Raw genomic sequence first — 72,089 nt, 5'->3', positions numbered from 1 at the left:
TTTTCATCATAACATTGAAGAACAAATGTCCCAGGACTTCTTGATGGTCCAGTGATTGGAAATCCACCTGCCAATGTGTGGGACACAGGCTCAATCTCTGGTCCAGGAAAGTTCCACAGGGCAAGTAAGCCCATGTGCCACAACTACTGAGACCGTATTCTAGAGCCCGTTCTCTGCAACAAGAGAGGTCACCACAATGAGCAGCCTGTGCACCACAGCTAGAAAGTAGCCCCTACTTGCTACAAGTAGAGAAGGCCCACACACAGTAACAAAGACCCACTGCAGCCCAAAAATTAATATTAAAAAAAATTTTTTTTAAAGAATAACATGTTCCAAAACACATAAACAAAAGAGACATACTAGACTGGGCTATGGCCTCAGGATGATATCCCATTCCATTTTTTAAAATTGGGAACAATTGCATAGAGAGGAGACTAAGCAAGAAAACCTTTTCCCCAGCATCATGGGAAATCAGAATAATGGCAGCAACAACAATGATGAGCCAAAATTTTAAATGGTGTTCTAGACAGCACTTCCATTCTGAGGATGAAGAAAAGCGAAACAGCCCCCAGAATAAAACTATAAATAAAAATATTCCTAGGATTTTCTGCACATTTTTGCATAGCAAAAACAGAAATCTGTAATGTGAAAAATGAAGCTCTCTGGTGATCCTGCCCTTCAGAAAAATCCTCTCTAACAGCCTGGTACATAGTCCTCCATATTTTTGCTATAAGTATGCTAACTCAATCATTTTACAAAAGTGAAGTCATGGCATAGACAGTTTTGTATTTTTATTTTTGTGTTTCATTTTTTAAAGTTCTGCTTAAGTCAGTATATATTTTTCTTAAAAAATCATGCTTAAACCTGTTTATAACCATGTCTAAAAAATTATACTGCTGGGAAGAATATTTTCTTTCCTTGGTGACTACAGATTATCATCCAACAAATAGGGTATTTGAGTCCCTCAGCTCCATGGTGATCTTCATCAGGAGGAAAGACAAATAAATCAAAATGTAAATATGGGCACATCAATATGATGCAACAATTCTAGCTGTAAGCCCATCATTTTTCCACAAAAATAATCAATGACATAGAAACATATTGCATTGTGCAAAGATTATGCAAAAGGTAATCTGTTGCCTACTTTAAAGCTGGAATTTTCTTCAGTGCTAGAAATGGTTGCTGTTGCTGAAACTCAAGGAATGAGAGGAAGCAGAGCCAGGCTGAGATGTGTTTCTGAAGCCATAAGAAAGGTAGAATGTTAAAAGTTTCCAGAAACGTGGGATGAGGGGGTTGACTTTCTTTTTCCCCAAAAATGGCAGTCTCTGATGTCAGGGGAACTATTTACTCACATGAAGGAACAAACTTTCAATTTTGAAGGGTACAATGAATTGGTCAATTAAATATATACCAAGTCATCATACCCTTCAAAATTGAAAGTTCATTCCTTCACTCAGCAAACAGCTGTACCTTACCTCCTCCACGCTGGCATCTGGGCTATGTTCTGAGGGTGGTACACAGTTCTTTTCTTCAATGGGTTTAAAGTGTACAAAGTCAGAGGCAGAGTTTTCTGAACATAGAGAAAACACTCCAAACTAGAAATCCTCTGAGCTGACTTGTGAAGAGAAATATGACTTATGCAGCCCAAGAGGCATGCACAAAATCACCTTTGAGTAACTGTGTGCAAATACGTGAGGATGAAAGGCTTCTGTGAAAGGGAGAACTAGAGAGAAATGAGGCTGGAGAGAAACTCAAAGGATATTAAAAGATCTTAATTCTTGCAAGTTTGTACTTTATCCTGAGGGCAAGTGTACCTGAGCAGGACCCTGGGGGGCCCCCTTGGGAACAGACCTCCCTCCCACCCACCCACCCATGTCCCCTACCTCCTCTTGTTTGTAGAAAACCTTTAGCTTCCTAGGCCTTCTCCAAGTGCCAAAGAATAAATTTAATCAAAGAAGTGAGAAAATGTAGGAAAAAAGGGAGAACAGTCATGCCAGACAAAATAATGATAGTTTAACCATTAAACAAAGTCAAGGACCTTTAGGTCTTTTTAAAAAATTAATTTATTTTAATTGGAGAATAATTACTTTACAATATTGTGATGGTTTTTGCCATACATCGACGTGAATCAGCCACGGGTGCACATATGTTCTCCCATCCTGAGCCCCCCTTCCACCTCCCTCCCTACCCCATCCCTCTGGGTTGTCCCAGAGCACCAGCTTTGAGCGCCCCGCTTCATGCATTGAACTTGCACTGGTCATCTAGTTTCTATATGATAGTGTACATGTTTCAATGCTATTCTCTCTAATCACCCCACCCTCGCCTTCTCCCACAGAGTCCAAAAGTCTGATCTTTACATCTGTGTCTCTTTTGCTGCCTTGCATATAGGATCATTGTTACCGTCTTCCTAAATTCCATATATATGCATTAATATACAGTGTTTGTGTTTCTCTTTCTGACTTACTTCACTCAATATAATAGGCTCCCTACACATCATTAGAACTGACTCAAAGGACCATAGATAGTATTTTGAGCCACACCCTGTGAGGTGTTTTGCAGATATTGAAACCCCCACCAGTGGATGAAGTTACCTGTATGCTGCTCATAAGCACATAGACCCCAGACTGGCTGGAACCAGAAGACTGATGAAGCTGATTCCGATTAACTCACCACCAACCAATCAGAAGGATGTCCAGAAGCTAATAATTCGTAGTACAACCCTTTCCCTCACCCTGTCTTTAGAAGCCATTTCGTGAAAGCCACTGGAGAGTTCAGGCCTTTTAAGTATTAGCCATTCACATTCTTTGTTTGGCACCTTGTAGTAAACGCTGCACTTTCCTTCACCAAACCCAGTGCCACAGATGGGTTTTACTGCGCTCAGGTGAGTGAACCCAAGTTAGGTTTAGTGATATAGTGTCAAGGTACAGAAAGTGTTCAGTGCCAGGAACCAATGAGCTCCTACTTGTTCTTTGGAAAGAGCATTCTGATGAGACTGAAAAGAACAGTTTTGGCAAGATTGGAGATAGAGAAATGAGTTAGGAGGCTGATGCAGAAATGGGAAGACAGTGGGATAGAGTGGCTGATTTGGGTGGAGAGAAAAGTGATGGGTGCAAAACACATGAATGGGATGGACATAGGATAACTAGAATTTACAGATTGATGGCATATTAAGACAGAGGGAGGAGAAAAAAGTTGACTACTCTGAATTGTCTACCTTGAATAGCAAACAAATGGGGTTTCATTCACTGGGCATCTAAAAGAAAAGCAGCTTAGAGAGAGAAAATGATTAGTCAGTTTGGTTTGGACCACATTAGTACAGAGGTCCAAGTAAGCTATTGGATAGAAGGATAAGGATCTGAGAAGAAATACATGATCAGCTTATTAGATTATTATGGACTAGAAACTCAAAATCTTATTGATAGTTACTGAAGTCATGGGCAGAGATGGACTCACCCAGAGAAATGATGTAGAGTATGAAAAGTTTCCGTAGAGAAGTAAAGACATTTAATCAGTAAATGTGGTAAAGTGATGCTGAAATTGAGATTTCTGGAGTATAGTGAGAACAGAAAGGGTGTGGTCAACTCTACTTGGAAAGCTTAAACTGAGTGTGGTAAGTCGAGTAATCTCTCACACGCGCACAAGGAAAGACAGATCACAGCAAGCTGAGGGCATAGCTAAAGAATGGCATGGAAATGCGGGGAAGCACAAGGTGTTTGGGAAACCATGGATAGTTTGGAATTGCTGGAGAGTAGGATGCACAGAGGGTCAAGAAAAAATTTGTCAAGAAAAGAAGCTAATAGAAGTAAAACAGACTAAGTCATAAAGGGTCTTGTTCTAGTGCTCAGGAGTTGGGATATCATCACCTGTGGGACTCAGTTTCCTTTGATGGCAAGTGGGTATAACTGTGTATGCTGTGAGAATTATATATAATGTGTATCAGGCCTCTAGCAGAGTGCCTGGGACACAGAGGCATGAAGTAAATGCTAGCTTTGCTTTGATAGAACTCGCACTCAGGCTATAGTCTGGAAGATAGATTGAAGTCATGAGAATAGGGGTACAATACTGAAAACAGGCAGGAGAATCGAGAAACCAGTGAAACACTGTAGGTAAGCAACAAGAGTCTAGCTCAAAGGGGGAGCAAAGTGAGGGAGGATGAGCTGAGAGATATCAGGTGTAGAATCAACCATCTGGGGGCTGGAGATGGGGGTAAGGGGTCAGAGAAGTCAAGAAGCACAGGTTTACCTCCCTGGGTGGCACTGTTTGTGAAACTGGGGACCATTCTGGGGAGAAACGGCAGTGAGGTGGTGAGTGCAGTTCAGGATTCTGAATTGGGGAAGCCTGTGGAGTACAGTTAAGCAGTTGCATATATAGGTATAGAGTTTAGGAGAAGGTTTAGAGTCTTTTCTAGAAGAGAAAGGGGTTGTTTTGGAGCATTTATAGAATGAGAAGAGCAGTGGGGCCAAAAGAAGTCCTAAATATTGCCAATATTTAAGGAATGATAGAGAAGGGGAGCTGGATTTAAAAATACAATTGATTCTCACTATTCAAGGTAGTTACACTCTTTCTCCCCTAAGTTTATTGAGATGTAATTGATGTAAGATATGTAAGTATGTAAGTTTAAGGTATACACATGCTGATTTGATACACACATGTATATACTGTGAAATGATTACAAAAGCAAGGTTAATTGATACTTTTATCACTTTACATAATGACTATCATTTTTGTGTGTGGTGATAAGATTTAAGATCTACTCTCTTAACAACTTCCAAGTATATAACACAGTATTATTAACTATAGTCATCATGCTGTAATTAGATCTTCAAAATTTATTCACCTTATAACTGGAAGCTTGTACCCTTTGACCAAATTTCCCACACCCCCCACTCACACCCCAGCCCCTAGCAACCACCATTCTCCTCTTGGTTTCTAAGAGTTCACTTTTTTTTAGATTAGATACAAGTGAGACCCATATGATATTTTCTTTTCTCTTATTTCACTTAGCATAATGCCCTCAGGTCCATTCATGTGGTCACAAAAGGCAGGATTTCATTATTTTTGTAGCTGAATAATATCCAATGGTGTATATTTCTATACATGTATAACACATGTTTTTTTGTATTTATCTGTTGAAGAATACTTAGGTTGTTTCCATGTCTTGACTGTTGTGAATAATGCTGTGGTGGACACGGGGGTACATATATCTCTTCAAGAGAGTGATTTCATTTCCTTCAGATATACCCAGAAGCGAGATTGCTGGATGATGTGGTAGTTCCATTTTTAATCTTTTGAGGAAGCTCCATGATTTTCTCGTGTTCCTGGCTGCTTCCTCAGCACCTGGGACAGAGTCTGGGGCACGGATAGGTGCTCACTGCATCTCTGCTCCCAAGAGAGCTGGTCTGATAGAGCCGAGATCACGTGCCCACGCCCCCTAACTTTACAAAGAAGAAAACTGAGACCAAAGAGGCCTAATAATTTTTCAGTAGTCCCCCAGCAAGCTAGTGGAAGAACTGTGATTAGAAACCCAAGACTCCTTACTCTTCAGTGTAGTTTTTCCCCACAGCATGCATCTCCAGAGAAGAGAAGGAGTGGGGTGAGCATTCTGCATCATCACCACAACAGAGACTTCAGCAAATGAAGAGGCTGGGAGGACTTCCTAGGTGAAGAAAGCAAACTGCGAAACAGTGTGCATAACATGACCCTACTGCTTTAGATTAATAAAATAGAAACTATCTAGCCAGCATACCTTTGAAAAAAAAATTGGTTTCCTCTATTAAAGTGGCATTACAAAGGACCTTCACTTTTCACAGTACATACTTCTGCAGGGTTTGGATATTTCTAAGAGTACATATTACTTTAGTTAAGAGAAAACTTAAAAAAAAAAAAAAAAGTTTAATGCCTGTAGAGAAAAGTCCACCACTGTTAACAATGGTTGCTGCTGCTGCTGCTGCTAAGTCGCTTCAGTCGTGTCCGACTCTGTGCGACCCCATAGACGGCAGCCCACCAGGCTCCCCCGTCCCTGGGATTCTCCAGGCGAGAACAGTGAAGTGGGTTGCCATTTCCTTCCCCAATGCATGAAAAGTGAGAGTGAAGTCGCTCAGTCGTGTCCAACTCTTAGCGACCCCATGGACTGCAGCCCACCAGGCTCCTCTGTCCATGGGATTTTCCAGGCAAGAGTACTGGAGTGGGGTGCCATTGCCTTCTCCATAACAATGGTTAAGTAGATGGGTAGATCTTTGGTCAAAACACAGAGCAAGTTATGGGAAGATACCAACCACAGCCTGGAACAACCATTGGAGTTTTCTTCAAACACCAGAGGGATTTAGGAGGATGAGTGATGACAAAATTATTACTGCAAAGTGGGAGAAAGAGAAGCTGTGGGGAGAAATAGGGAGGCATTCCCACGACGGGGTGTGGTGAAGTTACCCTGAAACAAGCCACAGATAATCTAGGGATTGATAACATGGGCACCTACTGAGAAAATGACTCAGAAGCTGGCAGCGTTGAGAACGGAGGGTTTCCTGCCCACTCCCACTCCCACCTCCTCAGCCAGCTCACATTCACCCACACACGCACAGCAACTCTGCCAGGCTCCTGCTTCAGTCTGTAAGTTACTAAACCCCTCAGAGCTAACTTCATCTGAGCTAGTAAAGGATCCAATACAGGGATGCAGGCAAAGATAAGCGCAGCAGCAGACCTGTAGTAAGCTATTTCCACAGCGGCTGAATGACAAGCAATCCCCATATTGCATATACCTTGGGGAAATCCACAGGATTTGTTTTATGCTATAGGTACACTTTCTCTTAAGAAAATGCTGTTCTACAGCATTGTCTGGAAGTGGGAAGTGCTGGGTGTACACAGGTCCTACATAAAGATGGTGCTGGAGACTCTCCCATATGGTGGTTCTGCTTTTTTTTTTTTTTTAGAACATAGTGGACAAGAAATGGTTTAAGAGTCTTATTAGCCGAAGTTCAAGGAGGCATTCCCTTTTCTTTTCTTTTCCAGGCTTTAAAGTAACAGGATATTTTTGAAAGTCAATGAGCAAAAGATTTAGAACTCTGAGAGACGTGCCTCAAGCATAACACTTTCAACCTAGATTCTATTTGGTAGTAATTAGATATTTCCTGTATTAGTTTCTTAGAACTCCTCCAGTGAAGTTCCATAGTTGGAATTGTTTCAAACATCCGAATAGAACAAGAGACCACCTCCCCCTCTTACCCCTAACCCCTCACATTTCTCATGCCCCTCTGCAAATTAGGAGCATCATCCATTATCTAGCTCATACATAACTGCCCACTGCTGCTTCCCTTGCTAGGAGGTTAGTGATGGAAGCACCTCTGGTGCTAAGGTATATTGACCTGTAAAAAGGTGAGACTTTCAGACTCAATATAATTAACAGGAGTGACTTTCTCATTTGAAGCACTAAGAGAAGGTCTTTCTCTCACCCCCTAAAAGAAATACTATAAATTAATATTTATATTAATTAATATAATATAAATATTATAAATTAATAAAATGTTGTATATATGCATAATGAAATACTATTCAGCCATAAAAGAGAATAATGCCATTTGAAACAACATGGATGGATCTAAAGATTATCATACTAAGTGAAAAAAGTCAGAAAGAAAAAGACAAATATCATATGATACCACTTAAAAGGGACATCTAAAATATGATGCAAATAAATTTATTTATAAAACAGAAACAGATTCACAGAGAAGAAAACCTTACTGTTATCAAAGGGGATGGGGGAGATAAATTAGGAGTTTGGGATTAGCATATACACACTAATATATATAAAATAGGCACACAACAAGTACCTACTATATAGCACAGGGAACTATACTCATTAACTTGTAATAATTTATGGTAATAATATACCAAGAGCAAAGTCAAAAGATAAATGAAACAGGGAAAGATACTTGTAACTCATTTCAGGCAATGTAATCCTTCACTCCCTTTTCACAGAAAAGGAATATAAATGCCTTTAAACATATGAAAAGATTCTCAATTTCAGTCATAAAAATACAACTGTAAATCAAAACTGCAGTAGGAAACTATTTCTTGCTTTTCAGATTGGCAAAAACCCGAGAGGGTGGCAACAGATTCTATTGGCAAGGCAGAGGAGAGAGAGGCTGTTATCTAACACTGGTTGGAGAATCTTTTGAAGGATAATTTGACAATAACCATTAAGGGTATTTACTCATTAACCTAGTAATCCTACTTCTGGAAATGTATTCTACAGACATAGATGTGCAAGAGAAAATGTCATTCATGCAGGTTTATTCATTGCAACGTTGTTTATAATTACGAGATTCAAACAATTTGAACGTCCATTAAGTTTCTCTTAATGCCCTACACGCAAATGAATGGGGACTAGTGAGATAAACTATGGTATAGCCACACAGTGGAGTACTGTGCTATCCTGCGCTTAGTCGCTCAGTCGTGTCCAACTCTTTGCGACCCCATGGACTGTAGCCCGCCAGGCTCCTCTGTCCATGGACTTCTTCAGGCGACAGTACTAGATTGGGTAGCCATTCCCTTCTCCAGGGGATCTCTCCAACCCAGGGATCAAACCCAGGTCTCCCATGCTGCAGGCGGATTCTTCATCCCATGCTGCAGGCAGATTCTTCACCGTCTGAGCCACCAGGGAAGCTACACAGATGTAAATAGTAAAAAGTGAATGGCTTCTACATGTTAATATGGAAAGATCACCAATTCTGATGTTGTTACATAAAAAGAAATATATGTTTGGTTCCTGCTTCCTGGTACAGAGCTCCTAAAACCCTTATAATTTCCTGGGTAGTAAGGGTGACAGGAACACCTTTTGTTACATTATTTGTTTTTTTCTGTCCCAGCTTCTTAACACAAGGGCTTTTAAGATCCTTGAGATCTCAGAGTGAGGAGTTATTTTTATAAGATGATGAAGTGCCTCTTGGCTTCCCTGGCGGCTCAGTGGTAAAGAATCCACCAGCCAATGCAGGAGAGTTCTGCCTCGGGTTCAAACCTTGGGTCGGGAAGATCCCCTGGAGAAGGAAATGCCAACCCACTCCAGTATTCTGGACAGAGGAGACTGGTGGGCTACAGCCCACGGGGGTACGAAAGAGTAGGACATGACTTAGCGACTAAACAACAAACAACAACAAAGTGCCTCTTGGGGGGCCCTAGATGGTGTCGGGAAGGGAGCTGGTTGCCAGAGAAACCAAATCAAGACAGGATTTGAGGGTTGGGATTTTCAGCCCCATCCTCAGGAATTCCAGAAAGTGGGGAGGGGCTGGAGATCAAGTTAATCACCACTGGCCAATGATTTAATCAATCAGGTCTGTGTAATGATGCTTCCTTAAAAACCCTAAGCAAATGGGTTCAGAGAACTTCCCAGTTGGTGAATGAATGTACATGCCACAAACTCCACGCAGACAGAAGCTCCTGTGTATAAGACTCTTCCAGACCTCATTCTACATACCTCTTCATCAGGGTGTTCATTTGTACCTTCTATGATATCTTTTATGAAAAAAAAAGTGAAAGTGAAGTCGCTCAGTCGTGTCCAACTCTTTGCGACCCCATGGACTGTGGTCCACCAGGCTCCTCCATTCATGGGATTCCCCAGGCAAGAACACTGGAGTGGGTTGCCATTTCCTTCTCCAGGGGATCTTCCTCACCTAGGGATCGAGCCCAGGTCTCCCGCATTGCGGGCAGACGCTTTAACCTCTGAGCCACCAGGGAAGCCCCTTTTATAGCAGTCAAGTAATAAGTAAAGTGTTTTCCTCAGGCCTGTGAGCCATAAAAGCAAATTATTGAACCTAAGGAGAGCATCAGGGGAAACCTCAGTTTGTAGACAAATGAGACAGCAGTGGATAACCTGGGACCCCGCTACTTGCAATTGGCGTCTGAAGTCAGGGGACAGCCTTGCAGGACTGAGTCCTTAACCCACGGGATCCATGCTAACTCTGGGTGAGTGAAGTCTTTCAGTCGTGTCCGACTCTTTGCGACCCCATGGACTGTAGCCTACCACAGGCTCTTCCTTCCATGGGATTTTCCAGGCAAGAATACTGGAGTGGGTTGCCATTTCCTTCTCCAGGAGATCTTCCCAACCCAGGGTAGTCGGTATCAAAATTATTTAATATGACGGGGGAAAATGCATATATTTGGTGTCAGAAGTGTTCTGTGGGTATAAACAGATGACAGTATTTCTGAAATATATTAAGTTAAAAGGGAAGAGAATGAAGATCTTGTGTAATAAAGGAGTGAGAGAGTCTATTCCTTGGAAGATTGATAAGCAGTCCAGGGGTCCCCAAGGAGAGAGGTGTCTGGAATTCTCAAGGAGGAAGAGAGGACACATTTTTTCCCCCTCTACATTCCTTAGGATTATAACAATAATGCATCCTGTTTGAGGACAAGTCTCTGGAAAAAACCTTCTGGCTAAACCTGTTATCTTAAGGTCTACATTATGGGAGTAGGTCTAGTGAGGTCTTTACAACCTCCAGACATTCTTTTGATTCACTGTAATAACTAATTAGAGAGTATGTCACTCCATGGTTAACAATAGCCAGGGGGTACTCTTTCTGCCTCCTTCTGATGTCTATGTCAGAGGCTTTCTCTATCTCCTTTATACTTTAATAAAACTTTATTACACAAAAGCTCTGAGCGATCAAGCCTCGTCTCTGGCCCTGGATTGAATTCTTCCCCTCCGGAAGCCAAGAATCCCTGCATCTTTGTGTGGTTCAGCAACAACCTTTCAGGAGAATACAGACACATTTGCATTTGCCTATATTTGCATTTAAAATGTACAGGATGAATACACAAGAAAGTGTATTAAAAGGTGTATTTAAAAGTGTTAAACTAATTTGGAGGAGAATGCAGGTGGATGCAGACAATTGTGGAAATAGTATATATGTGTGCATATATGTTTTACAATGTTTTGATTTTGAGCCATGCGAATATATGACTTAATAAATCAAAACCTCAAAGTAACATTGGCACAGAATAAGATATAAAGACTGAAAAACACACTCTGTCTCCTCCGCTTACTGTAACATGTAATTCACACGCTCCAATAAAACTCTGCCCAAGCCGTACAGAACCTCTTTTTCTCGCTGAAGGAAGGGTTATCACATGACAGATAAACAAGAGTCTGTTACTTGCAAGATGGGCTTATTCAAGGATCCTCAGGCAAAGGAATGTAACCAAATGAAGACTCCGTATTTGAAGAGAAGACAGGAGATGGGAGTATTGGGTGTGTGATTGAGGATCAACAACCACTGCAATTCCTCACCCAAGAGAAGAAATCTAGGCGGTCTCGTACAGAAGAGCTAAACCAAGCAGGCTTCCACAGTCACAGGATGCCACTTCTGAACACAGTCTGGATGCCTTTTGGTTACTTCTCTTAAAGAGGCAATGTAACATTGCTCAAGGCTGAGACCTCCAGAGTCGCCATGTTAATGGGATCTGAACTTGGCGAAGTTACTCCGTTTCTGTAAACCTGTTTCCCCAGCTACAAAATACAGGTGTTAATAGGGAAGATTATGCACTATGAGCACTCAGCACAGTGCCTGGCACATAGAAAGGGCTTAGTCAACAGTGACCCTTCTGGTTATTCAGCCTGTGATACAGGAGACCTGTTGTCTGTGTCTCAGCAGGCAAAAGGTCATGCAGGGGCTTTGGAGTTTTGAAGGAGGGCTACCAAATGTCTCCACTACCTCTGTCTCATTTTATTTTTCATTTCAACTGATTTAAATCAAAGAGAGTAAAGCCCTGATTTGTCCAACTCCTATCGGAGCCACATGTGCGAAGGGGTTTGTGTGTGTGTGTGTGTGTGAGAGAGACAAGTCCTCCAGAGAAACCTACCCTTTTTGCTGCATTGGCATACAATCACCCCTGACAGCAGGAGACAGGTTGCTGATAGAAATTTAATGATCATGACTATGTGTGGGAGAAAATCGCAACTAAAGCTGGACACTTTTGATGGAACTTTGCAAATCCTTTAAAAGTAGTTACATCATTTGGCTTCAGAAAAATCTTTTCAATCCAAGTGCAAATCATAGTTTGGTTTCCAGCTTTATTGAGATATTATTTGAATGTAACATAAGTTTAAGATGTGCAATGTAATGCTTCCATTACATGTACGTATTATGAATGATCACCATAATGAGATTAGTTAAAAATCTCCTTCAGTTCAGTTCAGTTCCGTCACTCAGTCGTGTCTGACTCTTTGCAAACCCATGGACCGCAGCACGCCAGGCCTTGCTGTCCATCACCAACTCTTGGTGCTTACTCAAACTCGTGTCCATTGAGTTGGTGATGTCATCCTACCATCTCATCCTCTTTCGTCCCCTTCTCCTCCTGCCCTCAATCTTTCCCATCATCAAGGTCTTTTCCAATGAGTCAGCTCTTCGCATCAGGTGGCCAAAGTATTGGAGTTTCAGCTTCAACATCAGTCCTTTCAATAAACACCCAGGACTGATCTCCTTTAGGATGGACTGGTTGGATCTACTTGCAGTCTGAGGGACTCTCAAGAGTCTTCTCCAACACCATAGTTCAAAAGCATCAATTCTTTGGCACTCAGCTTTCGTTATAGTCCAACTCTCAGATTCATACATGACTACTGGAAAAACCATAGCCTTGACTAGATGGTTCTTTGTTGGCAAAGTTATGTCTCTGCTTTTAAATATGCTAAGTTGGTCATAACTTTCCTTCCAAGGAGCAAGTGTCTTTTAATTTCATGACTGCAGTCACCATCTGCAGTGATTTTAGAGCCCAAAAAAATAAAGTCAGCCACTGTTTCCACTGTTTCCCCATCTATTTAGCATGAAGTGTTGAGAACGGATGCCATGATCTTTGTTTTCTGAATGTTGAGCTTTAAGCCAACTTTTTCATTTTCCTCTTTCACTTTCATCAAGAGGCTCTTTAGTTCTTCTTCACTTTCTGGCATAAGGGTGGTGTCATCTGCGTATCTGAAGTTATTGATATTTCCCCTGGCAATCTTGATTCCTTGCTTTCTTCCTTGGAAGAAAAGCTATGACCAACCTAGACAACATATTAAAAAGCAGAGACTTCACTGTGCTAACAAATGTCCGTGTAGTCAAAGCTATGGTTTTTCCAGTAGTCATGTGAGAGATGTCATGTATGGATGTGAGAGTTGGACTATAAAGAAAGCTGAGCACCAAAGAATTGATGCTTTTGTAATGTGGTATTGGAGAAGACTCTTGAGAGTCCCTCAGACTGCAAGGAGATCCAACCAGTCAGTCCTAAAGGAAATTAGTCCTGAATATTCATTGGGAGGACCGATGCTGAAGCTGAAACTCCAATACTTTGGCCACCTAATGCAAAGAACTGACTCATTGGAAAAGACCTTGATGATGGGAAAGATTGAAGGTGGGGAGAGAAGGGGACAACAGAGGATGAGATGGTTGGATGGTATCACTGATTCAATGGAAAAGAGTCTAAGTAAGCTCCAGGAGTTGGTGATAGACAGGGAAGCCTGGCGTGCCACAGTCCATGAGGTCGCAAAGAGTCAGACACAACTGAGTGACTGAACTGAACCGAATACTCCATTGTGTGTATATACCACATTTTCTTTGTGCATTCATTCCTCCAAGGACACTTAGCTTGCTTCCATGTCTTGGTATTGTGAGTGATGTCACTATGAACATGGGAATGCAGATACCTCTTTAAGACAGTGCTTTTGTTTCAATCAGATAAGTACCCAGAAGTAGCACTACTGGGTTTTTTCCAGAATTTTGACAGCAATACCATAGACATGAATACCACTTCTACAAGACTCTTAGGCAAGCAAAACTTTTTATTAAAAGAGGTTTTGCATGAGGGAGAAGGAGGGAAAATGCCAGCTACCCGAGTGGGAAGGGGTTAGTCACTTCTCTAAAGAAAGGTAGAGTTTGTCTCAAGGCCACTGATTTCCAGAAATCAAACATCTTTGATCAGCAGCAGGTGGCTATCAGAAACAGGTAGTACTTTTGTGAAGAAAAAGGAATGCATGAAAATTCTATTCAGGAATGCACCAGAACAGATAAGGTTAAAATAATTGAGTTTGTTGTCTTGTGGTAACTAGGTACACTTGTTAGTGAAACAAAGTTTATCTTTTATTCCTGCTGGGCTTTTTTTGTTTCCCACTCTGGGACTCTGGCCCCCAGGGCCTGTTTTAGCTTGCAAGACCTGTTTTGCCCAAGGCTGTTCCCCAGTCCTTTTCCAAGATGGCTGTACTCTTGTCTTCTGGTCTCAGTAGGACCGCTGGATCGTCCTATGTGTGTGTGCTCAGTCGTGTCTGACTCTGTAATTCTTTACCGCTGAGCCACCAGGAAAGTCCTGCAGACCATATGGTAGTTCTATTTTTAACTTTTTGAGGAACCGCCTTGCTTTTTTCCCATAAAAACTGCACCCATTTGCATTCCCACCAAGAGAGCAGGAGGATTCCTTGTTCTCCACACCCTTGCCAACACTTGATAACTGCTCTTTGTCAGGTTTGGCTCTAGCGGCTGTATAATCCTCTTGGTTGCATTCTCTCATCCCCTCGTTCACAGTAACAGTGATATCTGTACCCTAGAGGAGACACAGTAAATGCTGTACTTGGTGACTAAGAACTGAGCCACTGCCCAGAGAAATCACTGCATTGGCACCTTGGTGCAGGGGTATTTATCTGTCACCTGCTGAGACATCTCAAGTTCTAAGAGGCTGGTGCTTATCTGGGAATCTCATCTAGGGAAACCCAGCCTACTTAATTCCAATGGTATTTTTATGACAATTTTGCAATTTTTCAAAGGGGAATCAAATTTAGTAAGACCTTTATTGGAATCAATGCACTTGACTGCCTTACTTTCGAAAGCAGTTTGGCAAGGGTACATTTCCAAAAAAAAAAAATCAGCATTTGCAATCAATGTGCATGCAAGGATGTTTATCAAGTCCTTAATGAGACTGAAGTATCAGAAGAGGGGGAGGCTGCTTTGATCTGGAGAGACAGAATGGAAAAAGCAATGGAGTTGAAAGAGTAACTTCATGGTTTCAACGCTGAAGCCCAGAACTGGATCAACCTCACTTTAAATTCCTCCTCTACCCCGGACTAGTTCTGAGGACCTCAGAAATCTACTGCAGTTGGTTAACTCTCAGTTGAAATGCCACTGATTTGAGGAAAGGCTGCTGGTGCCCTTTTCCATTGCTCCATGGCAGTGGAGAGGAACATACAGGCTTTAGAGTGAAGAGCTGGCTTCAAATTCCAACTTAACCTCCATTTTCTTAAAGGCAGATGGGAGCTAGAGTCATAAGATCATTCTGAATATTCAATTAAATAATATAAACAAAGAACAAGTCACATAAAACCCATTGATTATGTTGCAGAGAAGCCAATTCTGACTTCATGTTAGAAACTGTTTCGTTGATTTTCTTTTCCTTGCTTTTGTTGCTATAATCATACATAATAACCTGCCACAGAGGACCCATACCCTCTGTTTCTGTTCAGTTGCTCAGTCATGTCCGACTCTTTGGGACTCCATGAACTGCAGCATGCCAGGCTTTCCTGTCCTTCACAGTCTCCTGGAGCTTACTCAAATTCATGTCCATTGAGTCAGTGATGCCATCCAACCATCTTGTCCTCTGTCGTCCCCTTCTCCTCCTGCCTTCAATCTTTCCCAGCATCAGAGTCTTTTCTAATGATTCGTTTCTTCGCATCAGGTGGCCAAAATATTGGAGATTCAGTTTCAGCATCCTCTACCTGATTGTAAACCAAAGTGCTCTTGTTCCACTTGTAGAGGGATAGTCTGACCCTGACTACCTGTGAATAACTACAACAAAAACAGATAAACACACCTCTTCCAAAGGCTGGCCATTCCCAGAGAGGTTTTGCAAGACTGAAGACCCTTTCACTTTCCTTCCCCACTGCCTCTCCCTCTCTATTCTGCCTTTAGACGTTAGTTCCTCACTGCTTCTCTCTCTGACTCTATAAAAGAATCTGGCATCCAGACCTCTCAAGATGGTTCCTCTGAGATATTAATCTGCCATCTTCTCAGTCAACCAGCTTTCCAAATAAAGTGATATTTCTTGCCTCAACACCTTGTCTCTCGGATTCACTGGCCTGTCATGTGGCAAGCAGAGCAAGCTTGAGTTGGTAACAAATTTGGCTTAGCCAGCCAGAAGCCTTGATGCTTGTGACTAGCCGGCCCCAGTCAGGGAATATTGGAGCAAGGCCCTAGCAGCTGCTGGGACCATTTGTCCTGAGGATCTTTCCTTCAAGATTCCCTGAAGCAGCACTGACTGTCCCCAGCGCTTGGCAATTGAGACAAGGAACTGACAAACTTCGAGTCAGTAGATTTTTTTTAAATTTATTTCTTTTTATTGAAGGATAATTACTTTACGGAATTTTGTTGTTTTCTGTGAAACTTCAGTGTGAATCAGCCACAGGTATACATATATCCCTTCCCTTTTGAACCTCCCTCCCATCTCCCTCCTGAGTCAATGGATTTGATTTCGTTTGTAGGATAAGTCTGTCCAACTCTAGCCAGTTCAGCCAGCTCATTTGTTTTTTTGTGTCACCTCTTCTGTTATGGGTTGATGGACTCGATTTTGGAGAGTAAGTTGCTCCAGTGTATACACCAGGAATATATTTCCCCCTTAATTTGGGCTTTTCCAAGACAAGCCAATTTGGTTGGGGTACCCTGCTGGAGAGAGAAAATGTTGTTGGACTCTACCTTGAGCTGGTTCATTGGGGAATGAGTTCCTGTGGGACAAGCCTACTCTAGTTCGAATTAGTTTATTTGTTTTGTAGGATAAATTTATTTACCTGATTTGGGAATCAGTTCATTTATGCATCTATGCTGGAATTTATGTCATTTGTGTTAGAATTTGCCTATGTCTTTTATGTTTTGGTGTTATCAAACTTATAAAAATGGGAAATATTTCATGTATCACCAAGGAAAGCTCTTTGGGGCATATATTAGATATGTTAAGATAAGAAGAGCAATGGCCCCTGAATGGCTCACAATTAAATAAGCTGGCAGTTAGAATCACTTTGCAAAGGAGAGGAACAATCTGATAATTGAAGAAGCCTTGCGACTCCCTTGAAGTTGAGGCATCTGATTCCAAACTTTCCTACAAGAGCCCTGGGTAACTTTGATAGTGGGAAGCTTCAGCTCCAGTTTGGGAAGCTTCCCATAGAAAAAAAACTCCAACCTTTTGGAGAAAGGTCACAGGTTAAATGGGACTGGGAAGTCACATTAATGTGACTTACCAGCTGGCTAGGTTTTGGTTTGTTCTGGTTACTTTGGTAACAGGCAGACATCTGGTACTGTTTCCTCTAAGGCTTCCTCTATGTTTTCTTGCTTCTTTCTTCTCCGTGAACAGGCAAGAGGGTGTGGAAGCAACTGAGGAACTCTGACCAGGGTTACTCTCTAGTAACTTCGCGTCAACACCTTGTCTGTCGGATTCATTGGCCTATCATGCTGCGAGCACATGAGTTTGGACTTGGTGACAAATTCTGTCATTTCCCTTCTAGTAATGGCTAGCGTTTACTGTCTGTTTGCTGTGTAGGAATCCTCTATGGACCTGAAACAGAGCAGGACCCTATGGTCCTTATCCCCCCACCATGTTCTCAGCCTGCCTTTTGTCTGTGGAAAACTTTAGTCAAAGAGTAAGTTTAATTTGAGAAGTGAGAAAATGTAGAAACAAAGGAAAAGAATCGAAGAAGACAGAATCATAATAATATAGTCATTAAGCATAGTCAAGGACCTTTAGCTCCTTCTCAAGGGCCATAGATAACATTCTGAGCCATACTCTGTGAGCTGTCTTACAGATATTGAAAACCCAGGTAAAGAAGTTAACCATATGATAACCAGACTCTAGCCATGACATCAGTTCAGTTCAGTTCAGTCGCTCAGTCGTGTCCGACTCTCTGCAACCCCATGAATCGCAGCACGCCAGGCCTCCCTGTCCATCACCAACTCCTGGAGCTTACACAAGCCCATGTCCATCGAGTCGGTGATGCCATCCAGCCATCTCATCCTCTGTCGTCCCCTTCTCCTCCTGCCCCCAATCCCTCCCAGCATCAGGGTCTTTTCCAATGAGTCTACTCTTCGCATCAGGTGGCCAAAGCCATGGCATAAGCTGCCACAATTCTAAGAATTGGCCTCAAGAAATGAAAACAAACTGACTTTAGAACTGAAGATTCACTGTGCCCAAAACAATCAAGATGTTGCTGGTCAGACCACCGATGACCAATTTTAAAGAGAACCGTCAGAGCTGACTGTGCTGTTTCTGCATATAGCTCTGTCCCTCTGTCTATAAAAGCTCTTACCCTCTGTCAGCTGGGAAGGTTGGCCTTTGGACAGACATCTTCCCTCTCCCTCAGTTGCCAACATCCAAAATAAAGCCACCTTTCCTTTCGGCCAACCTACTGTCTTTAAAGTCTTCTGAGCAGTGAGCAGCCAGACCCCGGTTTTGGTAACAGACCTACTCAATTAATCCTTTACTTTTAGTGACTACATATCGAAATTAAGTCAATTATCTTATATTTAAAAAATTGAAATTGTGTGTAACCAGTGGTTTCTTTTGTTAACAAATCCCTCAAACCTAAGACAAAAGTAAAACTTTTGGCAAAACAAGAGGCCAGAAGAACACAGCATTGCCGCAAACACTAGGCGCTCCTGTGAACCTACATCTCTATCTCTTTGGTGTACACCTGCCGCCCTCCAATCGCAGCACCTGCTCTCCTTGGCCTGGGGGCTTTCTTGTCCATGCAGGAGTCACCGGAATGTTGATGCTACTGAGGCTTCTTCACTTTCTCTCCATCCTGCATCCTTCAGTCAGTGACTGATGGGAGCTCCCTCAACCCTCAGTGCTCAGATATGAGCTCCCAGAGTTTTCCCAGCTGTACCAAGCCCCAGTTATCTAGCACAGTAGCTGGTTTAGCAATACATTCATTTACTGGATGTTTCTCTGAATCTCCAGGGTAGGTGCATTGCTGTAGTGGCAGGCTTCAATCCTCTTTCTTCTCTTAAGCTTCTCCTTCTAGTTCCATTTGGGTGGGTGGTAGAAAAGAGTCAGAGGAGAGACCATATTCAGGGTTCAGACAAAAAAGAGGCCCATAAGTGTAGCGTACCTCTTGGGATTGACCCTCATTGGCCTTTAGGCCACTGCTCTAACTTCCTGTCTTACTTGCTAATTAGAAATGTTCTAAGTGCTAAACTGAAATAACTTTCATTCCACCCAACTTCCCTCATTTCCAATAAAATTGAGCAATTTTAGGAAATAAAATAGAAAATAGTTAAAATTTTTGAATTCTAAATATGTGTGGCAGCATTAAGTGCTTCCAGTGCATGGAATTCTTTAATTCTCACAATAACCATTAAAAACAACTTATGCTTCTTACCTCTACTTAATATACTCATTGACTGTGGCTCAGAAGATAGGTAATTTGCCAGGATCACACGCAAAAAGAGAAAAAGATGGTAATATACTCTGACACATCTGACCTTGAATCCTTATCAAGTCTTGATTTGAGATGGCCTCAAAGGCCAAGGAAATGTGAGTTCTAGAGAAACTGGCATCGTGGAGCCCAGCAAAACCAGAAGGCAGAGACAGGGCAAATGTTCTTTAAAGCAGCTTGATTTGGTAGAGAAAAAGCATACAAGATTTATTGATATTTCTTACTTATTTAGTGTGCATAAAGGAACAGTAGTGCTCTAGTATCATCAGTAACACGCATGCAAACATCCATATGCACATACACACAACCATGTAGACCTGAATTTGTTATTAGTGATTAAAAAACAGAGTTTAACAAAGGGAACCTGATGTAGAAAAAAAAGAAGACTAGCTGGCTGGCTACAATGCCCTTCAAAGAGAAGGCAATGGAAATTAGTTGTTACAGAAAATTTGAAAATCCATAAATCATGAGAGGAAAATGATTTTTCTCCAAATATGGAATTAAGGAAAAAAAAAACTGAATAGCAAAATGATACAAAATGATTATTTTGTAATTTGCAACAGTGACTTGTTTAATCTTAAAGAGACACCAGGATTAACATTGTGCATGGCAGAAAATATCTGTGGAATTTTTTTCATGTTTTTTAATGAATAAATAAATGAACATAGCCACTAAACTTATAAGGACTGTCAGATTTTTAGGAGCTTTTCTAATCAAAAGTGTTCTGCCTCTAACTTTTTTTTAACACATTATTTAAGTAATTAAAGAACTATGCACGTTGATATATTAGTCTTTACTAATCTTTTAAATATTCAAACTATAAACACAAATCCAAATTTTAAAAATTGCTAAATTTTTTCTTGGTCCCCATAGTTTCATTCTGAATGATGAAAAAAACTGGTATGTTCTTAAGGCCTTGACCTGTGATGCTTTTAAAGTCTTGGCAGCTACAATTCACTAATTGAGTGATCAGGCTGCAGTGTTTAATGCTGGGTTAAACTCCCCAACTAGTACAGTGCTTTGGATGTTTCATCTTTGCAAAATTGCAAGTTAAAATTATTACTGGTTCTTTACGGAACAAAAGTGTGAGCATTGTCATACAAACCTATTTTCAATTTTCTTTGTTTTTTTCCAGAACCTTAGATGTTTTGACCTGAATACAGTAATTTTTAACGGGAACCTTAACTGCTAAGGTACTCACTGTGGGCAAAATTTTCCTGGGTGATACGTTCAGCCTCTGACTGCAATTGAATTTATGAGTGTAGTGCCTCTACATTTTCCCATAGTGTGTGGCATTTAGGTCTGCTGATATTTCCTTCTTAAAGTTAACAAAACTCTGAGTTTTTAGTTAATTCATCTCTAAAAAAAAAAAATAGCTTGTAGCAAATGAGGAAAATCTTTATTGACTGTGCATTCATTCAGGGACCAAGTTCGCCTATCTTTCCTTTCATCAGTGATTATCGTGAGTCCTCTATCTCTGCATTGTCTGACTCATACCTGATAACATCTCCAATTCATGGTTCCTCTAATACAGTTTGCATGTATCAGGTAATTGATTCCACCTTCTAGAATCGCTGAGTCACAGCACTAGAGTCACAGTCTTCTTTGCTTTACCACATAACGGAAATAGACAAATCATTTCAGCACCCCTGCCCCAAACTGCCTCTGTGTGAGCTGAATGTAGGTCATGGCAGACAGTGCTGCGATGGGAGATGCCACGAAGTCAGGACACATTGTCTCCGGCTTTTAAATTTAAATTCAGCCTCTCCCTTCCTACTGTTATAGATATATAATGAACATTAAGTGTATATATAATACATCCATACACATATTGCGTGTGGGCTTCTCTCTAGTTGAGGCTAGCGGGGGCTCCTCTCTAACTGTCCTGTGCAGGCCTCTCACCGCGGTGGCTTCTCTTGTTGCTGAGCACAGGCTCCAGAGGGTTTGGGCTTCAGTAGCTGCCGCGATGGGCTCAGTCGTTGTTCCTCTCAGGCTCTATCGCACAGGCTCAGCAGTTGTGGAGCACGGGCTTTAGTTGTTCTGAGACATGTGGGACCTTCCCCGATGAGGGATCGAACCCGTGTCTCCTGCATTGGGAAGAGGATTCCTTACCACTGAGCCACCAGAGAAGCCCCCATTCTCCCATTGTTTTAATGAAAATTTGCCTTCAAAATAATAGAAGTTAACATTTTCAATTGAATTGTAACCGAACCCAGGTTTGGCGGCTTGCTGCTCATAAACCAATAATTCGAGAGGCAAGTGTAGTAGAAAGGAAAGTCACTTTCATCAGAAAACCTGGCAGTCTGCGGAGAAGGTAGACTCATGTCCTGAGACCAGCTCCAAAGATTCTTCTCAGCCGTGACAGTCTTTAAAGGAACAAATGGTAGATGGGGGGTGGGGAGAGAATCTCAGGGAATCAGTGAGCGGGAGGTTGAGTTCTGCCTCCTTCTCTGTTGAGGACAGACTGGCTGACTCTGTCTTCAGATGTCTTGCCTGGGTGATCTGCCTGCAGAATAGCTTAGGCGGCTGCTGTGGGTAGACTCCATTGTCCTAGTTGTTAACTGCTTGGTTTTGTGCTTGGGGGGAGAGGGGCTTCGGCCTGGTTGCAGAATGACATTTGGGTAACATACGTGAAATGTCCTTACAGACTTTAAGTCATTTAATTGTTAAGTCTTGTAGGTGAGAAGCAGACTCAAAAGAGTTTAACCAGCTTGTTCAAGGTTGAGTTGGGATTCCACTGTAACCCCCAAACCAGTGATTCCCAAACTACCTGAATATCAAAATCACCTGAGGAAGACATATACGGATTCCCAGGCCCCTTCTCTGGGTGGTCCTATGGGTGGATCGTGGATAGTGTCCCTTTACATTCTAGTATCTGCTATTTGTGGCTTATTTTTATTTTGTAGGTAGACCTCAGCCAAGAAAGGAAACTAAACCACTTTATTTTTATAAGCCAAGGAAGATGTGAATGGTTTAGTAAATCTTATAGCATCTTATCTTGAGCTGCTCTTTTCTCCTTCCTGAAGTGGGTTGTTTCCTCTATCAGGCACATTATATGAAAAAAAAAAAAAACACAGAGATTTGTGTAGTGGCTGCTGTGGTAAGTTTATAAACTGCCTTTGGGGGTAATAGGGAGGAAACCCTAGCCCACCATTTTCAAATGGTCAATTTCAAGCTACTGATGGGTTAACAACCTGCTCACAAAAGTTCTGAATATTTAGCAGTTGACCCAAAAGTCAGCTTCACTATACTACTGGGTGTAAAATACATAGTCAGAAACTTAAAATTTTCCCAACATTATCAAAATTGTCCATTATGTGGCTGGAATTGGTTGTGTGGTTCGAATTTCCCAAGCATCATTATGTCTGTTAGCTTCCTGCTCTGACTTCCAAAGGGACCTAGGTGGCCCCATGCATCTATCAATTGCCAAGAACACACTCCAAGATGGTCCTGGGGAGTAATGGGTAAGGAGCATTTAGTGGAAGAGAAGCAGATTCCATTTTTATATATAGTCATTTTTAAAAATAATTCTTATTTAGTTAATTTAGAGCTATGCTGGGTCTTTGTTGTTTGCGTGGGCTTTCTCTAGTTGCCGTGAGCAGGGCCCACTTTTGGTTGTGGTGCACAGGCTTCTCATTGCAATGGCTTCTCTTGCGGAGGATAGGCTCTGGGCACGCAGGCTTCAGTAGTTGCAGCATGCAGGCTCAGTAGTTGCAGCATGCAGGCTCTGAAGTGTGGGCTCACTAGTTGTGGAGCTTAGGTGCTTCCCAGCATGTGGACAGGTCCACGTCCCTGGACCAGGGATCGAAACTGTGACCCCTGCATTGACAGGCAGATTCTTATCTACTGCACCACCAGGGAACGGATGCCATGTTTAGGATGGCTACTCTTTCTTCTTACCTGCGTTATAGCGGGTGTAGTATAGCAGGAGAGCCGTCCTCTGTTTGAGAGAGGCTGCTACCCTTAGCGGGTCTTGTAGGACCAGGTGGGAATGAAATATGAAACAGAGTGTAAGACAGTTTGACTCTGAATCTGAAAGGAACGAAAAAGGCTGGAGCTTTCTATGCCTCCACTCACCATAAGGTCAACTCAGGTTGCAGGATCACCATTAGTGAAGATGCCACTGGCTTGCTTTTTTCATGATTGGCTAGACTGCAGGCTCTTTTCTCAGGCAGGGCACAACCCTAGCTCATCCAATGACAGGGACTGTTCTTTTGCCTGTGGTAGCCTTTGTACCACTGACTCATCTGGAAAGAGCGATGATGGCAGCTTGACAAAGACTGTGCCCTGAGCACGCCATCATGACTAATGCCACATGTAAAAGGTCCTAAAACATATTCAAAACCAAACATAAATGATTCTAGGATCATTTACCATTTTAGAGTGTTTGTTCCCTTGGTAAACTTCTAGAAGTTGTGATAAATATTTTGGGGGTGTCGGCAACTGCAGCAAAGGTACATAATCCATCCTGAGCTCCCTGGGTAGCCAGCTGCAACACTATTTATATGAGAACAAATTTGTTTTGAATGTTAACTCACTTTTATGCTGATTGACTCTGCTAGTACAATAACTTGTTTCCCATATACTTTTACCTGACTAGAAAGAAAGATGTTTATCTTCTAAGACGATAAAGTAAAAAAAAAAAAAAACTTCCAAATGAATCAACCAGAGAGAATTGAATCACAGTAGGACTCACAATTTTAGTATAAACACTCCAGAGTAGGCAGTGTGGATAGATTGAATAAGACCTAGATCGAACCCACCAGCTATCAGGTCTTAGTCCAGTCATTTAAGAGGGTTTTCCCATCTGTAAAATGATAATATGTGTACTTAAATCTCAAGGTAACATATTCCACCAAGTACTAAGCATGTTTTGTTGTTGTTATTGTTTAGTCACTAAGTCATGTCCAACTTTTTGTGACCCCATGGAGCTCACCGGGCTCCTCTCTCCATGGGATTTCTCAGGCAAGAATACTGGAGTGGATTGCCATCTCCTCCTCCATGGGATCTTCCCAATCCAGAGATCAAACCCAGGGCTCCTGCTTGGCGGGCAGATTCTTTACCACTGAGCCACCTGGGAAGCCCCACTAAGCATGTTTATCATGTGTTATACCCTTAATCCTCAAAATCATCCTTGAAGAGTTCTTAACTTGGAGTTCAGACTCCCACAGAGATTGAGATGAGATCCGACATGAATGTCCATTCCCATACATGGATACAAAATTTGAATTACATGTATGTGCATTTTTATCTGAGTTCTCAACCAGGGACACATGAGCATCTCAGCATCTGGGGTGAAGATAGGGGCAAAGAACAGAGGCAATTGGCGTGCTACTTCCACTGTGATCCTGATGTTTGTTCCCTGTCTAGTTTGAGATACCAATTTCAACAAAAAAAAAAACCAAATCACCAGTTTATAATAGAGTGTACCGTATACTTGAAGTTATATTAAAGATTAAAAAATTCAATTGCCTAGGATTTTCCAGAGAAATGAAAGTTTATGTCTATACAAAGATTTTCACAATAGATTTTAATTATTCATTATAGTCCCAAGCTGCAAATAACCTAAAAGTTCACCGTGAGTCAGTGGATTAAAAGGGAATATAGGTGCCCAACATATAGATGACTTTCAAAAACATGCTGAGTGAAAGCCAGATAAAAAAGATGGTTCCATGTATATAAAATTATTATAAACTAATACTGACAGAAAGCAGATTAGTGATTTCCTTGAGGACTGGGGTGGGGGGGATGGATTGAACTGCAAAGTGAAATGGGGAAACTTTTTATGACGGAAATGCAGTGTATCTTGGTCGTGGTGTTGGTTTCACAGATGTATACATTCTTTCCAAACTCACTGAGCTATAAAATTTTTATATACTTTTTTAAAGATTTTTTTATGTGGACCACTTTTAAAGTCTGTTTTGAATTTTTTACAGTATCGTTTCTGTTTTATGTTTTTGGTTTTTTGGCCACAGGGCATGTAGGATCTCAGCTCCCCAACCAAGGATCAAACCTGCACCTCCTGCATTGGTAGACAGTCTTAACCACTGGACCACCAGGGAAGTCCCTGAACTGTAAAATTTTTAATAACTGCAGTTTATTATACATAATTGTGCATGTGTCTTTTTGAATTTTGATTTTCTCAGGGTATATGCCCAGTAGTGAGATTGCTGGGGCTTAGTAACTTTTTAAATCAACAGTTTTAAAAGGTCTGTGGAACGTAAGCAAATAGTTTGTATGCCCACAGTTCTTTATAACCTCATGATAACATAAGATCTTTAAGGCCCTTATTGTGAACCAGTGATTTGCACAAGCACTCTTGACCAAATTAAGCACTTTAGAACAGACTATACACTTGTTTTCTAACCAGCAGGCATCAATATTCTGTGTATTATCTTCAGTAACTTCTATCTATTGTAAATATTTATGTAAATATTTTATGTATTATATTTTATGAAATCCATATGTTTTAGAAAATTAAGTTTATCATGATTTGCAAGATAAAGAGTAAGACTACAGAACATGTCCTAAGAGTAAAAAAGTATAATCAAAAAGTCTGTGTCCAATTTTTAAAAAATGAGTCTGCCTTGGAAATTCTACATTTTTTCCTATATTTGTGCAAAAGTATTGAGGACTCAGTTTTGCTGCATTTGGATAAATGCAAAAGAACTATGATGTGCTTAAGCTGTTGTGAGTAAAATGTTTTTAAAAGATAATCATTTGTTCCATGTAATAACTCTCTAGAGAAGCCAAACCCTTGAAACGCTTGAAACAGAACTGAAACAGTTGATCGTTTTATTTCAAAATATCTACAAAGTTTTAATTTTCCATTATACAAATTTTTCAAAATTCAGACATTATTCAAATGTAAGCCAAAGTCCTTATACAAACAGAATACACACAAAGATAAAAAATATACATATTCTCTCAGCAAACTTTGTTACATAAATAAGAAAAGTATATACAAAAGCTAGTATTTTCAATCTGAAGTACAATTATTTTAACACTGTAACCACAAACAGAAGGTATAAAATAAACACCACAGCAAAAGTTAAAGGAACAACAAATTCATTTTATGACATCTACAACTGTAAAGATACATAAAGCCAATCTTCAGGTAATCTATACTTTACACTTAAATCTTAATTTTTACTTTACTTTATTCATATTTAAGAATATTCTCTGGATAGGGGAAATTCACAATTCTACCAGCTAGCCCTGACACTTTATACAAGTTAGAACATGTGAAGAACTATATAATCTATGTCTTTATATTTTGGGAACAGATGCAAAAAGAATCCTTCAAAAGTTAAAATTTCATGAACCTATGTTAAAAATTTTCCAGTAGATTGAACTGAGTATTGAAAAAAAAAAACAAAAAAACAATTCTTTTTAAGTGGGAAATGTTAGCAAAAAATCCAAATACTTGAAGTCTTAACATAGTAAAGCAATAATGAAAAAGTATGCCAATGGTTCCCCCAGATAAAAGCAACCCAACTAGGTGTCTGCCTAGCTATGTTTTGCCCCAGAAACTCTCCTTCCTTTTCCGAGCTCGTGCCAGAGTTTGAGAAGCCTGGAGACTAGAGGCCGCAGAGCGAGCAGAGATTTCTGAGAACCTGTCCTCATCTGCAAGGAAAGAATTACATTCAGTGCAAAAAAGCTCATAAAAACACTGTTTCAAAATGTCAAGAGAAAATTAAAAGCATCAAGCTCTGTGATGTCAATACTGACTATCAGAAACACATAATCTATTAAAATATAAGATTAGTATTTTTTGGATCGTTCACAGTAATTTTCCAAGTGTATCATTTAGAAATCAAACACTTCTATATTAAATGAGCATTCTATTTTTTTCCTGAAATCCCACTATGTCATTACACAAACACATGGACTGTGGTATTACCTGGAAACAATTCATCATCATACTGTCTTGTCCTACTTTAAAAAGCACAGCTGTTTGAGCAAAAGAAACCTTCACATTTTAAAAACAAAATGCCATACCTTCACATGGTACCCACATCATATTTCTAAAGTCATTTCACTTAATATAGAAATGATGTCTGACTTTAATATGCTACCCTTCATTATTACTGAAATTCCTCATTCTGAGTAAGCAAATCAATTATCAAGTTATTTGTAAACACTGTTCTTCCATTAAAAAGAAAACAAGACAGGATTCAGTGTCCAGATATTGGCATTTCAAAACATAACAACTTGATTTCTAGCTCAATGAATTCTGAACGGAGTCTCAAACTTGCTAAGAGGAAAGAACCTTCAATGTGTGTGAAGCCATAATACATAAAGTATTCAAATTTACTTTCAAATTCAAAATTTATAAACAGTAATTTTATACCTCTTAGGTTGCATTAAAATAGTAATTTCAATTGTTCAACATCAAGAATTCAAAATTCCTCCTGCCACCATTAGAAGTAACCAAATTTTTCAGAATAAAAACCACACAAGAGAAAAACACTCATTTTCCCTAATCATGTATTTTTTGAGAATATACAGACATTTGAAGAAAATGATGGATGTAATGCCAGGCCGAATTCCTGAGCCACCAGCCAGCCAGGGTGGAAAACAGAGTACTGCCGTGGGTGTGATGCATCTCTTGCCATCCATTTGCTTTAAAACAGACTCTTCAAGGCTTAGCGCCTAGTTTACTCACAAGTAAAATGGGGATAGTTTACCCCCTTCACAGAGTTTTAAGGATCTAATGAAAAGACATCTATGGAAGTACTCTGTAAACTATAAAGTGCTAACCGAATGTAAAATCATTATACTATTATAAACTACTATCTAATAAAATATACTTTTATCTTGTGTTATTTGACTATTGAAATACCTTCATCATTAAAGGCTTCATGCTGAGGTAACTGGAAATTGTTCATCCTTGATTTTCCCACTTAAAAAAAAAAAAAAGCCATAAGAAATTATCCTTCAAAACCACCCAATAATTTATCTTACAGTCAACTTGAAGAGAAGGTAGACTGTCAAAAAGCTTAACTTTATACCTTTAAGAGAAATTCCTCCAAAGGGCCATTCATTAATTCATAATATGCTTAGCAAATATGTAAACAAACAAGGGATAACCTCCTAGGATTCTTCTCAATGACAATACTAATCTAACTTGAAAGAAATACAATAAGCTTCTCTTTAAAGATGATAGTTGGACTATACACATCTACAAAAGCAATATAAACCTAGGACAAAGATAATGGGAAACAAGAAAACAGAAACAAAAGTTTGAAAAGTGGAAAGCTAATGGAAGGCAGTGAGTGTGTGGTTATCATAGCCAACGGAGCTAAATCCTCAGGCAGCAGAGAAGGGAAACCAGGAAGCAATTGATTTGCTCCCCTGATGGCTGGATGGTTGGGAGTACTGAGTACCACTGAAACTTGAAGTGAAGGGAAAGCTGTATCAGGAATCTAATTTTCTTTCTACAAAAGAGTCTACCAGATCCATCTTTCATTTTACACAGCAGGGTAACTGCCCATCTCCCAAAAGAGGAATTGAGGTCTTATTGCTAAAGAAGGTTTATCACAGCTACTTTGACTGAAAGACACCAGATTCAACTGGGGGAAAGGAGAAACCATATTCCAAATAGGGGCATTATATATATGTATCATTTATCTCCTCAACCAGGTAAAACATGCTATCCATGAAATAGTAACAGAATGCTTATATAAAAGGAGTATGCAATGTTTAAAAAAAACTTAGAAATTAAAAATGCAGCAACATATTTTAAAACTCAAGTAGAAGATAAAAATTAGTAACCCTTTCAAATTAAAACAAAAAGACAGAGATGGAAAATATAACAGCTAAGATAAGAAAATAGCATCTGCAGCATGTCCAAGATCTGAAAAATAACAGTGCCAGAAGGGAGCAAGAGAGACTGGAGGGGAAGAAATTACTGACTAAATAATTTAAGAAAATTTCCCAGAATGAGGAACATGACTTTTCAGATTGAAGAGCTCTACTGAGTACGAGCAAAATGAATGAAAAGGGACCCACCACAAAATTTCAGAGCACTAGGTATAAGAGAAGATGCTGAGAACTGTCAGGGGAAAAAAAGGGTCACACACAAAAGATCAAAAGTAAAAAGTGCATCAGATTTCTCAACAATACTAACGGACGTCAAAAAAGAGAAGAGCGATAGCTAATAAAACTGAAGGGAAATATTTTATGACTTGAATTCTACATCCAGGTAACATCTGTTACGTCTGAAGACATCTTTGGTTGTCACACCTGGGGAAAGGTGCTATGGCATCTAACGGGCTGCCTACACATTTTTGGAAAAGAACATGAGACATCTCACACTTAGACCAAAGTGAACTTGGGCACGGCACAACTTGAGTATGTCAAAGATGAGGTTTTTTTTCTGTTTAAAGAAATCTACTGTGTTAACTAAAACTAAATAACATAGTACACTTACAGCCTCTGTATCTATCAGGATAGCACATTCATTTTAATAGACAAAAAAGTAAAACCTAAGTAATTACCATTATGCTGGAATTCTGGATCTCTCAGGGAGCCCTGAATTCGACGAGAAGGATGCCAGTAGGATGGGGCGCAGGGTGGAGAAGCAGACTTCCCAGGTGTGTTAGGTGGGTATTCTAGCATTTTTGAAACTGGAAGAGTTGTCTCACCAAATTTGGGGATATTGGGTTCAGAATCTTCCCTCAAAGGCAAGGGATCAACTGTTTTAATACCAGCAGCTGGAGAAGTCAGGAGGGATATGGCACGACTTTCTTTCTAAATGACAAAAAAAAGCATATATGTGGGTACCCATATATAAATAAAACAAACATGTAAATACACAAATAACCATAAATGAAATAGGTAAAAACATGGGGGAAAATTATGAAACCTTCATATGGGGAAGATTTTGTAAGACTAACAACCAATATAAAGATATTTAGCTAAATAAAAACAATGTGTAAATACTTTTTAAAAAAAAGAAAAATGACAAACTTGGGGAAAATACACAACTTATTGGATTGACAATGAATTTACCATTGTTACATAAATATTTCTTTAAAAGTAACAAGATAAACCTAATTTAAAGGTAAAATAAGGATATATATCAACAGTTCATATACAAACTACAAATAGCAAACACATTCTATACCTCACTCATCAAATAATTTCAAAATACAAGTATTCATATAAGTACTAACTTTTCACTTAACAAATTATAAAAATAAATTTTAAGAAACAAACTGTAATACCCTGAACTGACGAAGATGCAGGAGAACGGGCACTCTCATTGGTGTTTCTGGTAGCACAATCTTACGGGAAGCTGGTAAATCACAGCAAAAGTCTTAATACTGTGGTTCTCTGACCACGAAATTAATACTTAAGGAGTATTTACATAAAAAGAGGTAACAACAATAAGAACAAAAATGTAGGTAAAGGATGGATGATTTCTTTACAGCATCTTTTCAAAACAGGAAAATTAAGATATAACAATAGGGATCTAGTTTTAAAAAATGTTTCAACAATAAGCATCTAGCCTTAGTATAACTACAGATATCATATCACGATTAAAAATCAAATTATAAATTAATGACATGGGAGTACATTTATAATACATTGTTAGGTGAGGAAAAATGTATTATGAAAACTTATCTACAGTATAATAAACAAATACACTTTATATCTAAGTAACTCAAACTCAACAATGGATGTTTCTACAGTAGGTATGACTTTTAAGTTTTTTGGTCAGTATTTTCTGTTTTTCCACAATGATTATGTATCATGAGGGTCAAAATCCCTGTATAACTTCACTTTTAGGATAATATAAACCAGTAAAATCAAATATAGCTCCAAATTTTCCTGATTATTCCTTGTAATTGTTGCCTTTAGTTATTAACTTTGAGTTTATCAATGCAATGTTCAAAACACTACTCTCTGATCTTAAGCATCATTTTCTGCAATTAGAAGGCTTGGCTTATTGCTTCAAAGAGGAGATAGCCTGAGGTCTCACCCAAAAAAATAAATTTTTAAAAATCAAGATCTATTAATAAGATAAAAAATACAAATCTTCCACTTGCTTCCCTTTTTAATTATGAAGATGTCTTATGAAAATTGATTTTTTTTCTTTTTGTACATACATATACAGAATTTGGAATTTCTGTCAAATTGGTTTTATTATTGTTAAAACCTGAATTAAATTTGTAGAATACTTGTAGTACATGGGGTTCCCAGGTTTAATTTAACTGATTTCATGACCTGTTCTTGAACCGAAAACCTCCTTACTGGCCTCACTGCTCCTACTCGCCCCAGTAAAATGTGCTCTCCACTGAGGAGCCCCTGATTTTATTTATCAAGTGTATCAGAGATTTATATTTGTTTAATAGCTTGAACTCCTCCAAGGGCTTCCCACTGACATTAGAATAACATCCCCACTCCTTACCCAGCCTCCCTTCCCACTTTCATTCCCCACCTCTCCTTTGCCTCCTTCCTCCAGGCTCCACAGGCCTTTTCACTCTATGAAACTATCACTGTTGTACATATGCCCTTGCTGTTCTTTCTTTCTGGAAAACAATCTCTGGCCCATGTCTCTGCACTGGGCACCTCCCTCATTAGCCAGGTCTTGTTAAAATGTCACCTCTTCAGAGGTGCCTGTTCTGATGACTTAAAAACTGTCTCACCCACCCCTTGGAGGTTGTCTGCAGTTTTATTTAATTCACAGCGCTCACTGTTATCTGAAATTCTTTTTAAAAAATCATTTGTCTATTCTGCCAGTGAAAATGTAAGTTTCATGACGGCAGAGATTTTATCTTGATTACCAATGAATCCCCAAACCCTAACAGTGCTTGGCACATTGTAAAAGCACAGTAAATTGTGAACTGAATGAACGAAAACGAAACTCCTGATATTCCCCTCCAAAGATAGCTGTGGTGCAGAGTTCTCTTACTCAGAGCATGGCGCTCTCCATCAATCCTGCTGATTAAGTCAGAAACATAGGAGACATTATCCAACCCAGAACCAGGCCTTGATGTTGTTCCCCTCACACAATTCTTTAATTTCACTCATGTCGGTGCCCACCTTCTTAGTCCAAGCTATCACAGCTCCTACCTGGACTATTGCAATGGGCCTTCAGAGGTATCCATAGTCTATTCTTGCCTTCCACGGCAGCCAGAAAGATCTTGCAAAACATGAATCAATCACAACACTCCCATATTTAAAATATTTCAATGGCTTTCTATTTTACTTGAGATGAAAGAAATTCTCAGTATTGCTCTCTTTTCCAAACTCATCTTGCATCTGCTTCCTGCCGCACACAGGACTGGCTTTTGTTTCTGAAAACTCTACGTCCTTTCTCTCCACAAGATCTTAGCATATGCTATCCTTTTCCCCACTCTTTTTACCTAGTTAGCTCTTCTTTCTCTGTATCTCAACTCAATTATGACTTCTTCAAAGAAGCACCCTTGACTTTCAAGAAGCTTCCTGATCTCCATTACTGGGTCAATTTCTTCCAGAATAGCTGTATATACTTCTCTGAAACAATTACTAGTTTTAATTTTACTTTTTGCGGGGTATGATTCTCACAGGACTGTAGGTTCAGTAAAATCATGTACCATGTCTGAAAGAGAAAGTCACTCAGTCGTGTCGACTCTTTGCAACCCCATGAACTATACAGTCCATAAAATTCTCCAGGCCAGAACACTGGAGTGGGTAGTCTTTTCCTTCTCCAGGGGATCTTCCCACCCCAGGGATCGAACCCAGGTCTCCTGCATTGCAGGCAGATTCTTTACCAGCTGAGCCACCAGGGAAGCCCAAGAATACTGGAATGGGTAGCCTATCCCTTCTCTAGCGGATCTTCCCAACCCAGGAATTGAACCAGGGTCTCCTGCATTGCAGGTGGATTCTTTACCAGCTGAGCTACATGGGAAGCCCAATGTACTATGTCTACTTTCGCTTATTATCACAAGCACAGAATCTAGCATGTACGTAAATGGATAAGAAACATCTGCTGAATGAAGTGAGCTAACAAACATTTGGGTTTTTAATATCATTTATAAAATGTACAGATGGTACTTGACAAACCAATACCATGAAAATTTTACTCTCAAGTTTTATGAGACAGTGCTGTTTAAGGGTTAAAAATGTTGGCTCTGAGAAGAGACTGCCTGGGGACAAATTCTGCTTCACTATTTGGCAGCTGCATGTCCTCAGTTTCACCTAAATGAGAATATTAACAATATTTACCTCACAGAGTCATTATGAAGACTGAACAAATTAATACATGTAAAGTGCTTAGCACAGAGCCTAGAACATAGTAAGTGTTCAGTAAATGCTAGCTATTATGATCACCTCCACTTAAGTTTCCCAAATTGCTGCTGCCCCATAATACTCCCACAATTCAAGGTATGTCATTAAAAGTTACCAGCAAAATATATTTCTAGATATTATGATAGTAATTCTTGTTAACTCCTATGGTAAAAAAGATAGAATGATATTAAACAATGGCAACTGAATGACAGGGATAATTTACTGCTAACTGAATGCATTGCTAATTCAATTGCTAAATGAATTGCCAATATCAATTTATTGATAATTGAATGACATGGATGTAATGCTATGACAGTAGCTTTTTTAAGAAAACAAAGGGCAGAAAATGATTGTGTACAGCAGGTTTAATGACTCTTCTGCCTACCAGTAACCAAGGGGTAAACAACGGGGAAAAAAAGCAAATCTAGCTCCTGGTATGGCTACCATTACGATCCAAATGATTGTTACCTCTTCCCTGGATACTGTAATTGACTAACTAGTTTCAATTACTTGCTCTTGCACCTCTATTGTCCATTCCCAATACAGTAGCCAGAGTGACCTTGGAAAAACCTAAGTCAAATCATATCATTCCTCTGCTTCTCCAAAGACTTTGCATTTCCTTCAGAATAAAATGCAAAGTCTTTGCTATGACCTCTAAGGCCCTACATAATTTAATCCTTCATTATGCCTCTGACCTCACTGCCCATTCTATTCTCTCTCTTGCTCTCAGCTCTCAGCTCCAGCCATGCTGACTCCCTGCCTGTTCCTCAAGGAATCAGGCACATTCTCAACTGGAGGACTTTGCACCTGCTGCTCTTTTTGTAAAATGCCTTCCTAGATATGCATATGGGTCAGTCCCTTACCTGCTTCAGATTCTGCTCAAATGCCACCCTCTCAGTGAGAATGTCCCTGGCCAATTCCCACTCACTTCCCCTGCTTTATTCTTCTCCTTAGCCCTTATCACTATCTAAAATACTGTGTATTTTACCTAATTATCCTGTTTATTGTCTCCCTCCTCCTCTAGAACATGAATTCAGTGAGGGCCAGGATTTCTACCTGCATCTTTCACTGCTACATCTCCAGTTAAATCAGTGCCTGGACAAAACGGCCAGAGTAGATGCACAATCAACAGTATTGTTTTTCTTCTCTCTCTCTCTGTTGTCACTACTGACAATATTTGAAAGTATGCAGTCAAAATACAATGGCATTACCCCCAAAAACAATTCAATGCCTTTGCATTCTGAAAGTAGGTTAATAACATCATCTCCATATATGACAGACAGAATTTTCTAAAATCTGAACCGCTCATGTATTTATTGCATGTGACTAAATCACTTCCTGAAGAGATGTTTTTCTCCAAAGTGTAAATATTTACCTTCCTAAAGTCATTCTTCAAAGTTTCTAAGCCATCCTGAGAGGATATTCTTTTCCTCTGTTCTATGACTGGAGGCTTCACTTTAGATGGAGACACTAAAACTGCACCACCTGGAAAAATATAGAAGATGCCACTGTTTCAATTTAAACTAAATTATCAGGTAGAGGAAGCAGGTGAAATAAGAACTGTACGGTATCCGCCTATTACCAACAGCTGGAGTGGTAAGATCATGATGAGTCCTCTGGATTCCACCCAGTTCTCTCAGCTTTGGAGTAGGAAGCCTGCCTCCTTTCCCTGAAGACATAGAAGATGACTCTGACCTGCAAATTAAGACAATTATGAAGCATGTCCTCTAGAAAATATGATAAAAAAAAATACTTTGCCATCATTATGCAATTAAAGCATAGACCTGTAAGAGAAGGCCATTTTGCTTCTGAAAAAATAAGAAACAAATCCACATGCAGTTAAGAGAAGCGGACTACTGGAAAAGAGGGGAGATCACTGCAAGTCAGCAACACACTGGAGAATTCTTCCCCTGAATCAGAGCCTAGGTTCCATTAGCTGCAAAACTCGTGAATGAATAATAAGGGGGTTGGACTATGGACAAAAAACACTATAACCAATGGTAGAGAACCACTCCCCAAAACAATATGCATATAAATCAACAGAAATTAGTTATTTGCAGAAATCGCTTATTTTAACATTATAAAACATTTCTTTTTTGGTATAACCATCTGATAGTAAAGAATATTAGTTATTTTTCCTCAAGTCATAAAGGAAGTCATTCTTTCAGAGATATCTGGCTAATCATATCTTGAAAATCATAATTAGCAGAATATAAATAAAAAGAACACTAACTACTTCCTCCCCAAGTAATTCAGTGTTCAAGTGTTCAATTCCCAATTAGTGGTGACTCAAATCCCTGAGTGAATCAAATTATATAAACCATATAGAAGTGCCTATTTCATGACATTAAAGTAAAATCTGCTTTTTATTAGTCATGAAACCAAAAATGTAAACCACTATCAGTGACAAAATGAAATACTTATTATCTGTGAACAATAATGCGTCTACATACTGATTAATTTAAAACACTTACTCTTCTTTTATCTTGTCTGCTTTAGATTCTTCCTGTACTTCCAACTTCTCCAGCTCTTCCACATTAACCTGCTTGTCCCTTTCCTCTTCCTCCTCCTCCTCCTCTCTCGGTTGTTTCTGTATGTCTTCAGTGGTGTCCTCAGCATCCCAAGCCAGACGCCTTCTAACAGGTATGGGAGCATCTGACACACCCAATTTCTCTGTGGTAGTTTTCTGGGGCTGTTCTTCCAAGATAGGTCTTTTTTCTTCTAGCTGTGTAGAAGGACATTTCTGCAAAGCCTTATGGCTTGTAGGATCTCTGTATAACAAAATAAGTTTTATTTTAAATTTAGTAGTTTGAGGTTTCTAATTGATACTTATTAAGTCCGTCATTCCCTTCCATGGTTCACAACTATGTTTCCCACTGATATTGCTTTGCCCAGATATTGAAAAAAAAATCAAACTAAGAGTTCATTTTATAGAACTTAAAAGTTATAATCTATCAAAATATTCCAAAATAAACTTATGTCCTTTTACTCCTACCATCACACATATATGCCTGTACTACTGCTGACAAAACTCCTATGTATTTCTCAACTGATAATTGCATACATAAATAGGACACCCTAAATGGTTTAACTTGTTCTGTTACTCAATTAGGGTTTGCGCACAAACTTGTGTGTACGTATAGATCAAATAAGCTAATTCAAATTTTGTATTTTAGATTAAATCTTTTTGAGTCACTGTTAAAGAACAAATTTTGTGGACTTTTAAAATCAGATGTCACATAGTTAGAATTTACAGTTCAATTTGGTATGTATGACCATACTAATACTCTATGAAAACAAATCTATTTTATTTGATACAAATCAATGTGCTATTGCTCTTAATAGTTTGTGTTCACTGTAAAACCTAAAATAGAATTGTTCCATAGAATCAGGGCCAAAGTTCAATATTGAATGATAATGGATATGTACTAATAGCTAATATTCTCTAAGTTTTTATTATTGTTGTCTTTTTGTTTTACTTTATAAAGTTTTATGTCTACTGCTAGTCATCCCCATTTTACTCTTAATTGCTAACAAGGAATATGATAAAATCCAAACTTCCAGATTTAAATTATGCATTATTTCTACACAAGTGTGTCAAGCAAGTATGTATAGTTTTACTTTTCACAAAAAATAAACTAAAAGTAGTAAGTGGCTGATACATTTCCATTTGACTATCCAAATTTTGAGTCTTCGTATCATTTTCCTACATAATTCTATGATCCACATCACTCTATAACATACTTTTTCACCATCCACTAAGAACATCTCACCCAGCAAGATCTAGCGCTCTGATATTGCTGCTAATGGTTCCTTCTGAGCTCGTAGTTGAGGAGACATCCCAACAGCGGTTGCTTTCAGACAGAATCTGATTTAGATGGTCCCGAGAAAAATGGGTTCCCTGAACTCGTTTTCTATAAAACTCAGCCTTCTCTCGGAGTTCTTTAACCTATGCAGGAGAGTTGAGATACCATGTATTATTTTGAATGCTCCTTGCAAATACCACCAGGTAGAATATCCAAGACACTGCACAAATACAGCCAGAGACCAAGGAGAAAGAAAGGCAAAAATAGCCACATACATTCATAAGACTATGTGCATTTTTAAGCAGAAATTAAGAGTCAAGCTTAAGCACAATGCAATTATTTTATTTCAGGCCAGCAGGCAGGGAGAAATTTGCAGCAGCTAAGAAAAACACTGACACCTACTTCTTTCTTCAACTGAAATTACACAAGTACTCTATGAATTATTACAATTTTTAAAAACATGAAAGAGACCAACCTCCGCATACCACATGGCATTTACAGAAGCCTAGAGGAGGAACACAGAAACATACTTAATGACAGGTTAATGCCATAACTGAATATTAATGGGAACCAGTGAAATATCTTATTATTCTTCCTTCTAAATATATACCAAAAACTTGTCAATCAATATTTTTTATAGTACTTTTAACAACATTTAATTTGGTAACCAAGATACTTTAACATTGCCTTGAAAACCAACGACATTCTTGCACGAGTGGAATGCTGTCCACCACGAGGTAACCTAATGACTGTTCCCCACCTCTGGAAGAGTGCTGACATGCCAGAAAGCCCTAGCCTCAGTCTGTACTTCCTGGCTTATGTACAGTTGCTACTACCACAGAAACGCCACTGAGACAGTCTCATGACTTCCCCCTCCAAATCCCTCAACATTCCCCTGTAATCAGCCAAACCAGTATTAAATACATAATTTAAAAGACTATCACAATAATAGATGTAATAAATTCAACAAAGTAACAGAATACCCCCAAAAAATATTCTGATGAACTATATATATAAGGTGACTCACATATTAATTCCTTCATACGCAAAAAATATATTTTCACATGAAAAGGAGTCTGTTATACTCACTGAGATTCTTTCATTTTATACATTATACTGCCACCTTCTGGCTTTCTTAAATACAATTCCACAATGTAAAAAAACTAAGTTGCAGCTTAAAATTGTTTTCAATAATGTTTTACTCTCAAAAAAAAAAAACTGTAATTTTTTCCTATCATAAAGACAGAGTATTAGCCTGAAAAGGCTATCTGAATACTGTCTGCTAAAGCTTCTCTTCTCTCACTTGAAAACAAAAAAGCATATAATGAAATTAGCACTGTGAAAGCAGCTGGAGAAAACATATCCTCAGCTCCTTAAGGATACTACTGATGCAGAGGGAAGCAAGTGCTACATCTAATGAATCAGCCAAAGCAAAGGACAGCACCTGCCAGGGCAAAAAAAACCCCACAAAATCCCAATAGAATTCTATTGCTCTAATGAACCAAACCTGAAACATTCCCAAAAGATAATTCAAAATATTGTTTTCTTCATTGTCAAAAAATTGAGCCATATTCATTTACCTTTTTTTTTAACTTGCAGAAAATTGCTAGTTAACGTTTTTTTTCATTTAACAGGTAGAATTGAGACACACGGATTGAGTCTGAACTCATAATCAGGGTATTCTGAATGCACAGGAACCTTGTAATAAAGTGCCTTGATAGAATTCAGATTTTATTCCTAGTAAGTCCTTGCATGCTTCAAATGTATTATGGTCACCCCATCACCTGCATGATAAAATCTTCACGTCTTAGGATCACTTCCTCCTCTGCGCTCTCAAAGCTCTTCGTGCATATCCTCACTAGCACTTACTTCATTTTTCTGGAATTACTGCTTGTGTCATTCTCCCCTGCTAACCTACAAATCCCTTGAGATAAGGGAGAATGCAGCCTTTCAACACTGATTCCACAGCCTGTCCTGAGTGTGGACTAACGGCTGGCGCAAAGCTAAGCAAGAAAGGGCCTGCACTGAGTGAACTCACAATCGGGCCGAGGAGGCCAGCTTCCTCCCATATGATAAATCACTATCATAACACTGGTATGATCTATGCCATAATAGACAACTGAGATATAAACTGGAGGAGGGCTTCAAAAGGGGTCCTACCAGTCCTGCGCTGAGTGAGGGTCGAGCAAGAAGGAGCCACGGAGAAGGCTGTGTTCTATCCACGGGGAAGGACATCACTGACTGATCAGTGAGAGGATGGACGAACATCCCCTCCATGTACACAGTGACCCAGTTTTATTTGACACTGATTCTTTTTAAAGAAGGGAGTGGAGATACAGAAATTCTGTAAAAACTTTATTCAGCTTTGTCTGTTACTGACATTTAAAACTCAATGCTTTAAACTGACTTTATCAGCAATCTTTGTTAATAATCTTCATGCTAATGTTGCGATATTTTGCAAATACATACTTTTAAACTTCTGCAATCCTAAACTAACGTGAAAAAATAGGAGGCTGATATTTTCAAAGTAAGGTGTTTGTTCTGCTAGAAAGCGTAAAAAAATCAATGGTTTGAACTCAGTGTTAAAAACAATCCCCACAGCCAAAAACCAAAGTCACTAAAAAAGATATGAATAAGCCATGCCAAACAATTAAAGCAATATACACACCCCTTCCCAGGTCAAGTAATACAATCAGATTACATGACATAAATGCTATAAATAAAATGTCTTCCTTTCTGAATTTCTCTTTCTAAATTAAGAACACAATTAAATTTGTTTAAAATTTAAATGATTCAAACTCAGAAAATTGGGGAATAAAATTTTCTTTTTCCCAAAATTCACCCCCTGAAAATGAAGAGTCATCTTATACCTAAAAGTCCTTAAAAATCTGTCAAATTATAGAACATCTCTCAAAAGTGGCACTTCATCTTGAAACAAAGTTCAATTTCTGGAAGTACATTAGAAAAAAATGATCTCAACCAGTGTGGTTGGGGTGATAAGAAGACTACCTAAAAATCAAGGGAAAAAGGCATTTAATACAGATCCAGTAGTTAATCTGAGGATAGAACTTAACAATTGCAATTGCTGGTTATTATTAAAAAACAACCCTTGAAGTGAGCATTTTAAAGAGGAACAGTGCCACTGGTTATAGTTTGGAGATAACAAACAACTACTGGACCAAAAAAATCAACTACCCTAACGTTATGTGAATATGAACTTGGGACTTGGTTTAAAATACCTAGTGACTAGATTATTTATAGATTCAAAAAGTACAATATCTCAAAGAAAGAGGGAAATGAAGATGACACATGGACTAGAAAACTATAACATGACTTCAAGTGAGTTAATACTCAAATAATAAAGTCACCAATGTCCAAGTGCATTTGAAGAGTGTGAATAATATTCCATGAAATGTTAGGAGTAGGATAATGTGGGTATTCCTTAATTATTGGTACATCAAAAGCAACCACATAAAGTATCTTCCAGGGAAAAAAATGTATATAAGATTTAAGTAAAATATTAAATGTCTATGATCTGGTTAACTAAAACTGTTATCAGCATCAGTGATCACTAATCTCATAACTAAAAATTCTTATTCTATTCTAACTCCAATTTTCTTTTTGAATGATTTTGACCATGAAGTTAAGGCAAACTATTCCACTAATTTAAACACTTTCAACCACCAGTAGTAATTAATAAAACAAACACCCCAGAAAAGTCACGTTACCATGGGAATCTTAAAGAGAGAAATCTTAAAGAAAGATCTTAAATTAACAACAAAAATAAAAATGCCCTCTTCCATGAGGGCAAGAATAAGGATTGTTACCTTATCATGACTTCAGATGTAACAATCCTTGGAGTCCATTAAATGTTTAGATCTAAACCTTAACTATGCTAAAGTCTTTGACTGTGTGGATCACAACAAACTGTGGCAAATTCTTAAAGAGATGGGAATACCAGACCACCTTACCTGCCTCCTGAGAAATCTGTATGCAGGTCAAGAAGCAACAGTTAGAACTGGACATGGAACAACAGACTGGTTCCAAATCGGGAAAGGAGTACGTCAAGGCTGTATATTGTCATCCTGCTTATTAACTTATATACAGAGTACATCATGAGAAATGCTGCACCGGATGAAGCACAACTGGAATCAAGACTGCCAGGAGAAATAACCTCTGATATGCAGGTGACACCACCCTAACAGCAGAAAACGAAGAACTACAGAGCCTCTTGGTGAAAGTGAAAGAGGAGAGTGAAAAAGTTGGCTTAAACCTCAACATTCAGAAAACAAAGATCATGGCATCTGGTCCCATCACGTCATGGCAAATAGATGGGAAAACAGTGGAAACAGTGACAGGCTCCAAACTCATTGCAGAAGATGACTGCAGCCATGAAATTAAAAGGTGCTTGCTCCTTGGAAGAAAAGTTATGGCCAACCTAGACAGCATATTAATAAGCAGAGACATTACTTTGCCAACAAAGGTCCATGTAGTCAAAGCTATGGTTTTTCCAGTAGTCATGTATGGATGTGAGAGTTGGACCATAAAGAAATCTGAGCGCTTCTGAATTGATGCTTTTGAACTGTGGTGTTGGAGAAGACTCTTGAGTGTCCCTTGGACTGCAAGGAAATCCAACCAGTCAATCCTAAGGAAATCAGTCCTGAATATTCACTGGAAGGACAGAATGTGAAGCTGAAACTGCAATACTTTGGCCACCTGATGCAAAGAACTGACTTATTGGAAAAGACCCTGATGCTGGGAAAGGTTGAAGGTGGGAGGTGAAGCGAACGACTGAGGATGAGATGGTTGGATGACATCACCGACTTGATGGACATGAGTTTGAGTAAGCACTGGGAGTTGGTGATGGACAGGGAAGCTGGCGTGCTGCAGTACATGGGGTTGCAAAGAGTCGGATGCTACTGAGCTACTGAACTGACTGAAACCCTAACTACCAACTCATCTTAATTTTAAAAAGTCTCAGGCCAAGAGATAATCTTCCAAAATAAGGAGCTAACAGTGGGTGCAGTCAGACAAACTAATCTTGAAAAATTAATCAGTCTTCACTTAACAGAGGGCTTCCCTGCTAGCTCAGATGGTAAAGCGTCTGTCTGCAATTTGGGAAACCTGGGTTCAATCCCTGGGTCAGGAAGATCCTCTGGAGAAGGAAACAGCAACCCACTCCAGTACTCTAGCCTAGAAAATTCCATGGACGGAGGAGCCTGATAGGCTACAGTCCATGGTCATAAAGAGTCAGACGTGACTGAGCGACTTCACTTTCACTTTCTTTCACTTGAGAGTGGAGGTCTACAGGTTATAAAATAATCAAGTCTATAATGCTACAATCCTATAAACTGACTTCATTAATATAAATAGTTGATTTTAAAAACATTTTTAATTTTAAAGACCTTATAATTAATCTCTAAGGAGCTAGTTGGTATTAAAAAAAAAAAAAGTAAATACACTGATAAATAATATCCAACTGATACTTCTGGTGCTATTACCACATCATATATCTTCAAACTGTAGTCCCTACTACTAGGTAAAACTACTGAAATTAAACTGAAGTAGTATCAAAGAAAATGTGGGTTTACTGAGCTTATATACTCACCTGATCTGGTATGTTTTCCTTCACACGTGTCCAAGCCCCAGCTTTATATAAATACTGGGCTGGGCTCAGAAATTTTGCTCTATATTCAGAATTCACCTTCCTAACAGAAATGAAATGAGAGTAAATATTTCACCATGCTGATTAGCTAAATACTACGATATTTTTTTACAAAATACATACCCAAGTCTTTGATGTCTCCAAGGAATAAGTTTCTTTTTAGGCTGGTTTGAGTCTTTTGATTCCATCTCTGCTTCTGATTTTAAAGGATCATCTGTTTTATTACACTAAAATGAAAATAATTTGAACTTTTCATGCTCTATTTATGTCATACATTAAAGTGAAAATACAGATGTCATAAAGTATACTTGGATACTGAATTATAATTGTTTTAAAGCTAAGCTTTTACTACTACTAAGATAATGCAGAAATCACAAGTCAACAAGCAAGTTTTGAAACTAGTATGTCTGGTTAGTTTCTTGAAGTATATAGCTCAGGATATGGTTTCATTTTCTAACAAAAATTTTACATACTTGGCTAGGAAAAATGTTTTAATTATATCAAGTTTACTTATTTAGATGTTCAACTACCTTTTGAACATTGGTCTTACATTTTCCCTTGATATTCTAAATCTACACTTAATTGTTACAATAATTAAATGGAAGGTCCCATAAAGTTAAGTTAGCACATTGCTTTACTGAATAACTTAACAATTCTTTTTCTCTTTAAGAATATTTTAAGTCCAAATAAAAAAGTATTATACATTATTATACACATACATCATATATAATATATATGTATGATTTTTATAATACATATATAAGTGTATTTATTATATATATAAAAATCATTTTACTTTCAGTCATATAGTTTTCACTCTTAGAATCCATAAAATAGGTATGACATTCCAGGAGATTTAAAAATAGGACCTATGCCTGATTTACCTATAATTTACAATAGTTTTAACCTGATGATACAACTTAAACAGCTGTAATTTTTTTACAGAAGTAGGTGTTTGTATGTACTGAGGTAAGTCGTGTGAATTATACTGGCTATAATAAATAACGTGTGTATGTCTATTTCTGTCTTAATTTCCATGGATTTAATTTAAAGTATGTGTTTCTATGACCCCTGTAACCCCTGAAGTTCACATCACTGTGAGGCCAATCATTTGATATTAGGCATAGCAGACTTACCTGCTATATTATTAAGCATTCGTTGCACTGTATTATACTTAATCATTTACATCTCTGTCTACCCCATGCAACAAGAGCTCGTGGCCCAAGAGCTGCTTAAGGCTTAATGTGGTTATCATTGTATTCTCAGTACCGACCAGTGCCTGGCTTCTACCAAGGGTTCAATGAACATTTGACATTTAGTGAACAAACAAATTAATGAACTAGCTAAAAACAAAAATCTCAAGTGGTGATAAGTAAAAGGAAACTTATAAAGTTGCAAATGGTGGTAAGTAAAAGAAGATGTGTAGAGTTTCAAATCATGAGAATTTTCTTTTGTTTAAAGAATTGACAAATACCTTCTTTTCAGTAGATATTGTTTCAAAATTTCCGTTTTCCTTCAAATGACTTCTTAATTTTGGTTCTTTCACTGGGGATAAGCCCTTAAAATTTCTTTTGTATTCAGTTTCATGGATGACTGAGTTACCTTTGAATTGTGGAACAAATTTGCTTTTATTGTGGAAAACCTTAAAACAAAAATTACTTTAGTTTAGTTTTTTTTGTTAAATATATAGAACTTAGAACTTCAATTGCTTAAAGCATTTCACATATAAAGTTGAATCATCAGGATACAAAAAAGGGAAAATTATGAGACTATAATTTCATTTCACATGGCTAATTAATAGCCATTGCAACAAAAGCAAAAATAGGCAAATGGGACTGTGTCAAATTAAAAAAAAACTTCTGTACAGAAAACAATCAACATAGCGAAAAAGCAAACTATTGAGTACAAGAAAATACCTGCATACATCTGGTAAGGGATCAATTTCTAAAATATTTAAAGAACTCAAGGAACTCAACTAAATAGCAAAAAACAACCTGATTAAAAAATGGGCAAAGAGGCATAAAAACAGACTCACAGGTCAGTGGAACAGAATGAGTCCAGAAACAAGCCCACACATATACAGTCAATTAATTTATGACAAAGAAATCAAGAATGTAAAATGGGGAAAGGGTTTCTTCAATAAATGCTGCTAACAAAACTGGATAGCCACATGCAAAAGAATGAATCTAGACTACTATCTTATGCCACATATACAAATTAAATCAAAATGGATTACAGATTTGAATGTAAGCCCTGAAACCATAAAACTCCTAAAAGAAAACATAGGCTAAGCTCCTTGACATGGGTCTTTTTTGGATTTGACACACCAAAAACAAAGGCAACAAAAGCAATCATAAACAAGTGGGACTACATCAAACCAAAACATTTCATACAAGAAGAGAAACCATCAACAAAATTGAAACATAACCTATGGAATGGGAAATTTTGCAAATCATATGTGATAAAGAGTTAATATTTAAAATAATAAAGAACTCATAAAACTGAACAGAAAAAAAAAGCTGATTAAAAATAGGCAAAAGAACTTTTTTCCAAAGAAAACATAAACAGTCAACAGGTACGTGAACACACCACTAATCATCAAGGAGTAAATCAACATCAATGAGACTTTACTTCACCTACGTTAGAATGGGCATTAACAAAATATAAAAGATAACAAATGTTGGTGAGGATGTAGAGAAAAGGGAACCTCTGTACACTATTTGTGGGAATGTAAATTCATATGGAAAGCAGTAATGAAGGGTCCTCAAAAAATATAAAACAGAATTATCATATGATCCAGCAACCCTATTCCAGGTATATATCCAAGGGAAATGAAATCAGTATCTCTAGATAATCTACAATGCCATGCTCATTATAGTATTCACAATAGCCAAGATATGGAATCAATCTAAGTGTCCATGGACAGATGAATGGATAAAGAAAATGGAATATTATTTGGCATTTAAAAAGCAAATCCTTTCATTTGCTACAACATGGATGAACAGGGAGAACCTAATGTTAAGTGAAATAAGCCAGGCACAGAAAGACAAAAATACTACATGGTGTGATCCCACTTATATGTGGAATCTAAAAGAATTCATAGAATAGTGGTTGCCAGGGACTAGGAGATGGGGTAAATGGATATATGTTGGTCAAAGAGTACAAAGTTTCATCTATGCAGGATAAATAAGTTATGGAGAGCTAAAGTACAGCATGACTACAGTTAAAACGCTGTGAAAAAAGTGAAAGTGTTAGTTGCTCAGTTGTGTCCAACTCTTTGCGATCCCATAGACTGTAGCCCACCAGACTCCTCTGTCCATGGAATTCTCCAGGCAAGAGTACTGGAGTGGGTAGCCATTCCCTTCTCCAGTGGATCTTCCCAACCCAGGGATCAAATCTAGGTCTCCTGCATTGAAGGCAGACTCAACCATCTGGCCACCAGGGAAGAACTCAGTAATACTGTACTGTATACTTAAAATTTGCTAAGAGGGTAGATCTCAAGTATTTTTAAGTGTTGTACATTCACACACACACAAAAATGGTAACTATGTGAGGCAACATATGTGCTAATTTGCTTGACTGTAGTAATCATTTCAGAATGAATGCATATATCAAAATTTTATGTTGTACATCAAAATTACATAATTTTTGTCAATTATACCTCAATAAAACTGGAAGGAAAATCCAAAGGTCAACTTTTGATGCTCATTACTATGTTCTGAGTAATAGTTATTAAATCAAAATAATACTTAAGTCAAAAGAAATAATGAATCATTATATTTTCTCCCCAAAGTTCCCTACCACTCCATTAGTTTGGCAACAGGATAAGTAAAATAGGCAGATTTTAATCACACGAAAATACACATTAGCTTTACAAGGCAACTTTGTCAGCTCTACAGGTTTTTTCCTTGACATCAACTTTTTTCTTCCTGCAACAATAAAACATTCTTAACATTTTCAATATCTGACATGCATTTGTTCATTTTTTTTTTCCTTTGCTTACTTACTTTTAGCCTGAGTCAAGGAAAAAAATCAGGTAATTATCATGTTTCTATTTATAAATGTTTCCTTTTATCCTTATTATTCCATGATATGGTTTCCATTTTATGGTATATTGCCACTGATTACAAAGAAAGTAATGGAAAAGATACGGAGTTCAAATAAGGTGTATAACTGTTTCATAATGCTGAATAATACACCTACACTTCACAACCAAACAGTATATCTTTTTAAGTATAGTATAATCTCAAGAACTTTTCTGCCATAAATTGTTCTTACTCCTTTATATATAAGACATCCTTTTGGAAAACAAGTGTCTGATAAAATAGAACCAAATAGCTCCTTTAGGAGTTTCCCCGTCAACAAGCATAGAAAAAATTTCTGCCACACAACTCTCCAATCCACAGACCTGAAACTGCTGATACACTTTAACTAGTAGAGTATTTCTTTACAAAAAGTTCTCTGAAATCTTCACTAATGAAAGCAATAAAGCTAGTAGTAAAGGCATTTGCTAGTGACTTATACTTCTGATACTATAAAAAGAACATTTCTACACAATGCTTTTCACTGAAATATGTACAAGTTGTCAATAGGGCTTTGATTTGAATTACCTCTAGCTTATATTCCATAAAAACTAAACAATCATAATTTTCAGGCCATATTTTGTAGGTACATTTTCCATCTAAGAACACTTGTGAGCCAGCAAAAGAAGTATTGATTCTATTCACTAGGTTTATAAAGGGAATCTATTGCTTTAGGTTATTTTCTGTGTTCCTAAAATGTTACACATATTTCAGGTTTTTAAAAACTGAATAACAAGTAAGCCTAAATCTGCTACAATTTGTAACAGTGGAAATATTATCTTAGTGTAAGATGACATGTTATTGTCTTTCTGAATCTAATTATCCTCTCAGTCCTTGGGGATGTATAAAATACACAGGTGAGTGAGAAAGAAAAGACTAAGCTGCCATGAACCTTTGGGGATATTCTAAATGGAAGTATTTCCTACTTAAACCTAGGAATATGGTTAAGAACATAAATGAGAGTTGAGAGTTAAGAGCTAAGAACTTTCTAGAGAATTATAGTAGTAAAAAAAAAAGTATATTTTAGTAATGGTAGCCCAATACTAAAACTATGTGAGAATACAATGAAACTTAGCATCACTTCTAGTTACCATTTTAGCTTTTTAATTTTATAAACATAAATTGACAATTCCTATCACTGCTCATTTGATATAAAGACAAAATTATACATCTTGCATCACCTCAACCTATTTTTTACTTATTAAAGTAAATACCCAAAGCAGTTATGCCTTTCTTAGACAGAAAATGTGCAATATATTAGTCAATGAAACACAACATTTCAGTATAAAACCAATTTAATTTAATAATTTTTTATAAGTAAAAAAAATTCACAGCATGCAAAAACTTACCAGTCCTCAAGTTTTCATTACCCTGTCTCATATTTAGTATATGTGATGGATCTGGCAACAATGATCATCAGTAGCCTAGGACAGTATAATATTACTGCTATAAATCAGAAGTAATAGGATGATTTTAGCAAAACTCTCATTTTCACTTTTCTAGAACCTACCTCCAGATCTACTAGCTAATTTCTTTCTATGTAAACTGCAACACTAGATTAGATAATGGCACTCAAAAATGCATTGCATCCATTAAACTACCTGATTGGTTGCAAAAGCTGGAGTAGGTTGTTTAGGGGTCTTCCAAACAAACTGCCTTTGATATTCAGAATTCCTCAAGACATTATGTGAAGGAACAACCGTCAATCCAGCTTTCTTCCGCAGAAGTCTATCCAACTGCTGGGGAAGAAAAAAAAAACAAAACATTCAAAGTTATTAAAAATTTCTATTCAAACTTTTAAACTGTGATTTAAAAAAAACATACAATATAAAAATCTACACTCCTAACAAATTTAAGTGTATAGTATAGTATTGTTAACCATATCCACATTGTTATAGAGCAAACTTCCAATCGATAATGTTCCTTTTAAATTGTGACTCTTTAAAATTCCTTTCTTAATACTGTCAAGGAATTATTGTGCATCCCAGCAAAAGGTAACATTTCTCAGTTCCTTCCTACCAATTATTCATAAATGGATCTACTAGTAAGAAACAACAGCACATCACCTCATCCACACCTTGCTTTTGGGACACCTTTCCCCTGCCCATCAGACTTACATGTTACCTCCCTTGATTCCCTTGTGTCCCCTGGTTTTCCAACAGCTCTAAATGCCTCTCCGTGGTTCCAGTCAGTGGTGGACAGGAAATGGGGAGGAAGCAGCAGAGTGGAGAAAACTGTGGAAGGCAGTGAGGTGTCTGCACAGGGCCCCGTAGCCTCTGCTTATGTGCTTGCAGGGGCCTTCCACAGGCCAGCTGTGACATGAGAGCAGAACTGCAAGATCTTTTGAGATCCAGCCAGACCCCTCCTTTCTTTTGCATTTTGCCAACTGAACCTCTGTTTTTTTTCCTCTGGTATACAACAAGAAATTGAAAGGGCCTAGGCATAAGTCAGCTCACCATCCCTGCCAGAAGTAATAGCCTACTCCCCTTCTCTGTCTCAACTTGATCTCTCCCTTAGGACTCAGGTGCTGATATATGATAAATGAAATCCAGAGGCAGACTGTCTTCCCAGTGAAGGGATCTCTGAAAATAACCAGTACAAAATGGCAACTGTTAAGAATAGAACTAATTCATAACAACTTAAGTCAACTATCACCTTATAGTCTATTCTACAGACTTTGAACAAGAAAACAGCAGAAAAAAATCAAGCACAAAATGTAATATTACTGAAATGATGATAAAATTTATAGAGAATTCTATGCTTCTGAAAAGAAATACAGTGAATACACATACCCTATCATCTACATTTTCTGAAAGAGGCTTGGTAGAATGTTTCAGCTCCACATTTTCATTAGCTGGTACATGGTTTGTTTTTACATCCTCCTTACTTTCTACAATATCTGAAGCCCCCTCAGTTCTGGAATCTGCAGAGTGAGATCTGGTTCTCTTGGGACCCCTGCAGGCTTCTACTGCAAGAAGTCTTTCTTGGTTAGCATCTTCTGTTTGTTCTGCCTCCTGTGATTCTGGTGTTCTAGGGGCTTCAGGTTCTGGTGATAGGACCACATCATTCTCTGAAGTAGCTCCATTCCACTCAAGAGATTTTGAAATCTGTGGGTCATGATGAGGGACTCTTCTTTTCGAAATAAAACTTGGTTCTCTTGTGATTCCTACAAAATATAATATGCAAAATTAGCAGAAACCAAAGCATAAAGCCACAAAGACAACTTTGAATCACATGTATGAGAGAAGAAATGGAATTTAAAATTCACTTGAGATACACAATATCCTTCCAGTTACAGGATTTTTAAAAAAGTACAGTTTTTCAACATAAAATCTCTAATTTTGCTTTAAATAAATAGTAAAAGTTTCACCATAATTTTAAATTGGGGTCATGATGTTCAAGTTATCCTAACACAAGTCACTAGAATTGCAACGTGATGGACCTGGCAAGCCAGGCAGAATGTGTTGCCTCCGTTTCTAATTACTTTCCTGTGCTACTTAGCAGAACAATGGGCCCTGGTACTGTCAAAATTTGGAACTTCTCACAAAGCTTCTCTTATGCAGTGCAGACCAAGATGAGAAGCGATGAGATGTCATTATGCTGGATCTTGGCTCTATATCTGCCTTGAGTTCCTGAGAAGTTGAGGAGAATGAACCCTTTGAACCAGAGCTAAGATACTATTTCTCTATATTTCTCTCTGGAAAGCAAATGCCCAAAAAACTTAACCTTCTACCCAGGTAAGAGGAGCTCTGCAGAATGACAACCACTGAGACACTGCCCTAGTTTGGAGCCATTCTTTAAATAGAAAGACGACTGTGTGGGATGGAGAAGAAAGATTAAGACTAGAAGAGAAGGGAAGGTGGACAGACAATCTGGCATTAGCTAAAACCAAAGCTCTTTAGCTTCTATTATGGACGTTTTGGCCATCGGACCCAACGTCTCCACTGGTGCAAGTCTCCCCTAGACCACAGTCTTCACACAGGATGCATCTATGGCTGGAGGCATATAAAGACATCCGGGTGAGGGGTGCAGAGACAGTAGCTTAAAAGGATCACTTTCCAGATCCTCACTCCGTATGTGCCACTTCCTGACACTGAGCTGCCTAAGGGCTTCATCTGCCATCTGTAGTTTCCTTTCTCACCGCTCCTTTCAAATCACCCTTTACCCACTTTACAAAAGAAAGACATGCCTCTCGACCACCCTATGGAATAAAAAAAAATTGTCATAGGTGGGGAGGACAAACAAAGGAACAATTCAAGAAAGCACAACTCCTGACGGGGAATATTTGACAGCAAAGCAAAGAAGGCAGAGATTAGAAATAACAAAGGAACAACACCTTATTTTATCTAGCTCCATGCCTTTTCCAACTACCTATCTTAAAATAAAATTCACGTGTAAGAGAGTCATTATGTGACATGCATATATGCATATTAATGCATTTATGTGAACCAAAGAATAAAGTCAGACTTTTTTCTCATGGAAAATAATTCTAATTTTATCTGATTAGTTTTCCAATGAGGACTGACTTTACCAATTAAATGATGAACATTTACCGTAAACTGAGTTAAACTAGCAGCTCCAAAGTTAACAAAATACATGTAAAACGTGTACGATATTTGTGTATGCACAATAAGCCAGAAATCATATCCTTTGTTTGATTGTACCGGTCATTACACTTTTTATTTAAAAAATTAAATATCAACTTTAAAATGTGAGGAGAGAGAGATAGACTTTCTAAATTCTTTTAGCAGGTATGAAACCAAAAAAACTTGAAGACCACCTCCCTAGACTTCCCTCTTTAACAGAGCAGGGCTGGTGGAAGAAAAGCAAAATGAAAACGGAAGCTTCTCAAGTGGTCCACCCTTGTCTCTCAGCACACACTAGGAGGAAAAAGACAGAGAGAATGTCTAGCCAGTTTTAGGTAACACTGCTGCTGTTCCCTGCTAGCTTTCCACCTCCTCTTTGAACAAACTGGAGTTCCCACTCTGCCCCTCCCCCTAGCCATTCCTTTCTCATTAAGGTGCCATACTCCAAAGTGGCTCTGTTCCCAGTCTCCTTTCATCACCACCCTTTCAAATGTAGCTGATCTAAGCTAAAATATTATGTGGTTAACCAATTCCCCAGTGTCATAATATCCCTAAGGCCCTCGATGGGCTAAGCTTAGCTACATTTGAGAAATTTATGTTGGGATACTTAATCTAACAGAGCCTCAAATTTGTGGAACTCTGGTCATCTGGAGAGGATTATGAGCACCACCCTGCCTAAGATGCAGGGACACTCGGGCTTTGAAGCCAGGCTCTGGGCAAAGGAGCCTGACAATTCAGAGGAATATTAAAAGAACCACCCACTCCAGTCCACTCTTCTCTTTGTTCTCCAAACCTAATCTTGGAAATATGCTCTTCTTACTAGTTTCCAGACTTGGCACCCCACTCTCAAGTCTTTTCCTGGCTTCGAACATCTAAGATTGGAGGAAATTATATCCTATACATATGCACTCTCACAGGGGTCACAGGAGGAGCACCTAACACTATCTGTGTTTAAGCACCTAGCCCTTAACAGGTACATCACATTCATCACTCCCAACAATCCTGTGCAAGGGGCTTCCCAAGTCCCGCTTGGTGAAACAGGCCCAGTTTGTCCAAGGTCACACAGCAAATGTGGATTCAACCCGAGGTTTATCCATTCATTAAAAAAAAAAAAAAAAAGAGAGAGAGTTTTAATAAGCTTTAGAATGTGCCAAGGCCCTATGCCAGGTACTGGGCAAGAACATGGTGGTGAAGACAGAGCTCTGTTCTCAGAGATCTTATATTCTAGTGAGGGAGAGATTAAGGAAACAAGCTGAATCAAGTCAGTCTGTCTCTCTCTCCCTTTATCACACTCTGGGAAACCACAGATTTTTAATCATTTTGCCCAAGGTTTATTCAAGTTATAATGACAACTAATTGTTCAACTTACCTAATTGATCTGATCTAAGTCCAGCCCACGGGTGTCTTCTCCCCACTGAGGAATTACAAGACTCTGACAAATACGACTTTTTCCACAGAAAATTTCTCTGGTATTCACTCAACCCCTGTAATGCAAAGTACAATTTAAGTACAATGTAATTAATGAAAGTTGTTTTAAAGTATATATCAGTAAAAATCATTTCTGAACCTCTAAAAAGAGTGGAAATACTTAAGACTAATTAAACACAGAAGAGCTCCTTAATAATAGCTCCTAATATTTACCCAACCCTGCACTAAGCAGTTCAGTGTTATAACCTTAATCCCCACAACCACTTGAGGCAGATGCTACTAGGAATCTGAGGCTCAGAGCGGCTACCCTTTTGCTGGATGCTGGATTCAAGAGCTTGAGCTTTTGTCTGAAAATGGGTGGCAATCTAAGTCCTCATCACTATAATTATCGTAACTAATGAAGTTCTCATCGAGTACACAATATTATATTGCAATATTATGCCTAGTTCCTTGTGAAGTTTTGTAAAGTCAACAGAGAAAAGACCAATTCCCCTCCCATTCTGAGTACAAACCCTCAAGATAAAAGACTGCAGGGCTTGTGGAGCACTGTGGTCAACTGTTAAGTTGCAGGGCGCTTGACCATGACAGCTACCAATTACCTGGAACTATCAACAAACCTTAAAGGAATGCATGATTATGAATAATGTGTTTCTTATACCCTGTCTTTAATCTTGTCAGGGTCCCATTTCTTAAGCCTTTAAAAGACATAAAGCACTCTCAAGTTTTAAAGGGAAGGGGTGTTAAATGCTAAGCTGTGATGTGGTCCACAGGTGCCCCAATCTGAAGCCGCCACAGTCCCCATTATAAACTGCCTTCTATGTACACGCCTCTGAGCACCGCCCCCCCCCCCAAATAAATCCATCATCTCAAACCATCTAACTCTTCCAGTCGACAACTCAGAACGGAGTGTGAGCGGAGAGGGGGCTAGGTAAGAAGGGATGAACATCCTCCGGGATAGTGACAGGCAGGCTCGGGAGCTGACAGGTTCTACCGGGCCGAGGGGCGCGGCCCAGAAAGCCAGTGAGGCTCCGGCACGCCGCACCCGCCCCGCCCTAATTCCCCCCATCAGGCTTCGGGCCCGGGGACCCCGTCCTCACCTTGAAGCGCACCGGCATGTCGGCCTGAGCTGGAGCCCCCGCCACCCCGACAGTTAACGGGACAAAAAGCTCCGAGGGGGCGGGGCGACAACAGTAGGTTCCCTAGCAAAAGCTTCTGCCCAGCGTCCTCGACTACGCGCCGGCGCACTCCGCGATTCCCCCCTTGAGCCCTGTCGCTCTGCCTTTCCCCGCCCATTCTGAAGCCTAAGAACCAATTGAGGCTCGGAAAACCCCATGCCGTCATTAAGATTCGACCAACTAGTGTCGGAAAGGAAAACGCCCGCCTCCCGAGCCAAATCCCGCGGGCTGGTCGAAGTGGCGGGCGGAAGGCCGGCCAATGAGGCTCCCGGACCCGGAGTGGGCGCGGCCCCGCGGGAGCTTCGTCCTGAGGAGATGTTGATGGCGTCTGGTTTGTGGGCCGCTCTGCAACAATGGGCTAGCTGCTGGGATTCGTTGAGTCACCGACCTCGCTGGGCCCCGATTCTTGACGTCATAAACAGGACGGTGTGTTTTTAATTCCAACGTGTATGACAGAACCGAATGTTTCTTTTTATGAAGTGAAAATATTCAGGTCTGTTCTTTGGAATATCAATTCCTGCCATGGACAACCGTGCTACACTGTTTACTATCACATCAAAAGGAAGAGGCCAGAAAATAAATATAGCTTAGGCAGGCCAAAGCCCATGTTTTTTAAATTGCATCTTGAAAGGCAAACTGCTGACTTCCGGTGATGCTGCCTCTCACAACCCCTTCCCCTAGAAGATGTACATATAGCTCCTAGATTAGGACACGTTCACTAATGATGGTTGTGAGTCTCAACTCTCAGAGCCTCAGCTTTGTTTCTCCTCTCATCCTTTTTAAAAAATGAAATTAAGCTTGTTTTTTATGAATTATTGCCACCATCATCAGTAAATGTTTCTTGAGATTCTACCTTTGAGAGAATGCCATGCTGACCCTGACAACGGAAAAGAACTAAATTGTCCAGATAGTTCTCTAATATGCTTGGGGAGAGTGAACATATATTTAGTCAGTAATAGTACAATGTATCATGTGCTAAATTGCCAAATAAGTGGTATTAACAACATAGGAATTGGAGGAAGGAGACATCCTTAAAAGTGATGGATAGAAAAAAGTTCAGGTAGAAAGATTCAGACTCAGCCTTGAAGATTAGAAGAACTAAAATAAGTAAAGAAAATGGAACAGTTAAAGGGTAGATGTCTGAATGGAATGCTGCCAGGCTTCTTCCAGGAACAACAAATGCAGTCTCATTTTACTTTTGTCACATGTTAACTGAAGCAAAGGATACCCCCTTGTAAGCTTTCAAATATTAATATTAATCCTTGATGCCCTCCTTTAAGCATTTTCTGCAGAGGCTTGGCTTCTGAATCCTAATTGATGTCTCTGTTCTTCTTCATCATCTGAGATACTTAAAAATTCATTTGAAGGAGCCACCTGATATCTGAAACAAAGAGAATATTAAATTAGTCCCTGTACAGCCATGCATCCAAGGGGCCCTTGATAAATGTTAATTGGCGTTGACAGCATCTCTGTTGTGTAAATTAAGAATGGCACAAACAAGATGCAGTGAAACATAAAACAAAAATCCTCTGCAGGAAGGCCGACCAGATCTTACAGGATAGGAAAGATACAGCTCTGATTGTACACAAAGCTTTGTTACCACATAATGCTAAGGTGAAATCAGTATGTATGTAGAATGTAGCCTATCTGCCAAACAAGGACAATGATAACTAATCTGGCTCTGCTGAGCAGAAAACAAATGACAAGAAAACCAAACAGCAGATGGTAAAAAAAAAAAAAAAAATTACTTAGTCACAACCTGAGTTTGCTGAGATGTGTTATTAAGGACCCAGGGAAGAAGAATGTTTTACTTTGTTATTTTTAAGAAAATCCTACTTCAGTTTGAGGTTTCCCTGGTAGTTCAGCTGGTAAAGAATCCACCTGCAATGCAGGAGACCCTGGTTTAATTCCTGGGTCAGAAAGATCCCCTGGAGAAGGGAAGAGTCGCTAAGCGACTAAGCACAGCACACACAGCACAGCTACTTCAGTTTATGAGCCAAAGATATAGACATAAAAAAAAGGACAACCTTAGTAAATGAGAGTTTTGTAGCCAGTTTTGTATTTTACCAGCTTTTAACACTTCACTGCTGCAGGCAGCAGACCCAGTACCCTACAAAGTTCCACCCATATGTTCTGGGGAGTCCCTAGGAAGTGTCTCTCATGTGCGTACAGCTACCACATATAATTTGCCCAGCAGCACTGTCACTTCTTACAATAGTAACACATCTCTAGGTGTCACTCTTCCTGTTGACACTAGCATTTACTGGGGACTGAGCCACTGCTGGGCACAGACAGCATGGCGCCTCCTTGGCCTGCTCAGCCCTGCTGGCAATCTGTGGCAACGTGCCTCCCTACACTTTCTGTGTTACCCCTCTTATTGAAGGAATACCAAAGTGTCTTACAGAGTTCTTCCACTTATGTTTTAGCCTTCCTCCTCTCCAAAGGGCTCAAAGTGAAGTCCATAATTCGAATCTAGGCCAGAGAGTAATTATTTTAACTGATGGGTAGCATTTTGTAAGAAAAGGGTGTCACAACTGGCTCCCTCTTCGCTTTCTTGATTTCTCTGTTTCTCATGCAGATAGATTTCTGTTTATTGCCTATGAGCAACTAAACCAATACAACCTCTAAAAAGGCAACTTGGTGATGCTTTTCACCCAGCAATTCCACTTTTATAAATTATCTTACAGATATACTTACCCACATGTGAAAAACCAATTCATTTAAGGTTGTTTACTGCATTGTTTATAGTAACAAAAGTTGGAAGCAACTTATATTGTTGTCCATCTGCAGGGTGTTAGTTACACACATTATGGGTCCTCCAGGGCCAGAGCAGGAACAGGTCATGCAACAGGTCTACACAGCAGTGCAGGCTGCTCTGGTCCTTCTGGCTTTTTGACTCTGCAAATGTCAAGTACATATTATGTGTATCTGTCAGGGTCTGGTACGGAAAACAGGAACTTCCAGGAGCACTTCAACAGAGAAAACTTAAGATAAGCTATGGGTTATTGGAAAACTTAAAAAAGCTAAAAAGAGAAAGAGAGCATGGTAATTCCAGGAAGTGCGTCACATCCTGAAGCTGGAAGAACAGAGGGAAAATGTTGAGGTCACTGGAGCACGGGGCTTCCCTGGTGGCTCAGACAGTAGAGAATCTGCCTGGAATGTGAGAGACATGGGTTGGATCCCTGGGTCAGGAAGATCCCCCTGGAGAAGGGAAAGGCAACTCACTTCAGAATTCTTGCCTGGAGAATCCCATAGACAGAGGAGTCTGGTGAGCTACAGTCCATGGGGTTGCAAAGAGTCAGACACTGAATGACTTACACACACACACACACACACACACACACACACACACACATTTGGGCACAGCTCCAGGTTGGCTGGAGAAATTTCATGGGAGTTGGTCAGACCGCTGAAAAAGAGTCATTGACTAGCTGGTGCTGGTGCCTCTGAGGGGACAAAATGAGGCTGCTGGAAAAAAAAAGGGATGGAAACAGGGAGACTACCAACTGCCACCACAGAAGTAAAGGTCCTTGTTAAGGAGCCACAGAGAGGAAAAGCTAGCAAAAGAGAATTTTCCTATCTCTCTAGTAGTCCTCTCTTAGCAGACCTAACAGGGAACTAGCAGAATCCAAAGGGTCTATAGGTTCCAAAGGGTCTATAGGTTCCAAAGGGTGAGACTAGAATTGAGACAACAGTTATTAACTTATACACCCCCATACAACTCTTAAAAAGAAATAAGCATTGTTTTGAGCTGACTTGGAATGATTCTCCCTCATCCCCTCACCAAAAAAAGCCAAGTTGTAGAAGAGTGTGTGTGGTATACCTATTAACTGGGATAAAAGGGACAAAAAAAGAAAGAAAGATGGTATCATTCATAAACACTTTTTCCTTCACAAGTCTAACTCCATTAGTAGCAGCTATGAAGATGAATGTTTTATTCATAGTTTTCAATATATGGAAATTTTATGGTATTGATAGCTATCATTAGGGCTATCCTCCTACTTAAAATGACTCTTTCCATTGAGCCTTTCTAGAGTCACTTTGATTTACATCTATCCCAATAGGGCTCTTGATTCTTTTGGAGACAAAAACATATCAAAATCGCTTAAAGCAATTATTTGTACTTGAAGTGTAAATACACTACTCATTCTACTAAGAACAGGAAGTCAATCATCTTCACAAAGCTAGCAATCTCCCATCATTTTCTTGGTAACAATTGAAACATTAGAGAATTTGTATTTGCCTCTAACTATATTTTCATTTAACCAACAAATGTATTATCTATAAGCAAAACAAAAGACAAAACAAAAAACAAAAGTTGAAGAAAGAAGATACAAAGATGAGTAAGACACAGCAGGACAGACGTGTATACAAAGAACACAGGAAATGATAGAGAAGGAATCTAGGAAGGGGCTAATGTGAGCACCCTGGTATTCTGAAGATGCTTTATAAATCTAGAGCCAGAAACTTTGATCTAAGACTGGGAACTAAGGAGCAGACAAGCTAAGGAAGCTGCTTTTATAAGTGGTGCTGAGAAAACTGGTCAACTGCTTGTAAAAGAATGAAACTAGAACACTTTCTAACACCATACACAAAAATAAACTCAAAATGGACTAAAGATCTAAGTGGAAGACCAGAAACTATAAAACTCCTAGAGGAGAACATAGGCAAAACACTCTCTGACATAAATCACAGCAGGATCCTCTATGACCCACCTCCCAGAGTAATGGAAATAAAAGCAAAAATAAACAAATGGGACCTAATGAAACTTAAAAGCTTTTGCACAACAAAAGAAACTATAGGAAAGGTGAAAAGACAGCCTTCAGAATGGGAGAAAATAATAGCAAACAAAGCAACAGACAAAGGATTAATCCCAAAAATATACAAGCAACTCCTGCAGCTCAATTCCAGAAAAATAAATGACCCAATCAAAAAATGGGCCAAAGAACTAAACAGACATTTCTCCAAAGAAGACATACAGATGGCTAACAAACACATGAAAAGATGCTCAACATCACTCGTTATTAGAGAAATGCAAATCAAAACCACAATGAGGTACCATTACACGCCAGTCAGGATGGCTGCTATCCAAAAGTCTACAAGCAATAAATGCTGGAGAGGGTGTGGAGAAAAGGGAACCCTCTTACACTATTGGTGGGAATGCAAACTAGTACAGCCACTATGGAGAACAGTGTGGAGATTCCTTAAAAAACTGAAATAGAACTGCCATATGACCCAGCAATCCCACTGCTGGGCATACACACCAAAGAAACCAGAATTGAAAGAGACAAGTGTACCCAATGTTCATCGCAGCACTATTTATAATAGCCAGGACATGGAAGCAACCTAGATGTCCATCAGCAGACAAATGGATAAGAAAGCTGTGGTAAATATACACCATGGAATATTACTCAGCCATTAAAAAGAATACATTTGACTCAGTTCTAATGAGGTGGATGAAACTGGAGCCTATTATACAGAGTGAAGTAAGTCTGAAAGAAAAACAGCAATACAGTATATTAACGCATATATATGGAATTTAGAAAGACGGTAACATTAACCCTATATGCAAGACAGCAAAAGAGACACAGATGTATAGAACAGTCTATTGGACTCTGTGGGAGAAGGTGAGGGTGGGATGATCTGAGAGAACAGCACTGAAACATGTATATTATCATATTTGAAACAGATCACCAGTCCAGGTTCAAAGCATGAGACAGGATGCTCAGGGCTGGTGCACTGGGATGACCCAGAGGGATGGGATGGGATGGGGATGGAGGTGAGAGGGGGGTTCAGGATGGGGAATACATGTACACCCATGGCTGATTCATGTCAGTGTATGGCAAAACCCATTACAATATTGTAAAGTAATTAGCCTTCAATTAAAATAAATTAATTTTAAAAAAAAGAACAACAACAACAAAAATTACCTGCACGAGTCACAATTGAAATATATTAAAACAATGTTTTTTTCAACTGACCAGAATTTTAAAAATTTATAAATCCTTGTGTTATAAAATATCTGGAATTGTAACTTAACAAGCCGCCATAGAATGTTTGCTCTTAAAACAAGTAGGTCTTGCTCAGCAGAATAAGGATTTTATTAAACAAATGAATAAATCTGTGAACTTAATACTCATAAATAAATAAATTCCATCGTGGGCAACACCTGATCTAAAGGACCTTTTGCTTTCTCTTTTGTTATACCCTCAGGGAGCTGAATCCAGGCCAGAGATCAGGAAGATTTTAACTAACTTTTGCTCAAGATTCTTTCCCCAGAAGGTAAATTATTTGTTGTCTGTTATCTCTCTTTTATTCTCTTACAGCTTCAGAAATGAGAGTAAAGCTGGTTTAGAAATCACCATTTTAGCAACATGGTGAGACATCCTCACATATGCATATGTATAATTTTCTCTGAGATACCGTACAAGGTAGCTGAAATTCCAGTTTCCAGGCTCAGCAATGCTCTGGCACTTGTAACTTCCCCTCAGGTCACACTTACATGGGCTTCCCCTGGTAAATCTTGAGCTCGGCCTTTGCCAAAAAGCAATCAGTCTGACCACTGCTTTCTTTGGCATTTTCCCATAGGTATTAACTGCCTTTTCCTCATATGAATGAATTTCTGATTGCACAACTGAAAAAAAGTAAAAAATATTGAGTCAATGGATTCTGCCTTAGAAGCAAAATTGCTGATACTTCACAATTTTTGCCAGCAAGAACCAAATAAACAGTCTGTGATTAAGGCTTACAACTGAGCCAAGTGCAATTTGCCCTCCAGACTTTTAGCCCCATGTGCCTTTGTTGACAAAGAAGTGTCTAGCTTTTGAATCAGTGGGGCACCTTTTGGAGGGACTCCAGTTTCTTCTGACAACACGGACTTTTTGTGTGTGAAAGCCTGAGGGACTCCTTGCCATACAAGGCTGTGGCTGAGTACAGTAATTCTCAGTAGGGCATAAACCACTGCACGCCTTACATACCATAATAACGTTGTGCCTCCACTGAACAAGATGCAGAGAACAAAATTGGCGGGGGGGGGGGGGGGGGGGGGGGGGGGGGAGGGGAGGGGATGAGATTCCTTCCATTTTAAAGCCTTCACAGTTTAAGATCCTGTTATCTTAGAATTACCTTCTCTTATCTTCACTGATTATTCATCATTTTAAGTTACCATCCCTACAGATTTTTCTAGAGTTGCTAATTCAGCAGATTTGGAAGCTTTAATTTTCTGACAACTTAAAACCAGATGTTGTGTCTTAAAGACCAGATCGAAGGATGCTACCCACTTGCCTTCTTTAGAATCTTGTAAATTTCTAGTCTGCCAAAATAAATTTTGAAATGGTCTTTTATCACATAGTTGTGATAATTGCAGATCAAGACCAAATATTGTTTCTGAAATCAGATCAAGACCTTGATAATTGCAGATCAAGACCAAATATTGTTTCTGAAATCGCTGTTCTTTCCACTAGCATTGCTATATCAAGTATCAATAAGGGATCAAGAATTTCTTAGCACATAAATCAGTTTTCCTCTCCTTAGTGACTGATAGTTGTTGGTTCCCTTAAGAAATTTGTGTTTGAATTTTGCTGAAGCAATGAGTTCACAAATTCTTGGTCTGTGCTGTTCATCCTTTACTCTTAACTTCTGTTAATTGAATTAATGGTGATTGACAGTGTAGTGAGTGATATGCCCAATTGTGAAATACACTGAATTTAAAGAAGTTGTTTCAGTATTATTGAGAACTACCTGTGAAATAAATCTTAGGTATAATGCTCACTTTAGTTAATCATGGCTATGGCAGACACTGAGGAGGACTTACTCCAAGTCCATTCCAGCCTCCCTCTCATGTCCTACAGAAACTAGAAAGCTAAAACTCCCTTTGACCTTAGATGGCTTGTCTGAAATGCAGGGGACCCAGATTCAATCCCTGAGTTGAGAAGGTCCCCTGGAGAAGGGAATGGCTACCCACTGCAGTATTCTTGCCTGGAAAATCCCATGGGAAGAGGAGCCTGGTGGGCTACAGTCCATGGAGTCACAAAGTCAGACATGACTGAATGACTAACACTTTAGAGGGCAGCTCAAGTCCAGTTAAAACATACATTCTGCTCATAAGAAGCACTTAATGAATTAGATAGAAGAAAATGAATTAAGCAGAAGAAAGGGAAAACATAGGTATCTGCTATCATGGCATAAATCATGGCAGTAACAGCAGCAGCATGATTGTGAGTTAACAGCTTCCTGATTACAGGAGAGGTGACATGGCTCTGGAAACAGGGCTTGTAGCAGTGGCTTGTTAATTTAGCAGGGAGTGTCCTGCTTCTACAACTACATGACTTTAGTGAATCTGTCATGTGGCATGGATCCAGAGTCTACTTCTTCAGATGTCCCAGTGAATCTTTAAGCAACTTGTATCTGTTACCATAATAATGTTGTATAGCAATTACTTCTAAATGCAGCAACTTAAAACAATAACCTTTATTATTGCATGAATCTATCGGTCAGCTAGCCAGTTCTACTTGTTCAGGTTGAGCTTGGCTGATCTTACTGAGCTTGCTCATGTGTTTGTGGTCCAGCTGATGGGCTAGCCAGAAGCTGACTGGTCTCAGATGGCCTCAGCTGGGACAACTCCTCACTGCCCCATGTGGGCCCTTGTCTTCTAGCAGCCTAGACTGGATTGTTCTTATGGAGTTCCAAGAGGAAGAGCAAGGTATACACAGCTCTTGAGGATTCGGCTTAGAAACGGCACACCATTTCTACCACATTCCATAGGCCAAAGCAAGGTTCAGTGAGAAGGAAACAGACTCAATCCTATGATGTGAGGAGTTACAAAATCACATTGTAAAGGAGGAATGAAAAAATTTGGGCCATCATTGCAATAAATCTGCCTCAACACTGAATGCACTAAAAATACTTTTCCTGTTTTGAATTGCTAGAATAAATTATGTCCTCTGCAGTTTAACTCCAACTTGCACAGTGGTAGATTCGACACTTTCATTTATCGCTAGTCCCTCTTAAAACTCTAAAAAATGACAGTAAATGAGGAAAACAGGTATAAACTGATAAGGTCAAAGAGAAAGGCAGAGGCAACAATGGCGAAATAGAGATATCAACAATACTGGTGATATGAAGAGCAGTCTGTGGCAGACTGGGTTCTCTGGGAAGCAGACTCTGAGATGTACTTACATGTGCCAAATGTTTATTAATGAGGGCCCTGGGGTTCCACACCTGTGGAGGGAGAGCAAGGGATCAGGAGTGAGCAGAAGATCAGCTGCAAGACCAGCCTCACCACAGCCTCAGCCAACTCCATAGGGAGTCCAAAACTAGCATGGCCCATCAAAGTTGTCCTGCATTGGACCCTATTGGCCTCCCTAGGAAGTGTATGGCCTTGGACACGGTGGCTGTCTGCAGTGAAGGTAATCCCTAAAGGGGCTGAAAGCAGGATATAGCCTGCTGAGCTATATTATTGTATTATTTTATTATTATATTATTTATACTTTATAATTTAACTTAAAATGTAATTTTACAAATTATATATTTAAATAAAATTTTATTTTAATTTAAAATATAATTACTTATACTTTATACATTATGATTTATATTTGTTGAGCCAAGCTCCACACAGTCAATAGCAGCAGGATATGGACAGTGCATCACTGTAAGCATCTTCCCACTACATAGTCAGTGTTCTAACAAGTAGTATATATTTGAAGCCATAGGCCAAAAAATGTCTGTTCCCACTGACAGCTAGTCTCAATGCAGCTATTAGAGTCTTAGGCCCCAAACCTTCAGGAGTGAAGAAGGGTACGTTGTCAGCACTTGGCTCCCTTCGTTCAGGCACTAGGCCTAGATTTTACTGTGCCCTTTTCATTCCCCATGCAGATCTCCCCTGCCTTACCATGTGGCATGGTATTATACTTGGCCTCCACAGAATATCATCCATAGCCTTGTATTTCCAGATATTCAAGCAGAGTTGGTGCAAGGCAATTAGGAAAGCCAGATCCAGGGGCCAGCAGGACATTCTGATGAGGGGAATTGGACAAAAGGCAGAAAAAAGATGGGAATTAGACATGAGAAGAGCACAGAAACCCCTACTCTAGAGGGGAGCAAGGAAAACAGAAATAATCTGAGGATCTGGGCCCAGAACTCATCTTTCTACCTATAGGTGTGTAAAACACAGCATTAAGGAAAATTATCAATGTTAGTGAGACCAAAAGAGAAAAAATATTGGCTCCCTAAAATTAATTACAATAAAAGTCATTTATAAACTGGTACTACCATTTATGCCTAATTCCCCAGTGGCTCAGCGGTAAAGAATCCGCCTGCAAGGCAGGAGCCACAGGAGATGCGGGTTTGATCCCTGGGTCAGGAAGATCCCCTGGAGGAGGACATGACAAGCCACACCAGTATTCTTGCCTGGAGAATCCCATAGACAGAGGAGCCTGGCGGGCTACAGTCCATAGCATTGCAAAGAGTTGAACATGACTGAAGCAACTTAGTACCATGAGGGGCAATAGCACTTATATGTCATGCACTGTGTGTTCAGTATATTAATTGGAAAGCTCAACTCTGCAACTCTGTTGCCAGTTGTTAGTGTTTGTTAATACGTCCTTGTGATCCAAGGCTCACACCATAGCACTAGAGAACACGTGAGCCAGAGGGCAGCTTCATTCTCTTCTGATGAGAGAGAACTCTGTGGAACAAATCCATGTTTCAAATAAGTGTTCTTTTTCCAATATAAATCACTCTGTTGTTGTAGGTGTACTACTCTCTTGATCATGGGCTTCTACTGTTAAGAAAGTGTTTGTTTCAAATATATGCTTTATCTTAGACAAATGCAGTAAGGTATGTGCAAACACGTCATGAATTGAAAAGTGTTATAGAAATGAGCAGTTTTTGTTATGAGGTATTAAGAATGGTCTCCTATTATACAACTTCTCATGTTTTCTGTTCCTAAAGAATAGAACTCATATGGTTTAACAATTTTTCTTTTTTCTTATTGATGTGTAATTGCCATATAACATTACATTAGTTTTAGGTGCACAACGTAGTGATGTGATAACTGCATATACTGCCAGACGATCACCACAATAAGTTAACATCCATTCCCATACATAATTGCAAATTTTTTTATCTTATGATGAGATCTTTTAAGATCTACTCTTTTATCAGCTTTGAAATTGCAATATAGTGTTATTAATTATAGTTGCCATATGGCAACATCCCCATGACTTATTTGCAAATTTTTTTATCTTATGATGAGATCTTTTAAGATCTACTCTTTTATCAGCTTTGAAATTGCAATATAGTGTTATTAATTATAGTTGCCATATGGCAACATCCCCATGACTTATTTTATAACTAGAAGTTTGTACCTTTTGACCCCCTTCACCCATTTCTAACATCATTAATCTGTTCATCTCAAATTTATTGTAAACAATACCTTTTACGATTAGTGTTATTATTATTGTCTAATATTTATTGAGTGTTTGATACATGTCTTAGGACTATCTATACTGTATCAGAATGGTTCTCTCAGGAAAACAGAGCCACTATAAGTGGTATAGGAATAAGGAACTTCATATAGAAATGACAGCTTACATAGATAGAGAGGAACTGGGGAAGTAAAGGTCTGGAAGGTGGCAGTTGTAGGAATGGAGAGTCACTGGTGACTTCAGCCTGAAGCCCTGGAGTGTGGGTGGAGAATGTTAGCTCATGGGAGAGCTCTGAGAATGCCGCCAAAACCACACAGTGAGAGCTCGTGGAGGGGGCTGTAAGCCCCTGTGTCTGCTGAAAGAAGCCCTGACGAACCTCGGCAACTATTATCCCCAGAACAATGGACTCCCTTCATACACCTTCCAAGTCTTGCACAAGTCACAAACTCGAAGTCTCACAAACTCTAACCTGGAACCACTAGGAAGGGGGATTCTGGGAAAGGTAATTCACAGCCTTAGATAGAGATGATGTCAGTGGTGCCAACTTACCAATAGGCAACGCAGCACACAGACAACTATATTATCTACAAAGGACACACTGCTGCTAAGATCTGGGGGCAGTTAAAATTGGGGTCACAAAGAATCAAACACAACTTAGCAACTGAACAACAACAGCAAAAAATTATGAGATGCTCAGTAATTTGCTTGAGGTCACATGCTAATAAGTGGCAGAGGTAAAACTCAAATGGAAGTTTGTTTGATGCCCATGATCATACTTCTGATAACTATTTTCTAATGGCCCCTCAAAAATCAATAGAAATACAGATTATCTGTCATAATATTTCTTCTTATATTATTTCCTGTCCCTATAAGTACCGGAGGCATATGTTATGCCGAGTCTAGAACATTGTGGGTAAGAGATACAGATCTCAGAACTAAAGTGATGAGTCAGGGCTGCCTGTCTCCTTGCGGCTAATGGGACATTTCTGCTACCCGCAGTATCAAGTGAACTGCTAGGCAGCTTCCAGAGCTACATTGTCAGAAAGTTTCTTTTCTTTTTCTGATTGGAGAAAAAATAATATCTACGCTACTCAATTCTCCAGTTTTCTCCACATACTATGCTCTAAACAATGTACCTTGGACTGCCTTTTGGAGAGGGGCAATGCTTTCCATTACCTCAAGATGAGTGAGAAGAGCTTCAAGGGAACATTTGGAGAGCCTGACGTGGATAGCGTCTTTGGACTCTGTGACACAGAAAGGCTATTATCTCATTCCTGCCTGGGACACACAAAATAGTGAAAGATTACAGCTAAGTTGTCTGGTTTAATGGCAGAATGATGAGAGGCGGCTGCGTTAGGAACAGACTACATTTCTGCCCACAGTAGGGCAAGACTGTTTGAGCTTCCTAATGAGCCAAGTTGAACAGATGAGAGGGAGCCATTGACAACCATCATGTTTACTCCTACCTAAGACTGGAGGGGAAATGTGACCCAACAGTGGATGGACAGAAGTCCAGGTGCTGAGGATGGTATCGTGGTGACTACTGCTGCACAGTCCCACCTGCACCAAGAGAGCTGTGGTCAGAGGTGGGCACACCTCCAGTACATCCCTTGAGGGACAGAGCCAGCAATTGGGCACCTGCCCCATCAGAGGAAATCATCAGGTTACAAACTGCACAAGCTACAAAAGGTGTTTTTTTCATTTAATCCTCTCTCCTTTTGAGCCTGGCCCTGAAAAGGTCAGAAATAGCATCTAGAACATAAAGAAGAGAAGGAAGGTGAAACACTGAAGAAGAGAAATCAGTTATGCATCTCTCCCCAGTCAGGCACATGTCTGGGTGGAGAGAGGCAGGAGGAAGGGAAAAGGGAAGTGAATCAGAGTTTTGTGCTTCATGAGAACTTTAAAATCACTAATTGGAGGCTGTTTTGTGACTAAAGCAAACAAGGGATTTTTTTTTTTGAATGACTAAAAAAGTTTGGGACGTAGATGAGATTCTGTCCAGAAAGAGGATTTAACAGGAAGAAATGGGAAAGAATAAACCTGATTTATGCTTTATCCTATTCAGTCCAGCTTGTAAGTAAAATGATTATACCAATACAATGGGAGAAGATAAAGGAACATAAAGAAACTAAAGACATAGCAGGATAGTAAAATGTCATATAAAGAGCTAGAAAATAAAATTGAGGACACATCCTGGAAGTTGGATCAAAAAGAAAAATAAATCCATGAAAAGACATAAAAGCCATAAAAATCTACAGTCATCAAAGAGGTCCAAAATCTGACATAGGAGTTGAAAACGAGAAAAAAGGAGAAGTGCAGAGGGGCAAAAAATGCTAGAAATATTTTCAGAATTGAAAATATGGGTTTATAAATTAAAAGTGCATATGTATTAATTATTTAGCAAATATTTGAAAATATCTTATGAGCTTAGTCATATTCTAGAACTACAGCAAAGACTAAAACAAGCAAAGTTCTTGCCAAGGGGCTTGCATCCTACTGTGAGGAGATAGGTAATAAACAATGAAATAATAGCATGATATATCAGAAAGGGGATAGGTGTTATTAAGTAAAATGAGGACAGAGGAATATGGAACAATGGGGTGGTGGGAAGGGATGGCTCTTTTAGATCAGGTGGTCAGCAAAGCTGAGCCAAAGGGGTGATAAGTGCAGACATGTTGGAAATGTAAGCAGAACAAGGGCAAGATTCTTTTTCCATTTGTTTATGATAAGTCCCAGTTACCTCGAATAGAATAATAGGAACCCAAACAATTGAATGAATGAATCAAAGCATAGGAGCAGCATATGCAAAGGCCCTGAAATGAGAACAGCCTTGGTATTTTTGGGGGATGCTCGTGTAGCTGGAGTAGAGGAAGCCTGGGGGGAAATGATAGGTGTGACCTTGTAGGCACGGCAAGGACTTTGCATTTATTCTGAGATAGACAAGAATCCATTGTAGGGTTCTAGAGATCAGAGTATCATTATGCAATTGACATTGTTAAAGAACTACTCTTGTTACTGTGAGGAAAACAGACTGTACAAGGTCTAGGGTGGGTGGAAGCCAGGAGACCATGCTAGTCTAGGCAAACATTATCGGTAGCTTACAGCAGGATAGTATCAGTGGAGATAGTGAGACATGATCCGATTATTGATAAATCTTAAATATATATTGGAAAAGACTTGCTGATGAATTGGAGGCCATATGTGAGAGCAACAGAAACATTAAAGTGAGGCCAAAGGTTTTAGCCTAAACAACTAAAAGAATGGAGGAGGAAATTCTTAGATGCAAGGTGCACATGCGAGGACCAAATGCAAGGGTGAGAAATTGGGGGTCATTTGGATTTATTAATATTAAGATGCCTAAGAGACACGTAAGTGGAGATAGCACATATATTTCTTTGCTAAATAAATAAATTTGGGGAGGGGTGTGGCATGTTCAAGTGTATCTTCCCCAATACCCTGCATCTATCTCAAGGACTAGACAAGTGATCAGATTTTAAGGACCATTTCCAGTCCTGAGACTTGACAATCCAATAGTCCTCTCCTCACACTTAAGTAAAAGCCATTGATTCTCTCCTTTTAAAACTCCTGTAGGATCTTTTCTTCCCCACATGTATGCCCTTCCTTTTCCACATTACATTCTCCTTATTGCCTCTAGCTTCTTGAAGTATGAAAGTGAAAGTCGCTCAGTTGTGTCTGACTCTTTGCAAACCCATGGACTATACAGTCCATGGAATTCTCCAGGCCAGAATAGTGGGGTGGGTAGCCTTCCCCTTCTCCGGGGACCTTCCCAACCCAGGGATTGAACCCAGGTCTCCCACATTGCAGGCAGATTCTGTACCAGCTGAGCCAAAGGGAAGCCCAAGAGTACTGGAGAGAGCAGCCTACCTTCTCCAGGGATTTTCCCAATCCAAGAATCTAACGGGGGTCTCCTGCATGGCAGGTGGATTCTTTACCAGCTGACCTGCCAGGGAAACCCTCGTGACGTATAAGTCTCTCTTATTTTGGAAAAAAGAAAAGAAATCCCTTCACTTGACCATCCTGTCCTTTCTTCTTCATTTCCCTGACAAAACTATCATTCCTCCATTTAGTCTCTGAGGACACTTTTTCTCCTTATCCCCAGACCCGTCCCTGAACCAGTCCTTTCAAGGCTCAGCCAGCAGCCTGTTCTCCGGTCTGTTCACCCTCACGGAGGCTCTGCACGCTCAGCACGTTCCTGTGTGCGACTTCGCAGCGTGGGCCTCCCCCAGGATGCCTTCTTGGCCATCTGCTCTCCTATCTGCCTGCCTTCTACTTCAGAAAGCTAATCCACGCTCATAACTGCAATTAACACCTCTGTGCTGACAATCCCAGCTGTTGTTTTCAGTCTTCACTTCCTGTCAGAGTTGGACTTCCTGAGTACTAAGCATAGTGGTGGTCTAGCGCAAGCACTAGAATCAGATGGCTTGGGTTTAAATCCCAGTCTAACTGCATAAACTGTATTAACTATTCAACCTCTTGTCCTTCATAAAAGGGGAATAATAAAAGAACTTATCCCAAACAGTTTCCATGAGGATTAAATGAATTTACAGTGTAAAACACATAGTGTCTGGTACATAGTAAATGACAAGTATCAGCTATCATTATTGGAGGTCATATTGTCATTGCCAAATATATTTATCCAACACCAGGCTCCTCATTTGCTTCTCTCCTCTTTTAATCAATTCTCCTCCAGTTTTCTGTGGGATCTCTAATTCCCAGATCTAGAGATTTGAATATTTGTAATAACCTTTGACTTACCTCTACTTCATTTCCTCAGTCCAGTCAGTTAACAGATAGGCGTTGCTAACTTGCCTAATTTTTCCTCAAAAGGCCACTTCAGGCTTTTTCTTTCCTCTTCTTCCGTCTGCCATACCCCAGACTGGCCCCCATCTCCTCACACCGCCACAGCCAGAGCAACCACCTCCTCAGTGGTCTCCACAGACTTAGCCTCCAACCTCTAAACTAGGAAAATCTTCTCAAAGTCTTTGTCTGTTGTTCTGTTCTTCACTCAGAAATTTGCTGTTCTCCTCTGTTTCCACTCCATAAGGTAGACAATCCTCTAAGTACAGAGAACTTTCTGGAACTACCATAATGAATCTCCATTCTGTTCCGCTCACCTGCTTTGCCAGCTCTGTCTCCCACTGCCCCAAGACCAACTCACAGTCTCTCTGGTCTCTCTGCTTTCCTGCATGTTGTTCTCACCTGGAATGCCCTCCTCACTTTGCTTCATCCAACTCATCCTACCTGTTCTTCCACTCAGCTCAAACTCAACCTTCTCCCTGAAGAGCATAAACCCATTTAATCTCATTCTTTACTGCTGCTACTGAAACCAGCATTTGATTCTGATCACATATTGTAGCAAGTTACTCCATGTAGTTTTAAATATGTCATTTTTTGTATGTATTAGATTATACGACCCTGGAAGGTTGTAATGTTTCCTAAACGGCAGTGTTCCTGCTCCATCTATCCCCTACTGCACACCTAGGGAAATCATAAGTAAATGGTAAAGATTCAGAAAACTCTGATAATGTAAAATAATAGTCATAATAATAATGCACACTATACTATATCCCAAGTACTCATCTAAGGAGTTTTACATTTATTAACTTTCTTAATCCTCACAATAACTTTATAAAGTAGGAATATTATTATTACCATTTTATAGCCAAGGAAACTGAGGCACAGAGGGATTAAGAACATGCTCATGATTGATCGTTGACCCAGAGTAATTTTCACATATGGAGATATGTGAAAGAATGCAGAATATAATCAAGGAAGATTATATTATAGAAAATATATTGAGTACCCAAGAAAAGAAATTCTAAGATTCATCCTCACTTCAGTTATGCAAAAACTTCATTTCTGGGATGTGAAGGGAAAGGCATAAACAAGGGATCACTTAAATAAAAAGATACAATCTGTCTTCTCTTTATTTCTCTGATGCTAAATGAATCAAGAAGAGAGCTAAAAAACATCTCATCCCACCTTCCACCTCCCCACTCCCATTTTATGAGTGAGGTCACTAGGACTGCTTTGAGAGCTCACCCAACCATAATCATCAGTCATTATGAAATAAGCATCTGTGTAAATTGGCAACTGCCTTGCCCTAGAAGGAGATCCATGTTCCATGGTGTGCCGTGATAGTTACTTACTCTCCTCTTTATCTTGCCACGAGGAACAGTTTGTCTATATCCAAA

At 39.3% G+C, this 72,089-nt stretch overlaps 1 protein-coding gene across 6 annotated transcripts; it reads right to left on the bottom strand.

Annotated features, from left to right (window-relative positions):
- Nucleotides 1–26,207: 26,207 nt before the first annotated feature.
- On the bottom strand, nt 26,208–54,691 carry MDM1 (Mdm1 nuclear protein). Of its 6 annotated transcripts, none has more exons than XM_061130539.1 (15): nt 54,371–54,689; nt 53,215–53,329; nt 50,052–50,425; nt 48,861–48,995; nt 44,652–44,819; nt 43,301–43,404; nt 43,121–43,220; nt 37,988–38,017; nt 37,480–37,655; nt 36,181–36,477; nt 35,289–35,401; nt 35,082–35,191; nt 29,929–30,181; nt 28,272–28,331; nt 26,208–27,052 (listed from the first exon to the last, which is right to left on the bottom strand). In XM_061130539.1, the coding sequence occupies exons 1-15, from the start codon at nt 54,386–54,388 to the stop codon at nt 26,940–26,942; spliced, it is 2,166 nt and encodes a 721-aa protein (XP_060986522.1). In that variant the 5' UTR covers nt 54,389–54,689; the 3' UTR covers nt 26,208–26,939. The 6 variants fall into 6 exon arrangements, with proteins under 6 accessions (XP_060986522.1, XP_060986511.1, XP_060986539.1 ...); XM_061130528.1 differs by having other exon boundaries at nt 48,861–48,998; nt 54,371–54,688; XM_061130556.1 differs by lacking the exon at nt 37,988–38,017.
- Between the last annotated feature and the right edge of the window lie 17,398 nt (nt 54,692–72,089).

The sequence above is a fragment of the Dama dama genome, chromosome 3 (genome assembly GCF_033118175.1).
Source record: "Dama dama isolate Ldn47 chromosome 3, ASM3311817v1, whole genome shotgun sequence".
In the NCBI taxonomy this organism is placed as follows: domain Eukaryota; kingdom Metazoa; phylum Chordata; class Mammalia; order Artiodactyla; family Cervidae; genus Dama; species Dama dama.
The sequence above is the reverse complement of the archived record's forward strand: the minus strand, read 5'-3'. Positions and strand labels throughout refer to the sequence as shown.

Excerpts from the sequence above, each read along its gene's own strand:
- MDM1 (XM_061130528.1), bottom strand. Across the intron at positions 43,405-44,651 it reads CAATATCTACTGAAAAGAAG|TGTAATAAAACAGATGATCC; the intron begins GTATTTGTCAAT and ends TTTTCATTTTAG. Across the intron at positions 37,656-37,987 it reads ATGCCATGTGGTATGCGGAG|GTTAAAGAACTCCGAGAGAA; the intron begins GTTGGTCTCTTT and ends TCTCCTGCATAG.